This window comes from Mauremys reevesii, linkage group 1 (genome assembly GCF_016161935.1).
Source record: "Mauremys reevesii isolate NIE-2019 linkage group 1, ASM1616193v1, whole genome shotgun sequence".
NCBI classification, from domain to species: domain Eukaryota; kingdom Metazoa; phylum Chordata; order Testudines; family Geoemydidae; genus Mauremys; species Mauremys reevesii.
The window spans coordinates 38,244,568-38,295,730 of record NC_052623.1 but is presented as its reverse complement, the minus strand read 5'-3'; the positions used below and the strand labels follow the sequence as shown (position 1 = coordinate 38,295,730).

Sequence of the window (51,163 nt, the reverse complement as noted above, 5' to 3'; positions counted from 1 at the left end):
TGATTTTTTGATTCAGCATGATGCTTAATATCAGACTCACCTGCCATGGCAAATGTTAAATTCCTTCCTGCATGCTTTACAAAAGGCTTTTGAATCACACTCATAGGATTTCCAAATCCAAGTGTAAGTGTCTTCCCATTCTGTCCTGTATCTGCACTGTCTTTTTTGGTTTTTGGCAGTTGGCTCCTCCCTTGCCGTTGCCATTTCAGGTGGGGTTTTCAGCTGAAGACCGTTAGCTAGATAGCTAGCCACTGAAAGTCGCTGTGCTTCTTACGTGTTATTACATGCCCACTGTAGTTTGTCCTACGGTATGCACTGTGGTTCAGAACTGTAAACTACATATTCCTACCATAAATTTGCATTACACTGGAAAACAACCTGAAAACCCAAAATTGCCAGTAGATAACCAATCACAATTGGGTTTAATGGGACATTCCCAATCAACTAATTTTCTATTTCAATACCAAATGTAAAGTTTTACCTGAATATTGGGACAAATGGTGTCCCGATTGTACATCAAGCAGATGTATGCTGCCAGGTGCAATCCCTGCTTGCTAATGTGGGTAAGTGAACTGGGCAGCAGCTTAGCAGTTCTCAGCCCCATCCTGCTCTGCGTAGAATCAGCATGTGCAGAGGCAGGTGCCTCCTTTCCTTGGCTCTGCCATGAGCAAGGTGGACCGTCTGCAGACACTCTGCTGGGGAGGAGGATGCAGCCTCTGACACTTACCTCAGGGACCTGCCAGCTGCTTCCTGGGAGCCACCTCAAGCAAGCACTGCCGGGACGCACCCCTGCATTCCCTACCCCCGCCTTCAGTTGAGGAGGTGAGCAGCAGGAAGGGCAGGGCCGGCCAGGGGAAATGGGGCATGCATGGCATGGCCAGAGGCACACTGGTCCGGATGTCCCTGTGCTACCAGCATGCCCCTTCCTGTTGGGGGTGGGCCCATCCTGCGCCACACAGCTCCCCTGCCCAGTGCCCCCTGGATCCATTATGCCTTACTCCCCCTGAACCCACTATGCCCAGAGCTCCCCCACAACAAATGCACAGTGTTGTGCACACCACCACCCCTACCCAGAGCCCCCCACACACAGCCCCCCCACAGCTGCCCAGCACCCCACCCAGAACACCCCCACTTGCTAGTTTCCCAATACACATAGATTTCCCCTCCCTCCCTGTGCCCTTTCCCCAGCCCCACCACCACAACTACACAATGCCCCACACAGACCCCCCCTGCCCAGTGCCCTGACACACACAGATCTCCCCCACTGCCCAGCACCCCTCCCAACAGGTCCCCGCTGCCTTGCACCCCAAAACACACAAACCTCCCCCACTGCCCAGCGCCCTCCACACCCTCACAGCCCAGCACCCCCCCCACACACACCTCCCAGACACTCACCATCACACCCTGCCTCCTTCTCTGGCTGCACTCACCAGCCCTGCTGGGAGGTCTCTGGCTCCTAGGGTGAGAGCGGTGAGGGGAGTCTCCAGACTCTCCACGTGCTGCGCCCCCCACAAGCACGAGCTCCGTGGCTGGTGGCTCCCATTGGCTGGGAAAGGCACCAATGGGAGCTGCCAGAGCCGCGGAGCGGGGCTTGCAGGCACCGGCAGCACACAGACCCCCCCACCCCCTCCCCAGCCAGAGGGACCTGCCAGGGGGCGAGGTGAGTCCCAGCGGTGCTTACCTGGAGCGGCTCCCGGGAAGCATCCGGCAGGCAGATCCCTCTGGCTCCTAGGGTTGCAGGTCAGGTCGGGTCGGGTCGATGGGGGAGGGCAGGGGGCTCTCTGCCCACTGCCCACTGCCAGCACCTGCAAGCCCCACCCCTGCAGCATGCAGCGGAGACCTCCTCGCTGCCTCTGTGCCTGGTGCTGCACTGCACGCTCCTGCCGGCGGGCGGGTACCAGGAGCTGCCTCAGGAAGAAGAGGTGAGCAGCGCCGGCGGCAGCTTGCGGTCCTTCTCCACCAGACGGTCCCGTGCTTCATGACCGATGTAAGGTCGGGATGCAGGACAAGTCCCCTAAAATCGGAACTGTCCCAATAATATCGGGCCATCTGGACATCATATCTCTTTGTTTTCTCTTATAAATAAACCTTTAGATATTAGCTACAAAAGGATTGGCAACAGCATGATTATTGGGTAATATCTGAGTTATATATTGACCTGGATTTGTGGTTGGTCCTTTGGGATCATAAGAAACCTTTGTTTGATTAAATTGGTTTTAAATAACCACTCATCATTTACTCTAGTGTTGAATTCGGGACTGGAATACCTAAGGAGGTTGCATTTCTGACTTCTTGTTAGCCAGTGTGGTGAGACAGTTTACTTTTGTTGCTGGTTTGGTATATTTTATGGAAGACTAACCACCAGTTTTGGAGTGTGTCTGCCCTATTTCTCAGCAGTTTGTCTTGAATTTGGGATTCTCAGTTGTGACCCACTGAAGACCAGTGACACAAAGTCCCCAGTAAGATTCCCTGAATATCCAAAATAATAAATATCCTGTATAATACCAATGGGACAGATAATTTTCTATTGTCCAAATTGCAGAACCTCCCACTTTCTTTCCCCATGCCCAATGTTAACTAAGGGTGCAGAGCAAACTCATAAGCTCTCTCTAAGTGGTCTCGGTGGGACTAGATGGGACAGAACACCCCACCCAGGAGGTGTGTGGGTTACATCAACACAAATCACTACAGGATAGATTGTGACTCAGATTAACCACCTACGTAAGGGAGTGAGGGGAAGTAAGAACTCACATTACCCATCTATACAGGCTACCCAGATTCATGTATATAAGATTAAATAGGTGCTGCATGTTTACTTACTCCCCACTTCTGCTGGAAAAGGTGGGTAGAGACTTGGTCACACCCCACATCTGGTGGCCCAAAAAGTTGAACTGGTTTGATGGGAGGGTGTCAGAAATTGAAACTGGAAGAGGCCAGCAGAGCAAGAAGGAAGCGGTAAATGAATTGTGTCTCAGAGGCAACTCCTGTTGCTTTTCTGCACCACCCATTACTCCAGGTTGTGCCTCAAGTCAATACCTAGCTCCAATAAACTGGTCTTCTGAAATGAACGACAAGATCTTTTCACAGAAAAGCTCGATTGAGAGGGCTCAAGTTTCAAAATTTGGATCTAGATTTTCCTCCCCCATTCCTCAAAGTTCTGGGGTGTTTGGCTTAGGCCTATCTCTGGTTTTAAGAGTCATGACATAATCATAACAAATTATAACACTACTTAAGATCACATATTTGGGAAAAAAAACCTCCTGATTAAACATTCCTGCTGGGAAATGAAATGTGGCTCAAGTAATTTGTTTATAAATACGTCCACTAAATACAAATATGGAACTGCTTTAATCTGTGTTACTGTTAATGTCACTTGAGGAGAGGAAACTGACTTTACAAGACAGTGCTGGGAATTCATCCCTAATAACTGAGATCAGCCACTGATAGTCACGTAGATCACTTTTCTATGTATCATTACAATGGAACCTGTCCTATATGCCCACTGGAATTTGAATAAATACAAAACATTAATATCACTATTTACTATGAGAATAGCATTGAGAGGCTCCAGCTAACACTGAGACAGAACAAATCCATAGTAAAAGACAGTGCCTGTGCGCAAACGCTTGCAAGAGAAAAGAAGTATTATTAACCCCCTTTTATATATGGGAATCAAGGCATAGAAAGACTGAGTGAGTGGCCCATGGTGATGCAGGAAGTTTATGGCAGTTGGCAGAAATGAAACCCAGATCTTGACTTCCACACCTTTGGTTTTATCATAGGCCATCTTTCCATTTCAAATAGTCTCTTTCCCCTCCCACACAGCTTCCTTTCAGTCTGCCTGGCTCACAAGTAGGGAGCAATCTGACACTGGGGAAAGGAGTGGTACAGCAATAACCGTGAGAAGGGAGGAAGAAGTGCCTGAATGGGACAGGGGAACCGCACAATAGGGGAGCTGTCATTAATAAACCATAAGGAGAAGGGAAGAAGAAATAGTTGGTGATGTGAGAGGAGACCAAAAGGGAACAGAGCCTCCTTTCCTCACCCAAACCAGGCTGACTTGCCATCAGGAAAAGACCCATGGTGCAGTTATCACAGGGACTAAGCTGTGCTGCCTCCTTACCATTCACTTTCAAACAGGTACTGAAAAATGTATTTACCTAAAGCTCGGTGTCAGAATTTTGACTGGAATTCAGAACAATAGTAATTTGAGGTTGAATTTTGGGATAGTCACAGTACCACCAAAAATACAGACAGAAAGTGAGTCAGCTTTTTTAGCCACAAAAATCTCCCTAACAAATATTCTTTGGCTACTTTAAAGCGTGTGCAGTAATTGAAGCTAAAAGTCTTGGATTTGTTCTTCATCCTGTCTCTGTGTGGTTAGAGAAACAAAATCCTCACTCGTTCTTCAACTTTTTTTAATGATGACTATTGAAGAAATTAGAGAGACAAGGTGGGTAACTTAGTACCTTTTATTGGAACAATTTCTGTTGGTGAGAGAGACCTTGGTCAGTGCAGACACAGTGTTCAGAGGTGCATCTGCAGAGTTTACCTCCCACCCTGGGTGGAGGTAAGGAGGCACCTTACTCCCCATGCCTCTCCACCAGCTGCCCTGCTGGCCGCTCGCTGTGCCTCTCTAGCCACTCATTCACCAGCTGACTGTCAGTCACCTTCTGCTACCACCTGCCTTTCTGCTGTGACCACTGTACATCAGTCTCTTAATGATTTTCAGTTCTTTGCAGGATGGGCAGAAATGCTGCCCCATCTCAAGTGATTTCAGCTCTGATTGAGCATTTAAAATAACCAAAAGAGGCTCCTAATGAAGCCTCAGTAGCTCTTTCTTTGGTCAGTGGGGAGGAACAGATTAAATAGACCAGAGTGTTGGCGTTGGTCTTGCTTTGAGCAGGGGATTGGACTAAATGACCTCCCGAGGTCTCTAGTTCCCCCCGCAATATTCTATGGGGAACCCCCCACCCCTCTTATTTTTACAGGGCTCTGGCATTCAAGCCCCTGGCTAAACGAGGTCCTTTCAGCTACGGGTAGCGCCCCTCATTTTGGACAGGTTAAGCACAGACCTGCTTCCCAGTAGTCCTATAATAATTACAACATTGGTAACTGCATGTCACTACCCCTGCATTCAGTACTAAAGTGATTTGTAACTCAACACCAGCCAAAGTTGATTACTTTGAGCAAAACACTGCTCTATCTGCTGGATATCTCAGTAGAGTGGGAGCAAACTGTATTTACATAAACACACCCAAAGTCTCTCCTCTTCCCAGCTAGCTGTCAGGGAAGCATTCATTCAGTTCATTTAGACCCTTACATGAGTAATTGTTATTCAGGAACATTCACATGAACAGCTTTTCTTCATATGAATGTCTGTTCTTCATACAAATGCCCACATTCACGTGTGTCCAAGATGATCCTCTTTTCATTATTCACTGCTTGTTATTCACAATTTGTTACTTTTTATTCCTTTTTTAAAGTCTCGGTCAACCAATTAGGAAGCCAAAATGATGTCATGTGACAGTGGACTAGTATCATGTGACAAGGAATGGGTAGTTAAAATGAAGGGTTTGCAAGCAAGCCCTAGCCTGGCACATGTTAATTCCACCTATTTGGGTCGTAATTTTGAATAGCGAAGATATTTGCAGAAATCTGAATTTGTTCATGCAAAATTCTCAAACACACACACAGAAAGGGTTAAATTCATCAGGTAATTTACTTAAAGTGGATTTGTCCAGCTGTAGTCTCTTTGACATCAGACTGTTTTATTAAGATGTATCTTGTGGAACCTTTATCAAACAAGAAGCCATTTTTCAGAAACTTGAAAATTTCTGTGCACTAGAAACAAATTTTCAGACTGCTTTTTCAAATTTTGCACTGGTTATCTGGTCTTCATTGTTGCCGCATGATATTGGCCCTGTTTTCCTGACTGGATGAGTCTACCGTAGGCAGTCAGCAGGACAAATAGTTAAAGGCATTTTAATTCATTTGGTCAGATGGAGTGGCTGCATTTAGTGTGTTCTCTCTCAGATGGCCAGCAACAACGGTTGTCAGTTGTGGTGGGGTGATCCATGTTCCTCCTGGCTACAGTATGGTGGAGAGAGCAGATTATCTCCATCCCTTAGGATTATAGGCGAGCAGTGGCCCTGCTTAGCATTCCTCAAAGACTTTGAAGGGAAGCACAGTACTTGCTCCAAAGAGGATACAGAAGAAGGCAATAGTCCACCTTCCTGGCAGGAAGATGCCCTTGTATAGGGTAGAGGGAGACTGTATCTATAGAGAGCTGTGAGACCTGGTGGGGTCCCCTAAAGGTTCCAATAAACATTAAGATTGTCCCTGTCCTTATGTATCAGAGAGGTAGCCGTGTTAGTCCGGATCGGTAAAAGCAGCAGAGTCCTGTGGCACCTTATAGGCTAACAGACATATTGAAGCATGAGCTTTCGTGGGTGAATACCCACTTCGTCGGATACATGTGTCCTTATAGACACCTCAGTCATCTGCAGGCTCTTTGGAATCTGGCTGCATAATGAGAGGATGAGTCTGTCTTGCCAGGTGGGCAGCCAGAGTTTCTGGTCATTCAAAGTCTGTGTGATTTCACCCCGTACCCAGTAAGTAGCAACAGCACTAAAGCAATGGGAACCTGTTCTCAAATAGGCCACTACCTGCTCCGACAGAGTGAAAAGACCTAGCTACTTCTGCCATCCTTAGGCCTGCCAAGGCCTTGATTCTTCAGCTTGGCTCTCTGTGTGATAAGTCTTTATAAGTGTACTCTCTATGTCATTATCTAAATCACTGATGAAGATATTGAACAGAACTGGACCCAGAACTGTTCCCTGAAGGACCTCACTTGATATGCCCTTCCAGCTTGATTCTGAATCACTGATTACTCTCTGGGAACTGTTTTCCAACCAGTTATGCCTCCTCTTTATAGTAGCTGGGTTGTATTTTCCTAGCTTGTTTATGAGAATGTTATGTGAGACAGTATCAAAAGCCTTACTAAAGTCAAGATGTGATTGTGAGTGTGATTGTTTCTGACTGTGTTAATTTATCTTTCCTTTCCTTCTCTCCATAAACCAAAATTGCCAAAGCGCCAAATTCTATTTCTTGGTAGAATTTCAAATATCTGTAGTTAAGAAATCACAAAATTTCCAGCTAGCACTGGGATTTTGATTATCTGCAGAAAAATTTAGTACTGTTGAAATTTAATTAAAAGCGACATTTTGAGACCTCAGACAACCATGTGAGTTGAACTGGAGAAATATGTTGCACTAGTGGTGATCTATAATACTGGAAGAATGGTCCAGCAGTTAGGACATTAGCCTGAAGACTCAGGAGACCTGGGTTTAATTCCTGCTACAGACCTTGGGCAATTCACTTAGCTTCTCTGTGCTTCAGTTCCCTGCCTATAAAATTAGGATAATAGCTATTCTCTACCTCAGAGGGGTGCTGTGAGGATGAATATATAAAGGACTGTGAGGTGCTCAGTCACTCTAGCAATGAATATAAGTAACTAAGCTAGATCACTGAAAGGCCCTTTTGGAGAAGTGAGCACTGCTTCCTGAGAGCCTGTCACTGATGCTGTAGGGATTTCTGCTTTTTCACTTCTGTATTGTACAATATATGTTTTAAACTCTGTACATCCCCCATCCGGAGCAGGAGGGTGGCTCCTGGTCTCACCCCCCCCCCCCCCACGCACACATGCACAAGGCAGTGCAGTCAATTGTAATGGTTTTACTGGTATAGGCCAGGAGCAGATTACTTATCTCTCCCTGTCTACCCCCAGAGCAAGAGGCAAGCAAAAAAGGAACTGTGCCTCAGTGGGACGATTTGAGTCACAATGCCTCCTGGATACCCCTGCCATGGTTCCTGTACCATTACTTAGAAATGTGGGAACCGCTCTCTGACAACCTACAGAACTCACTTATTCATTAGCCTACCTCACCCTTCTGAGAGCCCTGGGCAAGAGCCAGGCACAATCTGGTCTGTAATTTTTTAGTTACTAACATCCTCAGTTGCCAGTCCTAGGGACTGAAGTTTACATATAAGAACATTATGGTCCCATCTGTCAAATGCCATTGAATGAGATACAGCATTTCAAGCATTGTGGAAAGGCAGGAAGAAAGTGAGGTCAAAGTCCTACTCTCCCACATAAAATCCTATGGTACGGCTCATGGATTAGCAATCAAACTGGGATAACATTATGATATGGATACTCATACCTTCCTCAGGACGTATTCTGGCAACACCCATTATTAGATATACTTGGTTCTTCTAGAGGGGATATAATTATTTATAGTGGGGTGCTAATCATATTGCTCCAGAGTTAAGGTTGCACAACTATTTCTATTTTAGTCCTGTCATTAGTTGCTTGCATCTTTCTGAAACATTCACTTTTGGAAGCTGACATTTCCCGTAGTTGGTTTGTGCACAAATATGGTTTGGGAAGGAGATGGTGGGAGTGGAAATTTGATCTGAAAAACAACTTAGCCATTTTTGAATATGAGGGGGAAAAAAGAAAAGAAAGGAGAGAGAAATAAAGAAAGAAAACACTTTTTCAGCAACAGCAAATTTCTTACAGCCTTTTAAAAACAATCCTAGTACCACAGTGGCTGAGATCTGCAACTTGACATCTGGCTTGAGGAACAGTGCAAGGCCTTGTTCCAAAGGAAACTGGTCTTGATTTGACCTAGTTAAGCACATTTGAAAACCAAACACTGAGCACACATAGATTTGTTCACTCAGCTCATCAGAGGGTAAATCCTGTCCCTTCCTCCATAGACATGGAGACTCCCTGGGCAGAGGGCCAGTGTGGTGCTGGGGTGCTCTACTGAGGCCTGTACATGTCACTGTGTGGGCGGAGGGGGTGTGGGAGGGGGATATGGATGGGCCAGGAGACAGGGCCAAAAATACACTATTGCCACAGAAGGGGGCAGCAGAGTCTACTCCAGCCTTTTGGTTAGCTGAATCCCCCATAGGGTATGTTTACATAGCATTATGGAGCAAGCTGCCCAACCTGCCCAAGAGTCTTGGGCTCGTGGGGCTCACTGTACAAACAGTGCTTTGAAGTGGCAGCTTGGACTGGAACTCGGGATCTGCAGGCTTTGGATCCCTAAGCTGCAATTTCAAAGTGCTGTTTTTGGAGTGTTAGTGCAAGGTCTGCCAGCTCGAGTCACTTGATGCAGGCAGGGAGGCTCGCTCCAAAATGCTGTGTAAACATACTCCAAGAGAGGATTCCTCTCCCTCAAACTCCAGGCACATCTGCCCCAGACTGTATGCTAAGGACCATGTATGCACACGTAGCTTAACTGGCATGGCAGCCTATATTGCTGAAATCAATAGCAACAACTGAGACTGAGGGAAGGGAGCCTACTGAGTTTTCAAGATGCACAGAGGTCCTGTCCTCAGGCCTGGGTCAATCTTGTAGGGCATAAAGAGGCCAAGGAATAACTTCAGCAGATATTGTACTGTGTGCAGGAGAAAATCCTGCTCTGATGCACCTTAGCGGGAACTGCTGTTATGCTTATAAAACCTCACAGAATCTTTTTCAGGGGACAAGGCAATACGACGCATTTATTTAAAATGCCAAACAAACATCAAAGTCAGTATAGGTATCTACATACATACACACACACCACAAAGGTTCTGCAGCTGGTGTTATAGTTCCCAGTCCTTTATTGTTGCTCGAGTCAGCCTAGTGGCCAGCTAGACTGAACACAAGGAGGGAGCCGGGCCTCAAGCTGGACATGTCCGATGCTCCGTTGTTATTGGAGAACAAACCCAAATCTCTGTTGTTCTCGCCCATCTTTGATAGCAGTTAGTTCTCATGCAAGTCTATGGGTCTTGCTGTGTCATGCTTGCATTGTTTATCACAGAACTGGTTGTATACATAACCATCTCTCATCTTCTTCTCTGGAATTTTGTTCTTGTTTTTGGGTGGATACCTTTGTACTTTAGGGTTGTTAATCTGCACTCTTTGGCCATCAAGACGAGATAATACTGGCATCTTTGTTTCTTCACTCCCTCTTTGGTGGTTATCCCATCTGCTGCTGGCATCTCTTCTTATTTACTCACACACTTGCATCCTCACTCACACAAAGAACGGCTAAACAATTTTCTAATGAGCAATTAAAGGGAACAGCAAAGGGAACAGTTAACCAATCTTTTAACAAGCAGACTAGACTTGTAACAAAACAAAATTATTTTAAAGCAAAACAATTTCATATAAAAAATTTAGCTTATAAAACAAGACAACAACTGACAACAAATTGGAACAACTTAATAGATTAAGACAACTCTAACATTTGCTAACATAATATTTTTTCTCACACTGCAGCCCTTTAGCACCTCTGAAAAATCAGACTACATTTATGCAGATGTCTAGATATGACTTTTGGTGCTGAACTCAAGTCTGAAAATGTTTGCCTAATTTACAAAGAAAAGGGGAAAAAGTGGGAAGGAGAGAAACAGGAAAGTATCCTGGACATCCTCTGACAACATTGCAAAATCAGGGGATTTCAGAGGAGGTCACCTGTAGTGTGTCATACTGCTGCTAAAAGTAGCATTGTGCATGTTTTGTGGAAAATCAGAGGATGTTATAAACTGTGAGTCATGTCACTGTTGACTTTACAGAGCACCCAAGTGATATATATACCGGGACACTGAAGAGACATGCACAGAAAAGCTAGAGACTGAGAGATTTTGTTAAACTAGCGGTAGGATAAAGAAGTGATGTTGAAAATGAAGAGTCTTTCATTCCAGATCTTACTTTGTGTAGCATTTTCTTTTGCTTTTCCAGTAGTTCCAGAAACAGAGAAGAAAAATGAAGAAGACATGCAATTTGCTGAGGTAATGATTGTAGACAATATATATGAATAAAGCTGATAGGAAGAATTAGTCTTTTATCATATTAAGATCACAGCAATAACTATATAACTATTAAGATTATTCTATACATTCTAAAAGAAACATGAATGTCATAAAATGTGGCTGTTTTTTTTCTGATTAGAAATATCTGGAAAAGTACTATAAACTTAAAACAGAGGCAGAACCTATCTTTAAAACGAAGAACAGCAAACCCATAACTGACAAAATCCGAGAAATGCAGGAATTCTTTGGGCTGAAAGTGACTGGGGAACTGGATTCCAATACTTTGGAGGTGATGAAGCAGCCCAGGTGTGGAATACCTGATGTTGGTGAATTCAGAACCTTTCCAGGGTCTCCTAGATGGACAAAAACAGATCTGAAATATAGGTAATATTTCAATGTGTTTCCTGGATTGTCATTGGGAATTACAGAAATAATTAGTTTTATATGTTTACTATTTATTCTTATCGTTATGGTAGCACCTAGGAGCCTGAATGAGGATCAAAGCCCTATTGTTGTAGGCACTAACCAAACACAGAGGTAGACATAAATTGTGTATCAAGGAGCATATTGTCTAAAAAGACAAGACATACAAATAGTAACATACAGACAACAGGGAAGCAAAATGTTTAATGTTAAGTACATGTCCTGTGAGTTGCATTTTTAATTGCCTAAATTTATTTCCTTATTATGCATTTAAAGGATTTTGAACTACACACCAGACATGGAACCAGCTGATGTAGATGAAGCGATTGAGAAGGCTTGGAACGTCTGGAGCAGTGTGACCCCACTGAAATTCACCAGAGTTTATGAAGGCAATGCAGATATAATGATCTCCTTTGCGGCTGGATGTAAGAGAATCCCCATGTGTCAATGATGAGTATTGACTCCTTTACTTACAGTCCTGATTGAGAAGAATCATACTTTTTATGTATCCTTTTCTAGTTCATGGTGACTTCTTTTCCTTTGATGGAGTGGGTGGAACTCTCGCTCATGCCTATGCACCGGGCGAAGGTATTGGTGGAGATGCTCACTTTGATGAGGATGAATACTGGACCAAAGATTTGAAAGGTAGGTATTCCTTACCATTTTATTAGCATTCTCTGCTGCGCAGTATTTGATTGTAAGAGCTATTAGCTCATTTTTACACTGGAAAGAGATGGGAGCACAAAAGTAATGCAGCTTAGTAATAACTACATATAAAGGGTCTGAGGCTGCTGTACTTCTCAGCGGAATTCTCCTTGAAATCAGTGGTTCAGGTTCTGACAACCCATAGTAGTTCCACTGAAGTCAATGCAATGACTACAACTGTGGCTCCCGTGGAGTGACTGGAATTACCATGGAGGTGGACTGTTTGACTGAGTTAGACAATAGGTATTACTAGTGTATGGCATGGAATTGTGCCCTTAGGGTGAGGCTTTTAAAACAAAATATAGTAATAAGTGATGATAACTTTTAACAACCTTGTGCAGGGAAAACAATGTGTGTTCAGTGGATGAGTGTATTTGTGGTGCATGTTGTGTGCTTCTCTCTAGTGTGCTTTATCGTGGGTTAGATCATGGGATCACAAGCTATAGGGCTCAATGCAGGAATTACAGAGTGAAATTCCATGGCCTGTGTTATTCAGAAAGTCAGTCAAGAAAAACATAATAGCTTCTTCTGGCCTCTGAATTCATCAATATGAACAAAACCTTGCTTATATGTAAGGAGGGATATTTCTGCAGTCTGAACAGAAGCTTTCACGTTGGCTGGCCTCATATTTGTTTCTTCGAAGGAACAAAAGTGTAATACCCTCTACAGAATTAAAAACTAATTCTTTTCACAGTCTTTTCTCAAGACTAAACATGCCCAGTTTTTTTTAACCCTTCCTCATAGGTCATGTTTTGTAAACCTGTTACCGTTTTGGTTTCTCTGCTCTGGATGCGTTCTGATTTGTCCACATCTTCTTAAAGTGTGGCACCCAAAACTGGACACAGTACTCCAGCTGATGCCTCGCAAGAGGCACAGTTCTCTCTTGTGTATTACATATGACACTCCTGTTAATATATCTCAGAAACATATTCATCTTTTTTACCACTACATCACATTTGTGCCTGAGGTTCCATTTGTGATGCACTATAACCCCAGAACCTTTTCTGCAGTACTACTGCCTAGCCAGTTATTCCCCATTTTGCAGTTGTTCGTTTGATTTTTCAAGTAGTTTGCACTTGTCCTTATTGAATTTCATCTTGATGATTTTAAACCAGTCCTTCAATTTTTCACGGTAATTTTAAATTCTAATCTTTCCTCCAGAAATGTTAAAAGCACACTCTCCACTCCATTATCCAAATCATTAATGAAAATATTGAATTGTACCAGACTCAGGACAAACCCCACTAGATGCATCCCCCTGGTTTACAGTGAACCATTTGTAACTACTTTTGAGTATGGTTTTTCAACCAGTTGTTCACCCACTTTATTGTAATTTAATCTAAACCAGATTTCCCTAGTTTGTTGATGTGAATGTCATGTGGGACTATGTCAAAAGTCTTTCTTAAATCAAGATATATCACATCTACTGCCTCCCTCCTATACTTAGGCCAGTAATTCTGTCAAAGAAAGAAAGGAGATTGGTTTGGGATGATTTGTTCTTCACAAATCCATGTTGGCTATACCGTATAACTTTCTTATTCTCTAGGTGCTTACAAAGTGATTGTTTAAGAATTTTTTCAGTACCCTTCCATGACTCAAAGTTAGACTGACTGGTCTATAATTCCCTGGGTTCTCTTTGCGTACGTCAATGCTACACACTAAGCCTGGGCTCTTATTCAGGTTTGCACCAAAGCCCCTCCTCTGTCCACGTACAAATCATCTGACTTAGATCAGCAAGCACGAAGGACCTGGGTCTTAGGGCCCTGCTTTGTGTGTGGAGCGGTTCGAGGGGTGGTGGGGATGGAGTGGTTGTGGTTCAGAGCCTGAGTTCCACTGTGACCTGGATCCAAGCCCTGTCATTTTGCAGGGTGGACACAGCTCAAGCTGCAGATCAGAGTCAGAAGGTGTGTGTAGTGTCATATGGATGTGCTAATATGACTGTGAGACCTGGGTCCAGCAAGTGAGAACCCAGATTTACAATGCAGTATGGATGCTTAAGCATGGGCTTGGAAACATTGTGTTCACAATCCCAGGTCCCACAGAGCCAGATTTACAATGCAGTGTAGACATACCCTTTGTTTCCCTTTTTTAAAGATAGCTACTATGTTCGCCCTTCTCCACTCCTCTGGGACCTCACCCGTCCTTTCCTATTATTTTACAGGGACATTTATTTAATCTACATGCATGCTATGCTTTTTATATTTTTAGGATTCAACTTGTTCCTTGTTGCTGCTCATGAGTTTGGCCACTCATTGGGTCTTCACCATTCAAATGTCCTTGGCTCCTTGATGTATCCAGCCTATCTGCAGACAGAGACCAGAAACTACAGGCTCCCTGAGGATGATGTTGATGGCATTCAGACCCTATATGGTAAGGAGGAAACATCACCTTTTTTTTAAAGTCTCTCTCATACAGGTTACAAACAATCTGATGAGAACGTGTAACCAAGAGCCATACTGTGGCCTACCAGTGGGGGGCATGAAGGGGGTAAGGCACCTCCGCCCTTAGAGCAGTGTACAGGGGCTGGCTGTAACTGCAGTCCTTGCTCTTACCTTTACGCAGGGACTGTGTTCCCTCTTGTGTCCTCTGGGTGCTAATCATAGCCAAAGGGATGAGAAGCAGGTAACGCCATGGCTCACTCTAACTCCATCTGCACAAGCCAGCTCAGCTGGCTAGCTGTGAGAAGGAGCACATAGTGTGACCTCTTCTTCGTGCATATTATGCACACACGCCCCGCCCCCCTGCAGAGGTGAGTGCTTCCTGGGCATCACTAATCCGAAAGGTTTACATATGTTTCTGTATGAAACTTTGTGACAGTCTTGTGCCAGCTCCTAAGCAGACGTGAACTGGCACAGCTCCATTAATATCAAGGAGGAGTTCAGAGAGGCAGTGGTCAGGGCACTAGGCTAGGACTCCAGAAACCCAGGTTCAATTCCTTGCTCTGCCATAGAGCTTCTGTGTCGCTAATCCTCTCAGTTCCCTCTTCCGTGAAATGGGGATAATAGCATTGTCCTCCCCCACAGGGGTGTTGTGAAGATAAATACATTAAAGATTGTGAAGCATTCAGATCATATGGCTCAGTGGTGGCCATATAATTACCTAGATAGAATGGGAAAACACTGTTTCAAACGCACTGAGAATTTGGCCCAGTATTGCTGTTCTCCAAGGGCTGTGGTAGCAATAGTAAATGACCTTCCGATTCTGCTTTTAACCTCTTCCCTAAGGACCCCCAATCTCTACTGAGCTACCAGCTTCCACACCACCCACAGAAACACCCACAGAAACATCAACCACAGGCATCTGTGACCCTCACGTGACTTTTGATGCCATCACCACCCTCCGTGGGGAAATAATGTTCTTTAAAGACAGGTAAATTATTTCTGTTTTGTCAACATCAAGTTTTGCTTAGATTACACTTGTAATGGCAATGCTTTGACAATTAGTTCAAGAGGGGGGATTGCCTTCCAAATGTATAGTCAACACAACCTCACAAATTTCTACTTGCCCAAGCAACCTGGGTGAAGTAACTGGGCTTTCTGACAGGTGAGTAAATATTAGTATTTTAAATCATCCTTAGTCATCCTGTGCATGGTCTGTTACATTTCCATGCCAATTGTGCAATCAGAGCATTGTACTTTGGCCTGCAGCGATATCACATGAAGCATTGTTCTTGACAGACTGGTGTCAGACTGCGGATGGCAGATCTAACGGGAAAACTATGGGGCTATAGAAAGTGTTGTTGGTGATTCAGTAGGTGGCATTCTTAGCCTCCAGACAGCATTGAGTCAAGGCTGCAGCTGCAGTGCTTGGTGACACTCTGCTGTTAGAGGCGCCATCTTTTCAATGAGATCTGATACTTAACCCTTTAATGGGTTATTTAAAGATCCCAATGCACTTCTTGCAAGATGGAATAAAAGTGGCATCCCCAGGGTTTTGGCCAAATACCAACTCAGGGAATGACATTCTGCCTGCATAAATGCCTCCTGAAGATTCAATGGAAGAAATTATTCTTAAATGTCCCTCCTAAAAAATGCAGTTTAATGTTGCTGTGCACTGTCAAAGAGCTGATACATTGCACTGTAGTGATAGCTGCATTTACATGGTGGGCAAAAGGATTCCTCCTGACACGGCATCACAGATAGGTTTCAGCTCTTCCCTGTGCCTTACTGAGGACCAAAGGAATGGGAGGGAAAGGGTGAGGTAAAAGGACAGGGTAGAAGATCCCCAGTGCAAATAAATAGAAGGACAGGATTTCTCTGTAGCGCTGAAGAGGGCACTAGGAAATGGGCATTGCATCTCCAAGGGGACATGATCTGTGGGTTGAGGGCACGTCCCACCACCTGCAACTAATGAACAAATGTACAGCTCATGTAGTTGGAATTTTTATTAAATTTCCCTGTTGATGATCTCATGAATTAATGGTAAAATATGATTATATAAACAAGCAACTTGTCTTTTCAATCAGGTATATCTGGCGCAAGAGTCCTTATTTCCCAGGTATTGAGCATGATTTAATTTCTTCCTTCTGGCCAGCCCTACCATCTGGCTTTCAAGCTGCTTATGAAATTGACAAGAAGGATCAAGTGTTTCTTTTTAAAGGTATTTCTATTGAATTTCTAGACATTCTTCTTACATGTGGAAATGAAGAAGCAATTATTATTATTATTAATAACCACCACCACCCAGCACTTACATAACTTTTCACTTCAAAGTGCAGTTTCACAGTCATTAACTAATTAAACCTCACAACAGTCCTGTGGAATAAGATATTGTGCCTATTTCATAACAGAGAGGAAAACTGAGAGTGAAGTTAAACAATGTGCTTAAGGCAGGTGAGAGGATCAGTTATATAAAATGGAGTGCTTACATTTAGTCAACTAAATTCATATTTAGGCACCTAACTAAGTGGCCTGGTTTCCAGAGTTGCTGAACAATCCCAGCTCCTATGGGGGGAAAATGTTTTTTTAACTACTCTAATGAATTTATAAAGCAAAAAATCCAAGTGTCCTGAAACCTTAAACATTCCAGCTGCCTTGCAGGAAAGGAGTATCTTCAAATTCAGTGGATTTCGCCCCATAGGGAACATAAACATTTCCTTGGGGAGGCTCCACAACTGTACTTAAATACTGCTTAATCTCATGAGAAGTACCTATCGAACTTTTCTATCTTGTTTTTCTTGACAGGCAACCAATACTGGGTTGTTAGTGGATACTCTGTACATCCAGGTTTTCCTAGGAACATCCACACCCTGGGCTTTCCAAGATATGTTAAGAAAATTGATGCCGCTGTTTATGACGAGAATACCAAAAAAACGTACTTCTTTGTAGGTGACAAGTATTGGAGGTAAGATTAAATTCTCCCAGCAAATAATCCATGCACCTTCTTTAAAGCCTTATTAACCCTTTACATTTGGAATTATGACAAATCTGTGGCTCCCTTGAGTAGGATTTCATGACCGCACACCCCATTATTAAGTTGAATTTCAATGACAATAGAGATAGAACTCAGATCTTTCTTCTCCTTAAAACACTTTAGTTAAAGACAGATTTCAGAGTAGCAGCCGTGTTAGTCTGTATCCGCAAAAAGAACAGGAGTACTTGTGGCACCTTAGAGACTAACAAATTTATTTCAGCATGAGCTTTCGTGAGCTACAGCTCACTTCTTCAGATGCATAGAATGGAACACACAGAGAGGAGATATTTATACATACAGAGAACATGAAACGGTGGAAGTATGCATACCAACAGGAAGAGTCTAATCGATTGAGATGAGCTATCATCAGCAGGAGAAAAAAAGTTTTGAAGTGATAATTAAGATGACCCATAGAAGGTGTGAGGAGAACTTAACATAGGGAAATAGATTCAATTAGTGTAATGACCCAACCATTCCCAGTCTCTGTTTAGGCCTGAGTTAATTGTGTCTAATTTGCATATTTATTCAAGATCAGCAGTCTCTCTTTGGAGTCTGTTTTTGAAGTTTTTTTGTTGCAAAATTGCCACCTTCAAGTCTGTCACTGAGTAGTTAGAGAGGTTGAAGTGCTCTCCCACTGGTTTTTGAATGTTATGATTCCTGATGTCAGATTTGTGTCCATTTATTCTTTTGCGTAGAGACTGTCCGGTTTGGCCAATGTACATGGCAGAGGGGCATTGCTGGCACATGATGGCATATATCACGTTAGTCTCTAAGGTGCCACAAGTACTCCTGTTCTTTTTTCTAGTTAAAGAACATTTTCCATTAGCTGCTAGTACAGTAAAAGTCTTTTTATTGGGCATGTTGAGGGAATGGGGGGTGCCAGTAAGTGAAAAATTCCAGTTAACTAAGAAGAAAGGAATTTGCATGTGGGAAGGGGTGTAAGGCTGGGGATTAGGGCATGGGAGGGGGTGCGGAGTGCCGGATCCGAGGGGCACTCACCTTGGGCGGCTCCTCACAAGCAGTGACCTGTCCCTGCTGTTGCTGGGGGAGGCACAGCTAAGCAGCTCCATGCTCTGTCCCCACCCTACCCTGAGTGCTGGCTCTGCAGCTCCCATTGGCCAGGAACCATGGCCAGGAACCACAGTCAATGGGAGCTGTGGGGGTGGCACCTGCAGGAGGAGGCAGCACACAAAGCCACCTAGCCGTACCTCCACCTAGGAACAGTAGGGACAGATCGCTGCTTGCAGCAAGCCCCCCAAGGTGAGCACTCCCTGGATCCGGCACCCCAAACCTCCTCCCATGCCCCAACCCCCTGCCCCAAGCCCCTTCCCGGACCCACATTCCCTCCCAGAGCCCATGCCCCTCCCACTTCCCGCACGCCCAACCCCTTGTGGCCGTTCCTCTGCCTAGGAACAGGAGGCACATGTCTCCTCTTCCAGGGAGCCAGGGATGGAGCCTGCTGGCCCCACACCAACTAGATTATAAACTGGACTTCCTGTGAGGATTAGAAATACCGGTTTATAGCTCTTTTTGGTTGGTACAAGGCCAAATAACACAGCTTTTACTGTAGTATTTTCCTATAACACAGGCGAACCTATCCAATTCTATCCAGCAGAAGATAGGACACCAACACAGTGGCCATGTCATTATAGTATAATAGTGTAATTTGGACAGGGACTGGGTTTGTGTTACAGGTTTGTACAGAGCTTAGCAGAGACATTTAAATCTGTTTTCCTTGCCCTTCTCTCACTTGGGTCAATGAGAATAGAGATGTCACTTTCACTTTTCTTTCTAGTCATTTTTGTTTTCTCGTTCTTGTGACCAATGCGCTACTGCAGAGTTCCATCCCAGCACCGTTCTTAGCACAGGCTGAGCCCCGGAGTCATTGCAAAGAACAGTTAATAGGATTGCATCATAAATCCATCAGTAAAAATCTCGACTGCCCTTCCAGTCTCTGTTCTTAGTCCAAGTTTAAGGTACCCCCCTCCTTTTCAGCATTGGCTGATCCTTGTGTGTGATGCAGGCCTGTAAGGACCCCGTGTTTTGGCTGCTCCCTGTGCCCATCTCCAAGCCCTGACCGAGGTCTCTATTTGTGCCTGTGGTGTCCCTGCAGCTCATGCCTACCATGAGCTGTCTCGCCCAAGTGGTATGCCCCACCTCCAGTGGTAGGAGAGCTGGTAGTGTAACCCACACACCTCCTGAGTCTGGTGTTCTGTCCCATTGAGTGGCACCGAGACCTCTTAGAGAGAGATTAATGAGTTTGCTCTACAGCCTTAGCTAACGGCCATATGGCTTTTAGCTCATGCATTTAGCTCCAGAGGTCGTAGATCCAATCCCGCCCGCTGACAACCAGGGTCTGTTGGTATTACAGGGGGGCCTCGTCCGGGATTTCAACTGGGAAGTCTCTGAAGCTCGGGACACGTGTGAGGGTGGAAAGACCAGCACCTCCTCTTATTTCAACCGCTACTGGATCAGGGCTGGGGGAAGGCTGAACTTCACAGCACTGCTGCTGTCTTGTGCAGTGGGGAACTGAAATCTGTCTGCTTCTAAAATTAAATTCAGAAAATATTTCTACAAATAGACAGGTTTTGTAACCACTTCCCCCCCCACACACACAAAAGCCACCCCTATTTCTTCTCGGGTGAGACATAACTAAGTGCTCATCAAGGCCCCATCCTACAAAGTCTTATGCGTATGATTAGCTTCACTCAGGTGACTAGTCCCATTGACAACTCCTAAGCACAAAGCAAGTCACGTACTGAAATGTCTTTGCAGGATAAGGGCCCAGATGTCAGGGTTGCACACCTGGGCCCCACACTGCTCCTCCTACAGCAATCAAGTAGGAAAAACAAACTGTGTAGTCAGAATAGCTAAGGACAACTGTGCATAGAGTAGTAAAAGTGAAAGTATTCCTGTAGTAAGGATTGATACAATTCAGTGAGTTTACAGTAGCTCATGATTAGTGAGATTTAGCTAAGGGCAGGACTTACTTGTTGTAAAGGTCAGTTGGATTCAATATTAAATATCACATGTGAATGTATTATTTTCATTTCTTCATTCAGTTATGATGAAGTCACCAAATCCATGGAAAAGGGTTATCCAAGACGCATATCAGTTGACTTTCCGAGAATTGGCAATAAGGTTGATGCTGCTTTTCAGGAAAAAGGTAAATAGAAAAAAATATTTTGATAAATATTGGAAAATTTTCATTTCCGTAGATTCAAGAATCATTATAGACATTAGTAAGGGTGACTCTTTACATGTACACATTTTAATTTGCAGCATTGTCTGTGGAAAGAGAATGAATATACATTTGTACAAAGTAATTATTCATTTTGTTTTTATTTCTAGGACATTTCTATTTTTTCGATGGATCAAAGCAGTATGAGATAGACACCAAGTCCAAGAAAGTTATTCGTGAAATGAAGAGCAATAGTTGGTTTGATTGCAAATAAGAACAGACACACTAGGTGATGGTGCAAAAGAAACAGAACCCAATTTTGTATGCGTTAGAGATGGCTTTTCATCGATTTTTGTTTCTAATCAGTGTTATTCATCTTTTACTTTATGTCTGAGGCACATAAGAGCTGTGATCCCTGATAAATATTATTTTAAATAACAGAGAAATGTTAAATTTAATATATAGTTTTAACTTATCTTAGTATTGTATTTAGACTATTTATTAAGCTGTCACTGAGCAATAAAGCTATTTTATGTTTGTGTATATAACAGTCTTGGGTTCTTTTGGTCCAGCCTCCTGGTCTTTCTGGTCAGCAGCACTAGAGAAGGGGCCAGTGAATTTAATTTAATTGCCCTGCAGTGTGAACTCCCAGCTCAGCCTTTCAGGCAATATGATGACTTTAAGAGACTGCATAGCACCCACCCACCCACCACAGGGGAGCTGGGAGAGGGGGGCTTCCTAGACTTGAGCAGCTGGGGCTTGGGTGAATTTTGTGACACCCTACTCCCCACCCCAGCCACCACCCTGCAGTCCCCACTCCTGCCCCACGCAGGGCAAGGGGCAGCCCCATCCCCCATCCCCAGTGAGGCTATGGTGAGGGGCAGCAGTAGGGGAGGCCACACGTGATGGCAACCCCTCCCCCCCCCAGTACCCACCATAGGGGAGGCAAGTGGGCTTTCTGGACCTGAGAGAGGCCCTAGGAGCATGTGCAGTAACCGTGGTGCAGAGTGAGTGTGCTGCCGGGGCGGGAGGCAAGAGGAGGTGTCCCTCCCCTGGAGCTTGCTGTTGCCGGGGGGGGGGAAGTCCTCTCTGGCCCAGCCCTGGGGCAGCCTGTCTGCACCCCAAGTTCCTTATCCCCAGCCATGCCCCACCCCAGAGCCTGCACCCGCAGCACCCCAACCCTGAGCACCCTCCTGCTCTGTAAAGCCCTCATCCCCAGCCCCACCCCAGAGTCCTCACCTGAGGTGGAAAATGTGCACCTTAAATTTAGTGGTCAGGTTGGAGTATCATTGTGTTTAGCACAATACTTGATTATTTTACACCCTTTAAAGTATATAACTAGTTGTATACAGGTGTTACAAAGTGGGAATGTTCTTAATGTTTTCTCTGAATACTGTGTGGGTGCCTCAGTTTCCTCTCTGCATTTCTCAAGGATCTAGATGGTGGGATAAGGGGGTGTGATTGTTGTAGAGCCCTAGAGAGCCAGTGTGATGCCATCTGCACAGAGAATGGGCAAAACCCTGTCTCTGGGCAACTGATGGCCTGGGCCGCTCTCCTGCAAGGTGCCAACTGAAGGTGTTGGAGAATAAAGAGATCAGGTGGCCTCCTAATGCCTGGAAAAGAGACAAAGGCCAGAGGAGGGAGTGTCGTGCCTGTGTGGACTTCCGGGAAACGCATGGTGTGGAAGAGGATGCTGGGATGCTTTGGAACTACTCCATACAAAGCCAGTCAGGACTCTAGGGGAGCCTCCTCTCTCTGAGCATACTGTCTCCAGGGCAAGAAGCTTACACCTTCCTGGGTCTGACCTCAGAGCATTCAGCATGCCCTTCCACACTGTGCGCTTTCCGCAGCAAGTCTGCCCAAGCAAGTCCTGGGGCAACCAGAGGTCCCTGCACCCCAACTCTGTAGTCAGATGTGACTCTCAGCCAGCCGGTAAAACAGAAGGTTTATTAGATGACAGGAACACTGTCTAAAACAGAGCTTGTAGGTACAGAAAACAGGACCCCTCAGTCAGGTCCATCTTGGGGAGTGGGGAGCCCAGACCCAAGTTCTGGGCCTCTCCCCATTTCCCCAGCCAGCTCCAAACTCAGACTCCCTCCTCTGGCCTTTGTGTCTCTTCTGGACAAAGAGGCCATCTGATCTCTTTGTCCCCAACACCTTCAGCTAGCACCTTGCAGGGGAAACTGAGGAACCCAGACAGTATTCAGAGAAAACATTAAGAACATTCCCACTTTGTCACAACAGGTGCAACAAAATATAATACCGTATATTGAAGCAGACAAGTGCTCCTTCTGACTTTCCACTTTTAATTGACCCTTGTAATCTTGTGGCGCTGACGCGTTGTAGCTTCATTTTATATCGGCTTACAGGGTGGGAGCGGGGGGGGGGGCACCACTATTTTGGGCACCACCAAAACATTTACAAACCTGCTGCCTATGATTTACCCTAGATAAAGGTATTGCTAAATATGAGGGTGTAGGATGGCAAAGGCAGGAGATTTGGTGGCTCAGGTGAGTGACAATGGGCTATATCCTTCAGGCTTCTAATCTGAATGCAGCTCAGGTCAGTCTGAGCTATGAGGGAAAACTGAAAAAAATTGGGTTTGTTTAGTCTGGAAAAGAAAAGACTGAGAGGGGACAGTTTTCTAGTACATAAAGGTTGTCACAAGGAGGAGGGACATAAATTGTTCTTGTTAACCTCTGTGAATAGGATGAGAAGCAATGGGCTTAAATTACAGCAAGGGCAGATTAGCTTGAACATTAGGACAAACTTCCTATCAGGATAGTTAAGCACTGGAATAAATTGCCTAGGGATGCTGCGGAATCTCTGTCATTGGAGATTTTTAAGAGCAGGTTAGACAAAAACCTGTCAGGGATTGTCTAGATAATACTTAGTCCTGCCGTGAGTGCAGGGGACTGGACTAGATGACCTCTCGAGGTCCCTTCCAGTCCTATGATTCTGTTCTGGTGACTGGAATTGGATATAGCTATGTTAGCACCAGGTGGAAATTGTTAATAGATAGAGCACTGAGCACTTACCCAAATCAGGTCCCTTTATGATGTCTTAAACTGAGTACCCAAAATCCAAGGCACCCACAATCACCAGTCACATTAAAAATCTTGTCTATGTAGTGTGCATCCAACCCTGTTCTCACTAGTGTCAAAAGTCATGTGCAAACTTAATGACTGCATTCAGAGTAGTATCAGGCCCGGAATAAACACACACTCTGAGAATGTGTGGTGGGTGTGTGCTATAGACCACCGGATCGGAAGGATGATGTAGACGAGTCTTTCTTCGGACAACGAACTGAAGTTTCCAGATCACAGGCCCTGGTACTAATGGGGGACCTCAATCACCCTGACATCTGCTGGGAGAGCAATACAGCAATGCACAGACAATCCAGAAAGTTTTTGGAGAGTATTGGGGACAACTTCCTGGTACAAATGCTGGAGCAACTGACTAGGGGCCATGCTCCTCTTGACCTACTGCTTACAAAGAGGGAAGAATTGGTAGGGGAAGTAGAAGTGGGTGGCAACCTAGGCATCAGTGACCATGAGATGGTAGAGTTCAGGATCCTGACAAAAGGAAGAAAGGAGAGTAGCAAAATATGGACCCTGGACTTCAGAAAAATCAGACTTTGACTCCCTTAGGGAACTGATGGGCAGAATCCTCTGGAAAGATAATATGAGGGGGCAAGGAGTCCAGGAGAGCTGGCTGTATTTTAAAGAAGCCTTATTGTGGGTGCAGGAACAAACCATCCCAAAGTGCAGAAAGAACAGCAAATATGGCAGGCAACCAGCTTGGCTTAACAGTGAAATCTTCAAGTGAGCTTAAACTCAAAAAGGAAGCTTACAAGAAGTGGAAATTTCAACAGTATAAAAATATTGCTAGAGCATGCAGGGGTGTAATCAGGAAGGGCAAGGCCCAATTGGAATTGCAGCTAGCAAAGGATGTAAAGGGTAACAAGAAGGGTTTCTACAGGTATGTTAGCAACAAGAAGATGGTCAGGGAAAGTGTGGGACCCTTAGTGAATGGGGGAGGCAACATAGTGACAGATGATGTGGAAAAAGCTGAAGTACTCAAAGCTTTTTTTGCCTCGGTTTTCACAGACAAGGTCAGCTCCCAGACTGCTGCACTGGGCAACACAGTATGGGGAGGAGGTGAGCAGCCCTCAGTGGTGAAAGAACAGGTTAAGGACTACTTAGAAAAGCTGGACGTGCACAAGTCCAGGGGTCCAGATCTAATGCATCCGAGGGTGCTGAGGGAGTTGGTTGATGTGATTGCAGAGCCATTGGCCATTATCTTTGGAAATTCGTGGCAGTTGGGGGAGGTCCTGTATGATTGGAAAAAGGCAAATATTGTGCCCATATTTAAAAGAGGGAAAAAAGAGAACCCTGGGAACTACAGACCAGTCAGCCTCACTTCAGTCCCTGCAAAATAATGGAGCAGGTTCTCAAGGAATCCATTTTGAAGACTTGGAGGAGAGGAAGGTGATCAGGAACATTCAACATGGATTCACCAAGGGCAAGTCATGTCTGACCAACCTGATTGCCTTCTATGATGAGAGAACTGGCTCTGTGGATATGGGGAAAGCGGTGGATGTGATATACCTTAACTTTAGCAAAGCTTTTGATACGGTCTCCCACAGTATTCTTGCCAGCAAGTAAAAAAAGTACGGATTGGTTGAATGGACTATAAAGTGGATAGAAAGCTGGGTAGATTGTCGGGCTCAATGTGTAGTGATCAATGGCTTGATGTCTAGTTGGCAGCCGGTATCAAGCGGAGTGCCCCAGGGGTCGTATCCTGGGGCCAGTTTTGTTCAACATTTTTATCAATGATCTGGATGATGGGATTACTTACACCCTCAGCAAACTCTCAGATGACATTAAACTGCGGGGAGAGCTAGATCGGGGGAGGGATAGCTCAGTTGTTTGAGCATTGGCTTGTTAAACACAGAGTTGTGAGTTCAATCCTTGAGGCTGTCATTTAGGGGAGCAGGGCAAACATCTGTCTGGGGATAGGTCCTGACCAGGGGGTTGGACTAGTTGATCTTCTGAGGTCCTTTCCAACCCAATATTCTATATGCTGGAGGGTAGGGATAGGGTCCAGAGTGACCTAGACAAATTGGAGCATTGGGCCAAAAGAAATCAGATGAGATTCAACAAGGACAAGTGCAGAGTCCTGCACTTATGAAGGAAGAATCCCATGTACCGCTACAGGCTGGGGACAACTGGCTAAGCAGCAGTTCTTCAGAAAAGGATCTGGGGATTACAGTGGATGAGAAGCTGGATATGAGTCAGCAGTGTACCCTCATTGCCAAGGAGTCCAACAGCATCTTGGGCTGCATTAGTAGGAGCATTGCCAGCAGATTGAGGGAAGTGATTATTCCACTCTATTCAGCACTGGTGAGGCCAAACCTGGAGTATTGCATCCAGTTTTGGTCTCCTCACTATAGAAGGGATGTGGACAATTGGAGAGAGTCCAGCAGAGGGGAACACAAATGATTAGGGGGCTGGGGCACATGACTTATGAGGAGAGGCTGAGGGAATTGGGGTTATTTAGTCTGCAGAAGAGAAGAGTGAGGGGGGATTTGATAGCAGCCTTCAACTAGCTAAAGGGGGGTTCCAAAGAGGATGGAGCTAGGCTGTTCTCAGTGGTGGCAGATGACAGAAACAGAAGCAATGGGTTGCAGTGGGGGAGGTTTAGGTTGGATATTAGGAAACCCTATTTCACTAGGAGGGTAGTGAAGCACTGGAATGGGTTACCCAAGGAGGTGGTGGAATCTCCATCCTTAGAGGTTTTTAAGACCCAGCTTGACAAAGCCTTGGCTAGGATCATTTAGTTGGTGTTGGTCCTGCTTTGAGCAGGAGATTGGACTAGATGACCTCCTTAGGTCTCTTCCAACCATGATTCTATGAATGTATCTCATTGCTTATTACTATAACAAATGCATATACATAGTCCAGATTTTCCATAAACAATCAGATCATTGTTCAGTCTAGTCCAGTATGCAGCAGTGGCCAGTCTGAGTTGCTTCATAGGAAAGAGAAACAAAAGTTATAATGCTCCTAGCAGGCAATTTCCAGAGGAGTTGTGATGTGGACATCCTTGCTGGAAAAAAGAATGCTCTCACGTGGCCTGAATGGCAGATGAATTTTCAGAGGATTTAGAAATTCACCTCCATCATTGCCTGGCCAGGCAGGGTTTAGTCCCCTATCTAGATAGACACACATGCATGAAGATTGACCTGGAAGTGATTCCTGCATGAAGGGATGTTAGTGGATCCAACATCCTTATTGTCATAGAGGAAATTATGGCAGATTAGGCTTCTGGGAGGAACACACACCCTAGGCTGGAAAGGAAGGGAGATCCACCGGGAGCCACACAGAAGGCACAAGCAAGACAGCAAGCCCTGCCATTAAACAAAGACTATCTCATTCCTATGAGCTGTCATTATGCAGCTGTCAGAAGAGGGGTACATGCCTCTCCCTCTGTGGCTGGCATCCTCAGCAACAAAATGCATACATATGGCTCCATATTTAAACACAGTAGCCTCAGGGTTTGGCAGTAAACCAGGCAGCCAGGTGGGAGATGTAAACATCTCTCGGTTAGACGCCACTCATCAGTGGCATAGCCAGAGCTGTAGTTTTACAGATCAAACACTCCTTGTGTGTGGGTCTTCACTCTTGTACTTTAGCCTATGGCTCCCACACTGCTGCCAGAGTACACTGTGGCCAGAACATGGCTGGGTGTGTGAAGCATTTTCAGAACAAACCGTATTCATTACCTCACGGGCAAGTCATGTGGGGACCCCCACTCTTATCTTCTTCCTTTCAGGTTTGTATTTGTACAATTTAAAGTAGCATTTACATATGCTGACTGGCAACTTGCATGCATGAACACAGTTGAAAAGGGCCAAATTTTGAGACTCCTACTCAGCATTGTGCCCACGGGAAGATGTCATCTTCTTCGGGTGCTATTACTAGGGGCTCTGGCCAAGGGAATGCTGCTGGTGGGGGTATCGACTCTGGCATAGCAAGGGCCAGACAATGGTATGAGACATTCCTGAGAGAGAGGCTTTGAGAACGGAGAGGGTAGCAATCAGCAAGTCAAATCTCTGTGGAAGAAGAAGAGATTCTCATTATGGAGATCACTTCTAGGTTTGATCGCTTCATGGGTAGGGCCTCAAAAACCATCTCTGTGGCTATGAAAGTTTCTATATAGGATGATATAGAAACTAAGAAAAGTGAATGATTTTAGTGGGTGATGGACAGCACCAAGAAGTGGGGGAAAAAGAGGGAACAAAATAAGAGGACAAAAGTTAGCAATGGGGCACACTTGACAATGTTGCTGAGTCCTGGCAATCAAAGAACCACAACAACCTCACTAAAACCTTCCCAGTACCCCTGTGGATGGGCACTCTAATGCAAACAATGATGCGTGTGGAAAATTTAGGCCCTATGACTAAGTGTCTGTTTCCTCCTGAATCTCCATCCTGTGTCCTGTTTCAACAAGACCAACCAACCATCCAGGGGGAGAAAGCAGATACTCGAGACTTCATCATGACATCTATGTCCTGGGGCTCCTTTCTGCTGGTTTCCACTGATGTGTCCCAGAGGGAAATAATTCAGCAAAGGTCTCTGTAATGTATGTACCTGTCCTTTCAGAAATCTCTTCTATTGCCATCTCTCACTATATTTTGGATGGAGGCCCCTCTGCCTACTTCCTGTTGCATCCTGTTCCCCTTGTGGTGGAGAATGAAACAAAAGAATTCTCCACCCTGAGGTGGAGATGGTGGTGTTAAACCATCAGTGAAGAATTTGAGCTTATGAATTTTAGAGGACTTTCTAATACCCCAATATCCAGGATGCTGATACTGATTGGTGCATGCACCATATGAAGCAGAGAGAAAGCTTCATGACAATAGCGGGGAACATATTATCCAAAGCATAAGAACTAGGCCCGGATTCTGGGCTCTGTGGTGGCTCAGTACTCTGGCTTTGCTGGTATACCAGGGCCACAAAGCAGGCCGAACCGGGCATTTGGGAATCACCGCTGGCATAAGGGAGATTCTGGTAGGATAGAGCCAGCAGGACATTCCCATATCACCCTGCTAACAGCCCCCAGTGTAAGGGAGCACCAGGGGTGTGGTGGTAGATTATGGGGGGACATGTTGAAGGAGGAGATATAGTCAGAGCACAGTTCACTCCTGCTATTCTATACCATGTTCAGCACAGTGTAAGATAGAGCAACTCCTAAGGACTGTTCTAGCTTTAATTGTTCTGTTCCTTTGCTGTCTCCAGAATTAAGGTGGTAGTGCAACAGTCCTTTACCCGATCCCCAATTCCTGCATTCAGTTTACCTCAACCAGGCCTGAGAATCAAGTTGTAATTGCTGCATGGGTTTGTTGCTTGGTAGTACAGGCAAGAGCAATGGGCAGAGAGAGACATGGGTGGTTCCAATAGGGCTAAGAACCTTATTAAAGATAACCTGGATGCATAGGCGGCAGGTTTGTATAATTTTTGGTGGGGCCCAAAATGGTGGTGCCCCCCCCACTCCCGCCCTGTAAGCGATATAAAATGAAGCTACAACGCGTCAGTGCCACAAGATTACAAGGTTGGAGAAGGGGTAGGGGGTTCCAGGGCCCAGTCAAGGGACAAGGAGCGGGGGGGTTGGATGGGGCAGAGGTTCGGAGGGGCAGTCAGGGGACAGGCAGCAATTGGATAGGCATGGGAGTCCAGGGGGTTTATCAGGGGACAGGTAGGGGGCGGGGTCCTGGCAGGAAGTTGGGTGGGGTCTCAGGGGGGGGCAGTTGGGGACAAGGAGAAGGGAGGCTTAGATAGGGGCTGGGGTCCCAAGGGGCAGTTAGGGGCAGTTGTCTCGGGAGTGGGTAACGGGGGACAAGGACCAGTGGTGCTTAGATAGGAGGTGGGGGTCCGGGGAGGGGGCAATCAGCAGCCAGGGGCTGGGATTCAAAGGGCTCTGAGCTGCTGGCAGCCGCGGGGAGCCCTGAGCCCTTTAAATCCCAGCTGCGGCTGAGATTTAAAGGGCTCTGGGCTCCCCGCGGTTGCAGGCAGCCCAGAGCCCTCTGATTCCCAGCCGCGGCTGGGATTTAAAGGGCTCTGGGCTCCCCGCGGTTGCAGGCAGCCCAGAGCCCTCTGATTCCCAGCTGCGGCTGGGATTTAAAAGGCTCTGGGCTCCCCACCGCAGCGGGCAGCCCAGAGCCCTCTGATTCCCGGCCGCGGCTGGGATTTAAAAGGCTCTGGGCTCCCCGCAGCAGCGGGCAGCCCAGAGCCCTCTGATTCCCAGCCGCGGCTGGGATTTAAAGGGCTCTGGGCTCCCTGCCGCAGCGGGCAGCCCAGAGCCCTCTGATTCCCAGCCGCGGCTGAGATTTAAAGGGCTCTGGGCTCCCCGCTGCTGCCGGCAGCCCAGAGCCCTCTGATTCCTGGCCACGGCTGGGATTTAAAGGGCTCTGGGCTCCCTGCCGCAGCGGGCAGCCCAGAGCCCTCTGATTCCCAGCCGCGGCTGGGATTTAAAGGGCTCTGGGCTCCCTGCCGCAGCGGGCAGCCCAGAGCCCTCTGATTCCGAGCCGCGGCTGGGATTTAAAGGGCTCTGGGCTCCCTGCCACAGCGGGCAGCCCAGAGCCCTCTGATTCCCTGCCGTGGCTGGGATTTAAAAGGCTCTGGGCTCTCCGCAGCAGCGGGCAGCCCAGAGTCCTCTGATTCCCAGCCACGGCTGAGATTTAAAGGGCTCTGGGCTCCCCGCTGCTACCAGCAGCCCAGAGCCCTCTGATTCCCGGCCGCGGCTGGGATTTAAAGGGCTCTGGGCTCCCTGCCGCAGCGGGCAGCCCAGAGCCCTCTGATTCCCAGCCACGGCTGGGATTTAAAGGGCTCTGGGCTCCCTGCCGCAGCGGGCAGCCCAGAGCCCTCTGATTCCGAGCCGTGGCTGGGATTTAAAAGGCTCTGGGCTCTCCGCAGCAGCGGGCAGCCCAGAGCCCTCTGATTCCCGGCGGCGGCTGGGATTTAAAGGGGCGAAACCTAGCTCCAAATATTGGTGGAGCAGAGCCCCTGATTTTGAATATTCCTGGGGCTTTAGCTCCACGAGCCCATATAAGTTGGTGCCCATGCCTGGATGTGATGCAAATAGTCAGCACTGCTTTTTCAGTGTCTTACAGCACAAGGACTATTCCAATGGGTAAAGTGAGCAGATTATGGCACTATATTAACAATGAGATTTCTCCCAAAATACATGTGACCGTAGAAGACACTTGTTTCAGTTGTCTACAAAAAAACTGGAACCTGCCCAGGTTTCATTTTGTTTCTTATTAGAGGCCACAATTCTGCAAAGACTTATATCTGTGCTTTCCTTTGAGCACCTGAGAGGTTTCAAATTGTCCAGATGCTTAAAGTTAAGGACATTCATAAATGTTCTGAGGTTCAAGGCTGGATTTTTTAAGTAGCTAAAATAACATTTTTCTTACCTGAAGAAACAGTGAGTTTATAAAGGAAAGGAATATCAACCTATTTCCTGAGCATTAATCATATTGTCCGACTGCAAAATTTGCAAAGGAGAGGAGTGGGATGGGAGGCAGTTCACATGAAATCTGTCAAGCTTTTCATGCCTAAACCAGTGTTTGCATATCTTCTGTTGGTAACTGGAGGCTGTTCTAAACTGTGAGTCAGGCTACACGTGACTTTATGAAGCACACAAATACTATATAAACAGGGATATGTGATAGACTTGTATGTAGCGGGCGGAGATTGAGATCTTCATCAAGACAAGACATAGAAGCAAAAGAATGAAGAACCTTCTGTTTCTGCTGTTACTATGTGCCGCATCTTGTGCTTTTCCTATAGATCCAAAAAGGAAAGCGGAAGAAGATACGAAGCTTGTTCAGGTAATGATTGCAGACACAAAGGACCAGATCCCGAGCTGGAGTTAATTGAAGTTAATGGAGCTATACTGATTTACATCAGCTGAGGATCTGACCCTATACATGCTGATGGGGTGAATAGTCTGGTTCAGTATTTCCCAAAGAATAGACGTATGCCCTCCTGGAGGAGTGTGACACACTGTCCGTGTAAGGTTCCCCAAGGCTCCCCTTCTAAAATGGTGGGGTGGAAGGGTGGATAGGACTTGTTTCATTTTCCTGAAGGGGGCGCTTGGTTTCAAAAACTTGGAAAGTGTTTGTCTTGGGTGCTGTTTTAATGAATGTGCAATGCTCAAAGTGAGGCAATATTTCTGAAGAATAATTCAGCGCTGTCATAGAATCATAGAATCAGCCGCCCGGAGGGGCAGACTGCTGAAGGGGCAGCCGAGCCGGATTGGCTGAGCCCTGAGTAGGGGGTGGAGCCAGGCTAGGAGGGGCCTATAAAAGCGGCCGCCCAGCCAGGCAGCGGCACAGCTGCGAGCAGCGGCACAGGAGGCAGCGAACAGGGCTGCTAACAGGGGAGTTTGAGAGGGAGTTCCCATTGGAGGAGCAGAGGCCCGGAGGGGCAGACTGGTGAAGGAGCAGCCGAGCCGGATTGGCTGAGCCCTGAGTGGGGGGTGGAGCCAGGCTAGGAGGGGCCTATAAAAGCGGCCGCCCAGCCAGGCAGCGGCACAGCTGCGAGCAGCGGCACAGGAGGCAGCGAACAGGGCTGCTAACAGGGGAGTTTGAGAGGGAGTTCCCATTGGAGGAGCAGAGGCCCGGAGGGGCAGACTGCTGAAGGGGCAGCCGAGCCGGATTGGCTGAGCCCTGAGTAGGGGGTGGAGCCAGGCTAGGAGGGGCCTATAAAAGCGGCCGCCCAACCAGGCAGCGGCACTGCTGCGAGCAGCGGCACAAGAGGCAGCGAACAGGGGTGCTAACAGGGGAGTTTGAGAGGGAGTTCCCATTGGAGGAGCAGAGGCCCAGAGGGGCAGACTGCTGAAGGGGCAGCCGAGCCGGATTGGCTGAGCCCTGAGTAGGGGGTGGAGCCAGGCTAGGAGGGGCCTATAAAAGCGGCCGCCCAGCCAGGCAGCGGCACAGCTGCGAGCAGCGGCACAGGAGGCAGCGAACAGGGCTGCTAACAGGGGAGTTTGAGAGGGAGTTCCCATTGGAGGAGCAGAGGCCCGGAGGGGCAGACTGGTGAAGGGGCAGCCGAACCGGATTGGCTGAGCCCTGAGTAGGGGGTGGAGCCAGGCTAGGAGGAGCCTCTAAAAGCGGCCGCCCAGCCAGGCAGCGGCACAGCTGCGACCAGCGGCACAGGAGGCAGCGAACAGGGCTTCTAACAGGGGAGTTTGAGAGGGAGTTCCCATTGGAGGAGCAGAGGCCCGGAGGGGCAGACTGGTGAAGGAGCAGCCGAGCCGGATTGGCTGAGCCCTGAGTAGGGGGTGGAGCCAGGCTAGGAGGGGCCTATAAAAGCGGCCGCCCAGCCAGGCAGCGGCACAGGAGGCAGCGAACAGGGCTGCTAACAGGGGAGTTTGAGAGGGAGTTCCCATTGGAGGAGCAGAGGCCCGGAGGGGCAGACTGCTGAAGGGGCAGCCGAGCCGGATTGGCTGAGACCTGAGTAGGGGGTGGAGCCAGGCTAGGAGGGGCCTATAAAAGCGGCCGCCCAGCCAGGCAGCGGCACTGCTGCGAGCAGCGGCACAAGAGGCAGCGAACAGGGCTGCTAACAGGGGAGTTTGAGAGGGAGTTCCCATTGGAGGAGCAGAGGCCCAGAGGGGCAGACTGCTGAAGGGGCAGCCGAGCCGGATTGGCTGAGCCCTGAGTAGGGGGTGGAGCCAGGCTAGGAGGGGCCTATAAAAGCGGCCGCCCAGCCAGGCAGCGGCACAGCTGCGAGCAGCGGCACAGGAGGCAGCGAACAGGGGAGTTTGAGAGGGAGTTTGAAGGGGAGGCCCCGTGCCCCCTGCACCCCCCAGGTAAGAACACCGAGCAAGGCCGAGACAGCAGCAGCCATGAGCCAAGCAGCAGAGGATACACCGAGGATGAGAGCATGCAGCAGCTGCGGTATGTACCTGGTCCTCGCAGGGGACCCAGAACAGTACTATATATGCATGAAGTGTCTCCTAATAGAGCTGCTGGAGGAAAAGATCCAGGGCCTAGAGTTGCAGGTAGAGACCCTGATAGAGAATAGAAGGGGGTTCGAGCAGCTGATGGAGCAATGGCAAGCAGTAACCAAAGGGGAACGCCCAGGGGCACAGGGGGGAGCAGGGGCTGAGGCCAATGAGGGGGGACCACCAGATGAGGAAGATGGGCGGTGGAAGCATGTGACTGTGAGAAGCAGGCCAAGGAAAAGGAGATCCAGTGAGGGGGAAATTGAGCTAAGAAACAGGTTTGAAGGTTTGGAGAATGAGGAAAGGGTAAAGCAGATGGTAGCTTATGGTGGGAGGCCAAGGAAAAAGAGACGAGCGGCCAGTCCCATAGAAAAAGGGGAGGAGTCTATGGAGGTAGCACCAAGTTTGGGCCCAGGGAGGATACAGGATGGCTTAAGGGGAACCACAAGGGATGATAGGAATGGAAGGAACTTGCAACCAGGGGGAACGGGGGATAGGTTAGAGGACCGCACTGTCCCCAGGCGAAGGCAGGTCTACGTGATTGGGGATTCCATACTGAGAAGGTTGGACAGGCCTGTGACCAGGGCTGATCCGGAGAACAGAAGGGTGTGCTGTCTACCGGGCGCAAAAATACAGGATGTGGACCTGAGGTTGAAAAGGATCCTAAGAGGAGCAGGTAAGAACCCTTTGGTCATCCTTCATGTGGGAACGAATGACACTGCTAGATTCTCGCTAGAAAGGATCAAGGGAGACTATGCCAGGTTGGGTAAGACGCTCAAGGAAATTGAGGCTCAGGTGATCTTCAGTGGGATCCTACCTGTCCCTAGGGAAGGGCGCCAAAGGGGTGACAGGATCGTGACGATTAATAGTTGGCTGAGGGAGTGGTGTTACAAGGAGGGCTTTGGGATGTATGGGCACTGGGAGGCTTTTGGGGACAGACAACTGTTCTCAAGGGATGGGCTCCACCTGAGTACGGAAGGAAGTAGAATTCTAGGTGGGAGGCTGGCCCATCTGATTAAAAGAGCTTTAAACTAGACACTGGGGGGAGACGGTTGGGAGAGCTCCTGGTGCTCTCCACGCCAAATTTATACATTGGGAGTGAGAACAATAGGATAACAACAGATATAGCCAGAGGGGGACAGTTAGGTGTAAGGAAGAGCGGGGGGACAGATACTAGATCTACAAGTCATACTGGAAGTACTGTGCCCCTACCGAGTTGGGTGAAAAGAGGGAGAGGAGCCCAACAGGAAAGATTAGGATGTTTGTTCACCAATGCAAGAAGCTTAGGTAACAAAATGGAGGAACTGGAGCTCCTGGTCCGAGAATTGAAACCGGATATCGTAGGAATAACCAAAACATGGTGGAACGGTAGCCATGACTGGAGTACAGGTATGGAAGGGTATGTGCTGTTTAGGAAAGACCGAGGCAAAGGTAAAGGTCGGGGAGTAGCATTGTATATCAATAATGAGGTGAAATGTAATGAAATAACTAGCAATGCAATGGATAATACGGAGTCTGTCTGGGCAATGGTCACATTGGGGAAGAAAACTACCAGAGCCTCACCCGGGATAGTGATTGGGGTGTGCTATAGACCGCCGGGATCTAGCTTGGAGACGGATAGAGAGCTCTTTAATGTTTTTAAGGAGGTAAATACTAATAGGAACTGCTTGATCATGGGGGACTTTAACTTCCCGGATATAGATTGGGAAACAAATGCAAGTAATAATAATAGGGCTCAGCTTTTCCTAGACGTGATAGCTAATGAATTCCTTCATCAAGTGGTTGCTGAACCGACGAGGGGGGATGCCATTTTAGATTTGATTTTGGTGAATAACGAGGACCTTGTTGAGGAAATTGTTGTAGGGGACAACCTTGGCTCGAGTGATCATGAGCTAATTCGTTTCAAAATAAATGGGAGGATAATCAATACTGCATCTGAGACTAGGGTTTACGATTTCAAAAGGGCTAACTTTACTAAATTAAGGCGACTAGTTAGGGAAGTGGACTGGACTAACATATTTAGGGATCTAAAGGCAGATGATGCCTGGGGTTACTTCAGGTTGAAGTTGCAGGAGTTGTCAGAGGCATGTATCCCGAGAAGGGGAAAACGGCTCGTAGGTAGCAGTTTTAGACCGAGCTGGATGAGCAAGCGTCTTAGACGGGTCATTAAGAAAAAACAGAAAGCATACCAGGAGTGGAAAATGGGAGGGATCAGCAAAGAAACCTACCTTATTGAGGTCAGAGGGTGTAGGGAAGCAGTGAGAAAGGCAAAGCGACGGGTGGAGATGGACCTAGCGAAGGGGATTAAAACCAATAGCACACGGTTTTTTAGCCATCTCAATAGGAAGAAAACCAAAAGGAAGAAGTGGGACCGCTTAAAACTTTAAACGGAGTGGAGATTAGGATAATCTTGGAATGGCACAATATCTGAATGAATATTTTGCCTCGGTCTTTAATGAGGCTAATGAAGGGCTAGGGAATAGTGATAGAGGGACCGATGGGAATGAAGATATGGGGGTAGACATTACGGTATCTGAGGTAGAAGCCAAACTTGAACAGCTTAACGGAAGTAAATCGGGGGGCCCGGATAATCTTCATCCTAGAATATTAAGGGAATTGGCGAGTGATATTGCTAGCCCGTTAGCGATAATTTTTAATAAATCTCTAAATTCGGGGATTGTACCGTTTGACTGGAGATTAGCTAATGTAGTTCCTATATTCAAGAAGGGGAAAAAAAGTGACCCGGGTAACTACAGGCCTGTTAGTTTAACATCTGTAGTATGCAAAGTCATGGAAAAAATCTTAAAAGAGAGAGTGGTTACGGACCTTGAGGCTGATGGCAACTGGGATAAATTACAGCATGGATTTACGAAAGGTAGATCATGCCAAACCCACCTGATCTCCTTCTTTGAGAAAGTAACAGAATTTTTAGACAAGGGAAATGCGGTGGATCTAATATATCTGGATTTCAGTAAGGCGTTTGATACGGTACCACATGAAGAATTACTGGTTAAATTGGAAAAGATGGGGATAGAAATGAAAATCCAGAGGTGGATAAGGAGCTGGTTAAAGGGGAGACTGCAGAGGGTAGTATTGAAGGGGGAACTGTCAGGTTGGAGGGGGGTTACCAGTGGAGTTCCTCAAGGTTCGGTTTTGGGTCCGATTTTATTCAATCTATTTATTGCTGACCTGGGAACCAAGAGTAGGAGTGGGCTGATAAAGTTTGCAGATGACACCAAGTTGGGAGGTATTGCCAATTCGGAAAAGGATTGGGATATCCTCCAGGGAGATTTGGATGACCTGGTAAACTGGAGTATTAGTAACAGGATGAAATTCAATAGTGAGAAGTGTAAGGTAATGCATTTAGGGATGACTAACAAGAATTTTAGTTATAAGCTAGGGACGCACCAGTTGGAAGTAACAGAGGAGGAGAAGGACCTAGGAGTCCTGGTTGATCGTAGGATGACTATGAGTAGGCAATGGGTTGTGGCCGTTAAAAAAGCTAATGCGGTCTTGGGATGCATTAGGCGAGGTATTTCTAGTAGGGACAAGGAGGTGCTAGTCCCATTATATAAGGCGTTGGTGAGACCTCATTTGGAGTATTGTGTGCAGTTTTGGTCTCCCATGTTTAAGAAGGATGAATTCAAACTGGAACGGGTACAAAGAAGGGCCACTAGAATGATCCAAGGAATGGAAGGTCTGTCGTATGAAAGGAGACTTGAGGAGCTCGGTTTGTTTTCCTTAACCAAAAGAAGGATAAGAGGAGATATGATTGCACTCTTTAAATATATCAGAGGGATAAATACCAGGGAAGGAGAGGAATTATTTCAGCTCAGTGCTAATGTGGACACGAGGACAAACGGATATAAGTTGTCAGTCAGGAAATTCAGGCTTGAAATTAGACGAAGGTTTCTAACCATCAGGGGAGTGCAATACTGGAACAGCCTACCGAGGGAAACAGTGGGGGCAAAGGACCTCCATGACTTTAAGATTAAGCTAGATAAGTTTATGGAGGAGATGGTACGATAGGATAACGGGCTTAGTCAATAGGTCAATTAAGTGCCACACTGGTAAATTGTACAATGGGTCAATGATATGATATAACCTTTTTCCAGAGGGTATGGCTGGAGAGTCTTGCCCGCATGCTCGGGGTTCAGCTGACCGCCATATTTGGGGTCGGGAAGGAATTTTCCTCCAGGGAAGATTGGCAGTGGCCCTGGAGGTTTTTCGCCTTCCTCCGAAGCATGGGGCAGGGGTCGCTAGCTAAAGGAGTGGGTGGATCGGCTTATGTGGCCTGCATCTTGCAGGAGGTCAGACTAGATGATCATAATGGTCCCTTCTGATCTTGAATTCTATGATTCTATGATCCTATTGACATTTACCCGGGTTGACAGAGGTGATGCAGATATATTGAGCTCCTTTGCAGCCAGAGGTAAATAATCTATCTATTTATCTACCTATATATAATCATTGTAAATATTACCATCCAGAGGTCTGTGAATGATTTTTCCTGAAATTATTATTCATTATTATCATTTGTATTAGGATGGGGATCCCATTGTGCTAGGCATTATACAATCACACAGTCCCCACCCCAAAGAGTTTATAATCTAAGGCGCTGATACTGCAAAGATTTATATCTGTACATAACTTTACACACTGTGTGTAGTTCAACGGGACTGTGCATAGTGTATAATGTTCAGCCTGGGCAGACATCTGCACAGAATCAGGGCTTGTGGGTCTCACTCATAGTTTTACTCATGACTGTAGTTCCATGTAAGTCACTGGGACTACTCACATGCTTAAAGGTAAGCACAGGTTAAAGTGCTTTGCTAAATAAGGGCTACAGAGCTCAGTGCTTGGGGCTGGCTCCCCCTCAGCGGCTTTTCTGTGGTGAAGGAGGGCAAACTACACCCCCTACTGGGATGATGTGGGTGGATCCTCAGGGAGATTTCTCCCCCCAAAGCTCTCTTCTACGTGCATAGGAGGTAGCAGGATCGTAATTAGACATGATGCAGTGGGTAAAGAGAACAGAAAGTAGTGGAGGATGGTGGAGGGAACAATAAAAGGTCATGTGATTATTTTGTAAAAAGCAACAAAGAGTCCTGTGGCACCTTATAGACTAACAGATGTATTGGAGCATAACCCACAAAGCTTATGCTCCAATACATCTGTTAGTCTATAAGGTGCCACAGGACTCTTTGTTGCTTTTTACAGATCCAGACTAACACCGCTACCCCTCTGATATGTCATCATTTTGGTTTCTCACATACTTGTCTTGTGGGTCAACTGTATAAATACAAGCTGTACAATAGCTCGCCATTATTTTTATTTACCTTCCTTTCCTTTTTATTTCTCCTCCCACCAAGCCATTGTACCTGCATTCATGCCCATCTCCAATCCTTACTCAATACCCACTGCTCCATGATCTCTCTTCCATTGGGACAGATTTTTGTTTCACTTCCAATTGTTTAGTGTCTGCAGATCTACTAGAAAGTCAAAAATTTCTGTTTTTCAGTAAAAATTAACAAATAATGGGGTTGTCAAAATTGCATGTCAGAGGAATTTGAATTGTTGCAAACTCACAAAGAGTTCTATTGCACCTTATTCCATTCTTAGTTCACAACGATTTCAATTCCCTTTGATGGTCCTGGTGGGACGGTTGCTCATGCCTACACACCTGGCAATGGTATTGGTGGAGATGCTCACTTCGATGAGGATGAAGACTGGACCAAAGGCTCACAGGGTATGTAAAACAACGCTTAATATTACATACCTGGGCTTGGTAGGATTTTCAAAACGAGGTACCTAAAGTATGACTCCTAAATCCATAGTTAGATACCTGAGTGAGTGGCTAATTTTCAGAAGTGTTGAACAACCAACAGCTCCCAACAAAGTTAGGATTTCAGCACTTTTGAAAACCATCCCACATAATTAGCTTCCTCAGACCCCAGTTTTCCAAAGGCATCACAATATCTGGACTCCTTCACCCACATTGATCTCTGCTGGAGTTGTTGCATGCTGGATCAGGCCTACAAGCACTGCATCTTTGCGGTTTTGATGTGCTTCAATGTATTTTCATTGTACTTAGTTGTATTTCAACTACATCTGAGTTTACTATAAACACTAAAAACCTCTATTGTATTGAGTGCAATTGGGTGGCTTGTATTTCACACTGATGGGTAAGAACATGAAAAGACTTAACTTTCTTTTATACATTTTGTTTGCTGGTTTTAGGTTCCAACTTGTTTTTCGTGGCTGCGCATGAGTTTGGCCATTCACTGGGACTCTTCCATTCTAGACACCCTGATTCACTGATGTACCCAGTTTATAGATACTCTGATTCCAAGACTTTCCGTCTTCATCAGGATGATATTAATGGCATTCAATACCTCTATGGTAATCAAACATTATTAATGCTCAATGTTTATAGCCTCTAACAAGTTCAAATAACTTTTAATGAAATCCATGTTGAATGGTTATATTAACTATAGCTTGAATAAAAATGACAGATCCACTGAAGTTATCTGAATTTTATAATATCAAATACTAGTTTTAATTTCTTCTTTAAACTGTTTTCCCTAGGACCTTCATCTAACCCCCCTGAAGATCCAACAGAATCTATTGTCTCCATAGAACCTATGGAGCCAACAGAACCTCTGCCACCAAACAATTGTGGCCCTAACCTGACTTTCGATGCTGTCACCACTTTCTGTGGAGGAATAATGTTCTTTAAAGACAAGTAAGCTGACTGTCTTAAAGCAACATCATATCTTTTGCTTCAATCTTCCTTTAATGGCACAATAGTTTGGAAAAATAAGAAACATTCCAAATTTTGTCCAGCATGTTAGTCAGACCAATACCTTTTATTATGTTCAAATAAGGTTCAGATAAATATTACCAATCTTTCTTCCCAAGTACCAACAGACCTCCTACTTACCTGCACAGAGGTGATCATTAAGGGATATTTCCTTAGACTGTAAGCTCTTTGGGTCAGGGGCCATCTTTCAGTTCTGGTTATTTATGCAGTACCTAGCACAACAGGATACATAGCTGGGGTCCATGGTACTACCACAATGCAAATGATAAACCCTAATAATAATAATAACAGCAATACACACTTGCCACATTTATTTCCCATTCTAACCATAGGAGAAAACTTTTCACATTTAGATAAGATTGTGGTAACTGTTGACAAATTCTGACTTCTTCATTGTGACCTCTATATGTTGGACTCTATCATGACATCTAACACTGGCAAGTTTTACTTGGGTACTGGGATTCTGCACTATTCCCAGGACAATCCATTGATTAAAAAAAACTGACCAGAGACTAGCAGTAAGTGTGCCAAAGCTGAAGCATTCCTCCATGGAAAATCACTAATACTAAGGTGCTCTCAAGGGATTAAAGAGAATAGATTGTGGGTTCGGACGACCCAAAAAGAGGAAAGTGGGATAAAAGTTGGTCCTAGTGGAGACGTGGGATATGGTATGGTAGGAAAAGGGGTTGGGAAAAGGATAGAGGTAAGTATTGGTAGGTAAAGAGACGGATCTGGTTGCATTAAGAAAAGGGAGGGAGAGGAAGAAGGATGGGATTATATTGCACAAAGACAGAGAGAGTTAGAAAGGGTGCCTTAAAAGACATAGCTAAATTAGAACAGGTCCCAACATTCAGAATTCAGGAGAACTCAGTTTTGGACTCTGAATCCATTACTTGGGACACTGAAGTTAGCCATTTATCCATTTTTAACTGCAGCCTTCTAAACTTTGAAAATTTGCCATCCCAAATACCAAGTCTATATGCAACGATGATTTCGGATAATGAAACCAATTACCATCATTATATTTTATCATTTGTTCAGTGCTGCACAATGGTGTAGGTTGCTTCTGCCTAAAGACTTCACAGTCTGAAGGAGTTTATAATGTTGTATTCTGACATTCAAAATATACTAATGCTAGGAGAGCAGGCAAATAAGTATTGTGAAATCTGCTTTCCCTGAAATCCAGAGATTTATCCAGCGATAAACTGTCTCAGGGGAAAATCCTCAGTCCAGAGCCTAGCACGGGTATGTGGGAGTAGATCTTGGGGAGACACCTGAGGGAAGTAGGAATCCTCTGGTCTCACTGAACTCTACCACCTCCTTTTCTTAGTGGTGTACGCTGCAGAACTGAGTCCCATTTCCCTTTCGTGTAGCAGAATTGCATTTGTTCCATGCCAGGGAACCCTCTCTAACACCAGTGGTAAAGGCCGGTTTTATCCCTAAGTGATTCAAAAGTCAAAAATCTAAGTAAATGCATAGAAGACATGGTTTGGGAGCAATGGAATTTGTATGTGTGCCAATATACAATACTCTCTGGGCTGTAGAAGTTGTAAACTCTTATTGCTATGGTTAGAATGGCACATATTGTTATGTATAAAGATACGATTGAATATGCAAGTTGTACTGTATTTGGATCAGGTACTTCTGGCGCAAACACCCTACAAGCAGAGAAGTTGACTTTAATTTAATATCTTCATTCAGGTCACCTCTGCCATCTGGCTTGGATGCTGCCTATGAAATTACGGACAGAGATGAGACATTTCTTTTTAAAGGTAAGCATCGGAATTTCTCTATGTTCTTCTTACATGTGACACAAATAGAATTTGCCTCCTTTGAAAATACACTTCTACCCCGATATAATGGTGTCCTCAGGAGCTAAATAAACTTACCGTGTTATAGGTGAAACCCCGTTATATCGAACTTGCTTTGATCTGCCGGGAGCGCTGCTTTACCACGTTATATCCGAATTTGTGTTATATCGGGTCGTTTTATATCGGGGTAGAGGTGTGGTTAAGGAAATTGAAACTTGTACTCTTTTAATGGGATTTCATGAACTCTGATCTAATCCAATTTACTGGTATTGTTTTGCAATTAAATTGCTAACAAAAACCACACTCGGCATCAAAATGCATGTCACTTATTTGATTAGTGTTAACAAAGCTAAATTTCCCTAACAAATCAAGCTCTATCCAAGGAAATGTGAAATGGCACTTTTTTCTGTAGAACTATTTGTCTAAATTAAAAATAGTAGCCCAAATTCATCCTTAGCATTCAGAAGAGTTACATGAGGGATGGATTTTGCCAGGTGTGTTTAAAACACAACAGAAGGCGATGAACCATTGTTTACTGTAGCCACCGGAATATAATTCTCAACAGACGTTCCTGGCAAATGCTTTCAACAACTTTTCTTGATAGGAAATGAATTCTGGGTTGTCAAAGGAGATACTATACTGTCTGTATACCCAAAGAAAATCCATGATTTGGGCTTCCCAAAGGGTGTGAAGAAAATTGATGCAGCTCTTTATAATGCAATTAAAAGAAAAACATACTACTTTGTGTCTAACAAGTATTGGAGGTAAGATTTCATGTTCAACATTCTTGAGTATGAGGTAATAGGGACCACTAAGCAAACAAAACCCACATCACCAATAACTGTACCCTTAATTTGCCTTATGATGCTTTAGTAGCACACTGGCTAGCCAGTCTCTTACACTGTCACCATTGCCTGTGGAAAAATAATATTCTTTAAAGGCAGGTGAAACAGTTCTTTTAAAAATACATAAAGTTTTGCTTAAATTATTTTACTGACATAGAGAAAAAAGACATCTAAAGCTTTACTGCGCATTTTAAAGCAAACAATAATTCCTAATTATACTAGAGAGTCCAGAACACCACACCCAGAAGGTGTGTGGATTACACTTATTTCACTGCTAATGGGCTCTCTGTAAAGAGTGGGATTGGCTTACGTGGCATTTGCCTTATTTTGAATTGTCTTCATATTGTTTTTAACTTTCCTCAGTTATGATGAAAGAAGACAGTCCATAGACAAGAAGCCAAAGCTGATAAAAGATGAATTTCCAGGAATTAATGGGAAGATTGATGCTGTTTTCCAGCATAAAAGTATGTGGAAACTCTCAGGTAAGGAAGCATTAAATGGTTCAGAAGTGATAAGAGCCAGAAACATCTGCATGCTAATCCTGGCTCCAGTACTTCCTCTGTGGCTTGGACAAGTCACTTAATCTTTCTGTGCTTCAGTTTCCCTACCTGTACAAGAGGGATAAAAATACATCCCAAGGTGTATTGAAAATGAATTAATGTTTGCACAAGGCTATGAAAAGATCAGTACTAAGGGATAGATTGGAATACCCTTACTTGTACTGCATTGTACCTTATACCATAAGTAGTTCCACTGAAGTCAATGGAAGCTCTTGTGAAGTAAGGTATTGCTCAACATGAATAAGGATATCACAGTCTGGCCTTAAGACAGTATAGTTACTGTGTTGAATTTAATGATCAGTTTGTTTTTTTCCTATGTCAGATAGGATATTATTTAGATAGAACAGTTCTGCAAATTGCTAGAGTGGGTGACCCAAATAGTCTTTTCTAGCCCTTTGCAACCTTTATTGTAACAGATTAATATTTATTTGTGCAATATAGTAATTCAACTTGCTTTTATTCCTAGGGTTCTTCTATTTCTTTCGTGGATCACGGCAGTTTGAGTTTGATCCTATTACCAAGAAAGTTACTCGTGTCCTAAAGACTAACTTCTGGTTTCCATGCTAAGAACATGAAGTCCTGGATCATGCATAAAAGAAGTAAACAATACTGTAAATACACCAGGGATTACTTTTCATTAGTTAATTTCTGAAACATGTAGTCAGGATTCTGCAGGTTTCAGTGTATGTCCACTAGTCAAACTATAGCTATTGTATAATCTGCAGTTCTGTAAATAACAGAAATGCAATACTTAGCATGAATATGTGTATATGTAAATAAATATGTATCATATATAGAGATTTTGTATTTGCTTGCCAGATGATGTATTTACTTGCAAAAGATGATAATTTCCTAACTCAAAAAGTGTTGCATCCAACCTCAGAATTCTATATTAGATTTCATCTTGACAGGTAAAGAGGAACTGATTCATAGAACTAAAAATGAATGGTATCTTAGGTACAAATGCTGAGGACTTGATCACATTTATAATATGCAAACAGAATAACGTCCAAACCAGTAATATCTCTCTCTAGTGCTTTAAAAGGGCCAATTTCAGAAAGCTGAAAACAATTATGAGCCAGATCAGCTAGAAGGAAGAATTTAATCACAAAAATGAGAAAGATGATTGGGCGTTGATTAAGAACACTTTACTAGATATCGAAATACCAAAATCCCATAAGTAAGGAAGAAGGAGGATTGGTCAAAAAAACAAAAAAACACCTGGTTTAGAGGGGAAGTGAAGGGAGATATAAAAATTATATATATAAAAATTACACATGGAAAAAAGGGGAGGTTGATATTAATGAATATAAATCAGAAGGCAGGAATTATAGAAAATTGATAAAAGAAGCAAAGGGACATAAGAAGTGATCTATGGCCACCAAAATTAAGGACAATAAGGAGTTTTAAAAATATATTAGGAACTAAAGGAATCCTAACAATGGTATTGGCCCATTACTAGATGGGCAGAATTATCAATACTTATGCAGAAAAGGCAGAAGTATTCAATCAAAATGTATATTCTATATTTGGGAAAACACAGACAATGTAGTCCTAACATATAATAACACTCTTTCCATTACTCTAGTATCTCAGAAGAATGCTAAACCTAATAAAGTTAAATATTTTAAATCAGTGGGCCCAGATAACTTGAGTTTTAAAAGAACTGGTTGAGGTGCTCACTGATGGTAACTGATTGGGTTTAATGTGGCTATGTAGTCACAGCACCAGCCCTGGGAGAGAGCTCTCCCAATACTGTAAAAAACCCACTCCCATGAGGGGAGTAGCTACCAGTGCTAGGAGTACAGCACCCAGCACTGGTGCACTATCTACGCTGCCACTTTACAGCGCTGAAACTTGCATTGCTCGGGGGGATATTTTCCACTCCCCTGAGTGAGAAAGTTTCAGCACTGTAAAGAGGCAGTGTAGACAAGGCCTGGAACCCAAATGTGTATCATCAAACAGATACAACCCATACTCCATTGAGACCACATCCTGAAGGAAATCTTGTCTCAACTCCCACATCTCGCCTTCAAACAGTCCCCCAACCCATCCAAGCTCGTCTTCAAGCTCTCCACAGACCAGGACACGCCCAGTCAAAGTGGCACCAGACAACAGATGCAAAACCTGCAGACATATCTCCACTTCTACAATGATGAACACCCCCCCACAACACACTTTTTAAGATCCCTAGGTCCTACACATGCCTATCACAACACGTGGTGTACCTCATCCAGTAAACTAAATGCCCTAACAACAACTATGTGGGTGAAATCAAACAATCACTACACTCCTGAAGGAACTCACACAGGAAAATGATTAAAGCAAAAAACACCGACCACCTGTGGGTGAACACTTTTCGCAAAGCAATCACTCTGTATCTGACCTATCAGTCCTCATCCTCAAAGGAAACCTGCACAGCACCTTCAAAAGATGAGCCTGTCGTTATTTTGGCTGACACTAAAAATCATGGACTGAATAGAGACACTGGATGTATAGCTTATTACAACAGTCTGTAACACACTAGTGCCCCCCCACCCAGCTTTTTTTCCTCCCTTTCCCCCCTATGACTAGAGAGGTGTTAACAGGCCACTTCACCTTGAATGGTCTCTCAAATACATGTTAACTACTTACATTAAAAAATTTTTTCCACCTTATATTTAGCTCTTACACTCTGAGTACATTTCCCAGAGCTGAAGAAGAGCTCTGTGTAAACTCAAAAGCTTGTGTCTCTCACCAACAGAAGCTGACCCAATAAAATATATTACCTCACCCACCTTGTCTCTCTAGACAACTCTAAGGCATTTGACTTGGTACCACATGACATTTTGATTAACAAAGTAGAATGATAAAATTAACATGGCATGGATTAAAAGCTGGTTACTTGATAAATCTCAAAATGTAATTGTAAATAAGTCAACGAATGGCTACGCAGGTGGTGTCGGAGAGAAGGCTTTGGATTCTTCGACCATGGGAGGAGTGCTAGGCAGAGATGGCTAACTTAGTGAGGAGGGCTTTAAACAAGGTTCACCGGGGAAAGGAGACCAAAGCCCTGAGGTAAGTGGGGAAATGGGATACCGGGAGGAAGCACGAGCAGGAGAGTGCAAGAGGGGAGGACTCCTGTCTCCGACCGAGAAAGCGGGACAATCAGCGAGTTATCTTAAGTGCCTATACACAAATGCAAGAAGCATGGGAAACAAGCAGGGAGAACTGGAAGTCCTGGCACAGTCAAGGAACTATGATGTGATTGGAATAACAGAGACTTGGTGGAATAACTCACATGACTGGAGTACTGTCATGGATGGATATAAACTGTTCAGGAAGGACAAGCAGGGCAGAAAAGGTGGGGGAGTTGCATTGTATGTAAGAGAGCAATATGACTGCTCAGAGCTCCGGTATGAAACTGCAGAAAAACCTGAGAGTCTCTGGATTAAGTTTAGAAGTGTGAGCAACAAGGGTGATGTCGTGGTGGGAGTCTACTATAGACCACTAGACCAGGGGGATGAGGTGGACGAGGCTTTCTTCTGGCAACTAGCAGAAGTTACTAGATCGCAGGCCCTGGTTCTCATGGGAGACTTTAATCACCCTGATATCTGCTGGGAGAGCAATATAGCGGTGCACAGACAATCCAGGAAGTTTTTGGAACGTGTAGGGGACAATTTCCTGGTCCAAGTGCTGGAGGAACCAACTAGGGGCAGAGCTCTTCTTGATCTGCTGCTCACAAACAGAGAAGAGTTAGTAGAGGAAGCAAAAGTGGATGGGAACCTGAGAGGCAGTGACCATGAGATGGTCGAGTTCAGGATCCTGACACAGGGGGAAAAGGAGAGCAGCCAAATACGGACCCTGGACTTCAGAAAAGCAGACTTTGATTCCTTCAGGGAGCTGATGGGCAGGATCCCCTGGGAAAATAACATGAGGAGGAAAGGAGTCCAGGAGAGCTGGTTGTATTTTAAAGAATCCTTATTGAGCTTGCAGGAAAAAAACATCCCGACGTGTAGGAAGAATAGTAAATATGGCAGGCGACCAGCTTGGCTTAACAGTGAAATCCTTGATGATCTTAAACGCAAAAAAGAAGCTTACAAGAAGTGGAAGATTGGACAAATGACCAGGGAGGAGTATAAAAATATTGCTCAGGCATGCAGGAGTGAAATCAGGAAGGCCAAATCACACTTGGAGTTGCAGCTAGCAAGAGATATTAAGAGTAACAAGAAGGGTTTCTTCAAGTATGTTAGCAACAAGAAGAAAGTCAAGGAAAGTGTGGGCCCCTTACTGAATGAGGGAGGCAACCTAGAGACAGAGGATGTGGAAAAAGCTAATGTACTCAATTATTTTTTTGCTTCTGTCTTCACAAACAAGATCAGCTCCCAGATTGCTGCACTGGGCAGCACAGTATGGGGAGAAGGTGACCAGCCCTCTGTGGAGAAAGAAGTGGTTCGGGACTATTTAGAAAAACTGGACGAGCACAAGTCCATGGGGCCGGATGCGCTGCATCCAAGGGTGCTAAAGGAGTTGGTGGATGTGATTGCAGAGCCATTGGCCATTATCTTTGAAAACTCATGGCAAACGGGGGAGGTCCCAGATGACTGGAAAAAGGCTACTGTAGTGCCCATCTTTAAAAAAAGGGAAGAAGGAGGATCCGGGGAACTACAGGCCAGTCAGTCTCACCTCAGTCCCTGGAAAAATCATGGAACAGGTCCTCAAGGAATCAATTCTGAAGCACTTAGAGGAGAGGAAAGTGATCAGGAACAGTCAGCACAGATTCACCAAGGGCAAGTCATGCCTAACTAACCTAATTGCCTTCTATGAGGAGATAACTGGGTCTGTGGATGAGGGGAAAGCAGTGGATGTGTTATTCCTTGACTTTAGCAAAGCTTTTGATACAGTCTCCCACAGTATTCTTGCCAGCAAGTTAAAGAAGTATGGGCTGGATGATTGGACTATAAGATGGATAGAAAGCTGGCTAGATTGTCAGGCTCAGCAGGTAGTGATCAATGGCTCCATGTCTAATTGGCAGCCGGATTCAAGTGGAGTGCCCCAAGGGTCGGTCCTGGGGCCGATTTTGTTCAATATCTTCATTAATGATATGGAGGATGGCGTGAACTGCACTCTCAGCAAGTTTGCAGATGACACTAAACTGGGAGGAGTGGTAGATACACTGGAAGGTAGGAATAGGATACAGAGGGACCTAGACAAATTACAGGACAGGGCCAAAAGAAACCAGATGAGGTTCAACAAGGACAAGTTCAGAGTCCTGCACTTAGGACGGAAGAATCCCATTCACTGCTACAGTCTAGGAACCGAGTGGCTAGGCAGCTGTTCTGCAGAAAAGGACCTAGGGGTTACAGTGGACGAGAAGCTGGATATGAGTCAACAGTGTGCCCTTGTTGCCAAGAAGGCTAACAGCATTTTGGGCTGTATAAGTAGGGGCATTGCAAGCAGGTCAAAGGATGTGATCATTCCCCTCTATTCAACATTGGAAAGGCCTCATCTGGAGTACTGTGTGCAGTTTTGGGCCCCACACTACAAGAAGGATGTGGACAAATTGGAGGGAGTCCAACGGAGGGCAACAAAAATGATTAGGGCGCTGGAGCACATGACTTATGAGGAGAGGCTCAGGGAACTGGGATTGTTTAGTCTGCGGAAGACAAGAATGAGGGGGGATTTGATAGCTGCTTTCAACTACCTGAAAGGGGGTTCCAAAAGGATGGATCTAGACTGTTCTCAGTGGTAGCGGATGACAGAACAAGGAGTAATGGTCTCAAGTTGCAGTGGGGAAGGTTTAGGTTGGATATTAGGAAAAACGTTTTCACTCAGAGAGTGGTGAAGCACTGGAATGTGTTACCTAGGGAGGTGGTGGAATCTCCTTCCTTAGAGGTTTTTAAGGTCAGGCTTGACAAAGCCCTGGCTGGGATGATTTAGTTGGGAGTTGGTCCTGCTTTGAGCAGGGGGTTGGACTAGATGACCTCCTGAGGTCCCTTCCAACCCTGATATTCTATGATTCTATGATTCTATGAATTACCACTGAGCAGGTGTGTTGCTAGTGGGGTCTATGCTAGTGGGGTCGATTCTTGGTCCTATGCTATTTAACTTTTTTTTATCGATGACCTGGAAGAAAACATAGAATCATCCCTGATTAAGTTTGCAGATGACACCAATATTGGGAGAGTGGGAAATTATGAAGGGGACCAGTCACTGATTCAGAGTGATCTGGTTCGCTTGGTAAGCAGGGAGCAAGCAAACAACATGTGTTTTAATATGGCTAAATGTAAAGATATACATGTTGGAACAAAGAATGTAGTCTATATTCCTAGGACTTTATCTTAGAAAGCAGTGACTTTAAAAAAGATTTTGGGAAACGGGAGCGGATAGTCAACTGAACATGAACTCCCAGTGCAACGTTTTGTCCAAAAGGGCTAATGTGATCCTTGGATGCAAAATCACTGTGATCATCTAGTCTGACCTCCTACATAACACAGGCCATAACGTTTTACCCAGTTTATGCTGCAGTGGACGGAATTATGTTTCCTACTATGTAACTGAGCACTAGTAAGTGCAATAACTTGTGGCTGAACTAGGCCAGACCTTGATAAAGACATCCAGTTATTGAATTAAAGACTCCAGCTGATGGTGCATTGACCACTTTCCTTTGTAAACTGTTCCAGGGATAACACACCCTCGCTATTAAAAAAGTTGGTCTTATTTTGCACCTTTGTCCATTCAAACACTAACTTGCAATGATGACTTATTGCGACAACCAAAAAGCTTTTAAAAACACAACATAAAATAGTATTTGTCCTTTGTCTATTGTGTTTGGTTGCTGACGATCAAATGCATCTGTTAATGGCAATGTTAAATTATGTCTACATTCATCATAGAAACAAGAAAAATAAAAACTAGAACATGAATTCAATAACCATTTTGATTTTCAAAAGTACTCACCATTAAGGATGAAATCCTGGCCCCACTGAAGTTAACGGAAGTTTTGCCACTGACATGAGTTGGGCCAGTGATTCACACTGTATAGTCTCCCCTATAGAAGGAATGTGTCTGGTTGAGCCACTATTGGCCAATATGCCATTCCTGAATGCTTTGGTGGCCCCTTCACTATCTATACAGTGTAAGTTTTAATTAAAATTCCTTTTCTGGCCATGCTGCTGGTGAAGACCTTCCAGATGGAACCCAGTGCAGAATATAATATAATAACCTGTCTGAATATAATTATAGATAGAAGCAATAGCTCTAAAAGTTAATATATTGCTGTCATTTGGCTCAATAGAGATTAACTCTGAAGCCTAACGCCAACAAGTTCAATGTCAACATTTTACAATGTTTTACATTTTCCTAAACAACTCATCAAATTTCAGCTTTGCAGACCAGCTCAGGAAGGGCTTTGAGGATGTGATAGGGAAAGGTGCAGCTATGTTTTACTGGAGAAGCTGTCAGGAGGTTAGAGTCAAATGGAGTGGAGGAGGGATGGGAGGAGACAAGTGGCCCCTACTGTGGTTGTTTGGGGATGATTT

The 51,163-nt window shown here is 45.2% G+C and overlaps 1 protein-coding gene and 1 pseudogene across 1 annotated transcript; both read left to right on the top strand.

Moving 5' to 3' along the window:
* Positions 1-10,700: 10,700 nt before the first annotated feature.
* LOC120375066 (stromelysin-1-like) lies at positions 10,701-21,104 on the top strand. Its single transcript, XM_039495718.1, has 10 exons — positions 10,701-10,851; positions 11,012-11,256; positions 11,572-11,720; positions 11,815-11,940; positions 14,209-14,370; positions 15,225-15,369; positions 16,466-16,599; positions 17,184-17,343; positions 20,475-20,578; positions 20,764-21,104. Exons 1-10 carry the CDS (start codon positions 10,735-10,737, stop codon positions 20,865-20,867), a joined length of 1,446 nt encoding a protein of 481 aa, XP_039351652.1. The 5' UTR covers positions 10,701-10,734; the 3' UTR covers positions 20,868-21,104.
* A 16,853-nt stretch (positions 21,105-37,957) lies between these two features.
* Positions 37,958-44,210, top strand: LOC120375475 (annotated as a pseudogene).
* Positions 44,211-51,163: the final 6,953 nt, after the last annotated feature.

Coding starts and splice junctions, on each gene's coding strand:
- LOC120375066 (XM_039495718.1), top strand. CDS start 10,735: ATGTTGAAAATGAAGAGTCTTTCATTCCAGATCTTACTTTGTGTAGCA. Junction 11,257..11,571: donor AAAACAGATCTGAAATATAG/GTAATATTTCAA, acceptor ATGCATTTAAAG/GATTTTGAACTACACACCAG. Junction 11,721..11,814: donor GATCTCCTTTGCGGCTGGAT/GTAAGAGAATCC, acceptor ATCCTTTTCTAG/TTCATGGTGACTTCTTTTCC.